General features: G+C 30.7%; 5 protein-coding genes and 1 non-coding gene across 12 annotated transcripts; 4 read left to right on the plus strand and 2 right to left on the minus strand.

Moving 5' to 3' along the window:
• Positions 1-447: 447 nt before the first annotated feature.
• Positions 448-3281, minus strand: LOC105140704 (uncharacterized). Its single transcript, XM_011047644.1, has 6 exons — positions 3098-3281; positions 1732-1805; positions 1308-1566; positions 914-1056; positions 650-847; positions 448-561 (listed from the first exon to the last, which is right to left on the minus strand). The coding sequence occupies exons 1-6, from the start codon at positions 3279-3281 to the stop codon at positions 448-450; spliced, it is 972 nt and encodes a 323-aa protein (XP_011045946.1).
• An 8364-nt stretch (positions 3282-11645) lies between these two features.
• Positions 11646-12708, minus strand: LOC105140676 (RING-H2 finger protein ATL2-like). Its single transcript, XM_011047590.1, has one exon. The coding sequence runs from the start codon at positions 12488-12490 to the stop codon at positions 11876-11878; it is 615 nt and encodes a 204-aa protein (XP_011045892.1). The 5' UTR covers positions 12491-12708; the 3' UTR covers positions 11646-11875.
• A 2761-nt stretch (positions 12709-15469) lies between these two features.
• Positions 15470-15543, plus strand: TRNAI-UAU (transfer RNA isoleucine (anticodon UAU)). The gene has a single exon. It is a non-coding gene; the product is annotated as a tRNA-Ile (tRNA).
• Positions 15544-20517: 4974 nt separating this feature from the next.
• LOC105140677 (protein IQ-DOMAIN 1-like) lies at positions 20518-23536 on the plus strand. Of its 4 annotated transcripts, none has more exons than XM_011047592.1 (6): positions 20518-20680; positions 21314-21426; positions 21658-21858; positions 21969-22196; positions 22597-22710; positions 22805-23536. In XM_011047592.1, exons 2-6 carry the CDS (start codon positions 21352-21354, stop codon positions 23156-23158), a joined length of 972 nt encoding a protein of 323 aa, XP_011045894.1. In that variant the 5' UTR covers positions 20518-20680; positions 21314-21351; the 3' UTR covers positions 23159-23536. The 4 variants fall into 4 exon arrangements, with proteins under 4 accessions (XP_011045894.1, XP_011045896.1, XP_011045895.1 ...); XM_011047594.1 differs by having other exon boundaries at positions 20524-20680; positions 21691-21858; XM_011047593.1 differs by lacking the exon at positions 20518-20680 and adding an exon at positions 20693-20807.
• Positions 23537-25909: 2373 nt separating this feature from the next.
• LOC105140678 (nudix hydrolase 15, mitochondrial-like) lies at positions 25910-29702 on the plus strand. 4 transcript variants are annotated; one of them, XM_011047597.1, is made up of 5 exons: positions 25910-25975; positions 26014-26363; positions 27162-27304; positions 28676-28795; positions 28876-29702. In XM_011047597.1, the coding sequence occupies exons 2-5, from the start codon at positions 26078-26080 to the stop codon at positions 29098-29100; spliced, it is 774 nt and encodes a 257-aa protein (XP_011045899.1). In that variant the 5' UTR covers positions 25910-25975; positions 26014-26077; the 3' UTR covers positions 29101-29702. The 4 variants fall into 4 exon arrangements, 2 of the variants coding, with proteins under 2 accessions (XP_011045899.1, XP_011045898.1); XR_845220.1 differs by having other exon boundaries at positions 25963-26363; positions 28876-29449; positions 29499-29702; XR_845219.1 differs by having other exon boundaries at positions 25963-26363; positions 28876-29449; positions 29502-29702.
• A 3599-nt stretch (positions 29703-33301) lies between these two features.
• Positions 33302-40160, plus strand: LOC105140705 (uncharacterized protein At4g18490). The gene is made up of 16 exons (XM_011047645.1): positions 33302-33360; positions 33911-33974; positions 34235-34361; positions 34720-34908; positions 35068-35883; positions 36203-36394; positions 36466-36603; positions 36783-36923; positions 37547-37726; positions 37829-38006; positions 38149-38216; positions 38304-38343; positions 38473-38646; positions 39368-39478; positions 39583-39657; positions 39757-40160. Exons 2-15 carry the CDS (start codon positions 33911-33913, stop codon positions 39625-39627), a joined length of 2463 nt encoding a protein of 820 aa, XP_011045947.1. The 5' UTR covers positions 33302-33360; the 3' UTR covers positions 39628-39657; positions 39757-40160.
• The last annotated feature ends 10833 nt before the right edge of the window (positions 40161-50993 follow it).

Genomic DNA, 50993 nt, shown 5'->3' on the forward strand with positions numbered 1-50993 from the left:
TATATATATAAGTTAAACTGAAAGTACTATTCTACCCTTAATAAATAAGACTATGTAAATATTATTTAACATCTTCCCTCAAACTCACGATGCGGCAACTACAAGCATCGAGAGTTTGCCAACTAGAAAATTAAAACGAGAGATGAAACGCGCCTTGGTAAAGAAATCTGCAATCTGTAAGGAAGAAAGAACAAAAGGTAAAGTAATGGTGTCATGCTTGAGATGATGATGAGTAAGATGACAATCGATCTCAATGTGCTTAGTTCGCTCATGAAAAACCGAGTTGTGAGCAATCTGAATAGAACTCTGATTGTCACAATACATAAGAGTAGGATGAGAAAAGAAAACTCTCATATCAGCAAGTAACCAACATAACCAAACAATCTCTTTGGTAGTAAATGTCTTGGCACGATATTCTGCTTCGGTGAATGATTGAGAAACAATAGATTATTTCTTGCTCTTCCAAGAAATAAGAGAATCACCTAAAAAGATATAGAACCCTGTAACAGACTTACGATCTGTGGGATCACTACCATGATCAGCATTAGAGTATGCATGCAACTTCAAGGAAGAGGTAGATGAAAGTAAAAGGCTTTAAAAAACTGTACCCCAAAGATCGTAAAATACGAAGAAAAGCTGCCCAATGAACAATAGTAGTAGAAGCAGCAAACTGACTAACAACATGAACAACATATGCAATATCTGAACGAGTAATGGTGAGATATATCAATCTCTCAATAATAGTGCGGTATAAAGTAGGATTTATCAAAGGTAAACCATCAGAAGAAGAGTACATCGTGTTGACCTCAATAAGAGTATCTACAGTCTTGTTATCAGTAAGTCTAGCCTACTTAAGAATATCTGCAACATATTTTGACTAAGAAAGAAGATAACCTTTAGGTGAGTATGCTACCTCAATACCTAGGAAATATCGAAGATAACCAAAATCTTTCATTTCAAATCGTCTAGCCAACTCTGTCTTCAAAACTGAAATACCATCAATGTCATCACTAGTAATAATCATGCCATCAACATATAAAGACAGAATGATATGACCTGTATCAGTACACTTAATAAAAAGAGCAGAATCATGACCGCTAGAAATAAAGCTAAGAGACGAGATCACAATAGAGAATTTCTCAAACTAAGCACGGGGTACTTGTTTGAGATCATATAATGCTTTCTAAAGCTTACAAGCATATCCAGAGTCATGTGAAATACCAGAAGGGATGCTATATAAACTTCTTCTTGAAGATCTCCATTCAAGAAGGTATTTTTAACATCAAGCTGAGAAATATATCACTGACTAATTGAAGCTATGGCAATAAAAGTACGAATAATAGTCATTTTTGCAACCGGGGCAAATGTTTTCTCATAGTCTATACCATACTGTTGAGAGTATCCTTTTGCAACCAGCCTAGCTTTGTATCGCTCAATAGACCCATTAGAATTAGTCTTGATCTTATACACCCAACGACAACCAACAAAACTCTTACTAGGAGGTAGAGGAATCAAATCCCAATTATCTGTCTTATGCAAAGCTGAAAGTTCCTCATCCATAGCTTGCTACCAAAGCGAATCAAGAATTGCATCTTTATAAGAAGAGGGCTCAAAGAAATAATGAATAGAAGCTAAAAAGGAAGTAAATGATGAAGAATAACAAGAATAAGAAAAATCTGGTAGTTTTGTGGACTTACGAATGCGGATGGACTAACGTAGAGGTGGATCTACAATCTCAGATGAAGCTTGAAGGGCTGTCGATGAGAATAGAGCTTCAGGTGTGCTAAGGATTAAAGTACCAGTACCTGCAAAGTTATGAGTACAAATTGATCGAACATGGGGAGAGGTATCATTACTAGAATCCTCAGAAAAAGGGATCTATATAAATAAGATCAGTTTTAGTCAGGCTATGAGTACTGGATGTAATAGAAAAGAAAGGTATCTGCTTAAGGAAGACAACATGACGAGACACATAAAGTTTTTGAGTTATTGGATCAAAATAACGATACCCCTTTTTACCTTCACTATAACCTAGAAAGACATAAATAACGATCAAGAGGATAACTTACTGCGTTCTACATAAGGACGAAGAACGAAACAAGTACAACCAAAGACTCTAAATGATGAATAATCAAGGACATACCCATATAACTTTTCAAAAGAAGATAGACACGAACTATGAAAAGATGGAATCGTATTAATCAAACTTACAGCAGTAAGAATAGCTTCTCCCTAAATCTCACTAGGAACAAAAGCAGACAACAAAAGAGAACAAGCAGTTTTGATAATGTGCCTATGTTTTCTTTTAGCAACACCATTTTGCTCAGGGGTATTTGTATATGAAATTTGGTAGATGGTTCCATCTAAGGTAAGAAATTGGAAAAATTATTAGAGGTGTATTTCCCACCCAAATCACACCTAAAGCATTTGATCATAGCAGAATATTGAGTTTTGATAAGAGCTTGAAAAGCTATATATATCTCAAAGAATTCATAACGATATTTCATTAAATAACCCCAATAATAACGAGTATGATCATCAATAAAAGAGACATAATATTGAGACCCTCCTTTTGTGGCAACAGAAGAAGGTCCTCATACATTAGAATGAATTAAATAAAATGGTGAAGAGCAAACAGAAATACTTTGATTAAAAGGTAAAGCGGAAAATTTTGCTAGTTTACATCCATTACAATCAGAAATGTCACAAGTTTTCAAATTTCCTAAAGCTCCTGTGGATGCCAAAAATCTCAAACAAGAAGACAAAACATGACCTAGATGGGAATGCCATAAATAAAAACTAGAAGATAAAAGACTCAAACGAAAAGAAGACAAATCAACAGTAATAGTAGCAGCGGCAGCAGCAGCAACTAGTATTTTTAACTTATCCAAAATATATAGTCCATTCTCCCTACGGCCTGTTCCAATCAGCTTCTAAGACTACAGATCTTGTACACAACAACAAAAAAAACCAGAAAACATGACTAAATAATCACCAAAATCACATATTTGACCAACAGATGCAAGATTCAATTTGAGTTTTGGAATAAAATAAACATTAGGGAGAGACAAGTGAGGTGTGACAACAGAACCAACACCTGCTAAGGGTATAGGAATGTCAACAGCAGTCATAACAGAAATGGAGGACAAAGGGGACACAAAGGTAAAAGATGAAGAATCTGGAGACATATGATAGGAAGCTCCAGAATCCAAGACCCATTCAGAGTGTGACATACCTGAGGAATTATGAGGCAACTGACCTATGGAAGAAGAAGTGGACATTGCTTGTGGTTGCAAAGAGAGAACTTTTGAAATTGCTCAGCCAAAGTATTAGGATCACTAATAGAGCCTGGGAAAGCTACTACTACTGTATTGTGGTGTGGTAGTTTATAACCCTGAGGTGGTCTATGAGTATTAGATTGTGACTGGCTACCAGACTTCCAAACTTGATTCTGATGTCTCAACTTAGAACACTAAGCATTCTAATAACCTTTCTGCTCACAGAAATTGCACTCATCAAAACCAACTCTTGTGTAAGACTTGTTCTGATGATTAGAAAATGACTTAGAAGGTACTGCTAATACCAAAGGATTTGAAGCAAAAAGAATTTCTTTTTCAGAATAAGACTAAAGACGTATTTCTTCAGCCAATAACTCACTAACAACAGAGTCAACAGAAGGCAATGGAGAACGATGTAGAATTGAACGTCTGAGTCCTTCGAAATCACTATGAAGTGCTGTTAAAAACGGTACCAATCGTTATTGCTCTCTACGCTCAATATAGGCACCACGTGCCTTTAATTCTGTTGATTCTATAAGAGCCAATTGATTCCAAAGATCTATCATAACAGAATAAAACTCTTGAATACTCATATTCTTCTGATGAAGAGCTCGTTTGTCATTCTCTAATTGATACTGTTTTGCAAAATTCAATTATGTGAATAACCTTTGCAGATGATCCCAAACCTCTTTTGTTGTCTCATACTTCACCAACTGCGTACCTATCGAATGCTCAACAGAATTGTTGATCCAAGTAATGATCTTGGCATTATTTGCTTCTCATGTATCTATTAAAATAACATCCCCCTCCTCAATATTCTTAGGTATCATATAAGTTCCACTAACATACCCCCACATCTTCTTACCATTAAGGAAATTTCTCATTACATAACTCTAATACGAATAGTTCTTCCCATCCAGCCTCACACTTACAGACTGAAGCGAATCATCTCTTTCAGTAGCCATAATCAACAGTCACTGAGAACCAGAATGCAAAAGCAGCGAAAAACAAAATATCAAATTGCAAAAACTGAATAGAGATTATAGAAACTAAACAAATATCTTCTTAATGAAATACCAAAATAATTATAAAAACTGAATACAAATATCAAATTTCAAAGATTGAAAGAACGACGAAATACCAAATTTTTTTGCAGAAGTGGAAGACAAAATCTCACTCCAAAAAATTTTATTATGATTAGTTGGATCCGCGAACTTGTGTTTGAATTTAAGTCTCGTTCTATAAAATCAGCTCTAATACCATGTTAAAATAATTAAGATGAAACACGAAAAGGAGATTAGAATTCTGAATGATATGTTTATTATGAATGTTTAGTCTTAACCTAAAAATAAATAAAATATATATAAATTAAATTAAAAATATTATTTTATTGTTAATAAATAAAATTATATAAATATTATTTAATAAAAATAAAAATATCAGATCTTCATGCGCCTCCTATGTTTCTAGAGACAAAAGAGTTTGCCAATTTGTAGCCTACTCGCTAGGCTAAGAGAATTTGTTCAGTTTTTGTTTATTACATTACAATTAAAAAATAAAATAAAAGACATCATAAATCCACTGTGGCCTGCAGTTCATCTCGACTGTCTCATGTGAAATCTCACATCTTTTCTCTTGGGTTCTCAAATTCCTTTCAGATTTGCAGCTTGGGATGGACTAGCACATCAGTTTTGGTAGGTTTGTCTCTTGGATGTCTTGGCAGCGGCGACTTGCTTCGGCATGGCTGGGAGCTGGTGCATTTTATTACTCGTAGTTGGCGCGAGATTGAGTTGTTTTGCAGGTTCAGTGCGCCTTTTCCTCGAATGGTTGATGGGTGTGCAATGATTTTGCATTAAACTCACACCCCACTTTCCATTTCCTTGCCACGTTCCTATTCATTGAGAGAGTTTGGGCCTTTGAGTCTCTAACTAGATTTTTGGTTCACTGTTGCCCGTCTTTATGTCCATCATCTGGTTTCGGCTGGAATTCATATTTGTTGGGTTTCTTTGCAATTTGGATGGTCTTGGATCTTTTCTTCCCCTTTTGTGTCGGTTCTTTTCTGCTATAGAGAGGCTTGTTTGTGGCTGGGAGCTATTGTGGCTGGGAGGTATAAATATTATTTTTTTTTATATTTAAAAAAAAAAATTCAAATAATTTTTTTATTTTTTTATTTTAAAATAATCTATTGTGGCTGGGAGGTATTGGATTTGCTTATTTTTATATTTAAAAAAAAAAATTCAAATAATTTTTTTATTTTTTTATTTTAAAATAATATTTTTATATTATTTTGACATATAAAAAATATTTTTTAAAATATAAAAAAATATTATTTTAATATATTTTTTATAAAAAAATCTTTTAAAAAATAATTATCATTATACTTCCAAATAAACTTATAATTATTTTATTTCAAATTGGATGTCATTGGTGTTTCCTGTTATTGTTGATATACCTGATCAATGTTGTTAAAAAAATAAATTTATTTTTATAATTTTATAAATTAACATATATTTAATGTATCAAATTAGATTAAAATTTGAAAATTAGTTAAATTGTTCAAACACGATATAATCCGATCGATTTTACAAGTTTGAAAAAAATATAAAATTATATATTTTAGTAATTTGTACCTTAATATTTTTATTTTTTAAAATTTATATTTTGCAAAACTTGTGCAATTTGATACTCAATCTAGGGCTTGATTTTTACTATAATTATTATAATTTTTTTAATGATACAAGTTATTTATAAATTTTATTTTCATAAAATTAAAATACCTATTCATTCTTCATGATTTCTTGTGTAAACTATTAACATATCAATTGATATATTACTATGTTTTAACTGGCAAATATATAGAATAAAAATTATAAATTAGCATACTTGATTCTCAGAGTAATTAATATTAAATGGTTTATTAAAATTTGAAGGGACTCGTTTAGTGTTTGGACTTTTCTATTGTTTATTTTAATTTTATTATATTATTAATTAAAATTTAATTGAAATTATTAATATATAATTAATTAAACTATTTTACTTGTAATTTTACAATTCAAGTTTATAATTTGAGTTTATATTATATATTCTGTGTTGTGTTAAAAAAGCATTTATAACAACCTTATACCTGGTTTAATATTATGATAGTGGTTTTATTTTAAAGTAATTTTTATTTAAAAATATATTAAAATAATATTTATTTATTTATTTTTAACTTCGGCACATCAATTTAAAAACAATAAAAATATATATATTTAAAAAAATAATTTATTTAAAAAATATTTTTAAAACATAAAAATAAATAAAATTTTCAAGATAATTCTTGTTATTTTTTTTAATTATTATTATTGGTGGTGGTGCAATTATAAGTTACTTTGAGTTTTTTTTGCTTCTATACTGTCTGTAAATTGTTTATTTTATAATTCAACAATTTTTTCCCGTGTCACGTGCCTTCGCCATCTGATTTTCCATTGAGATTAGTTAAAGAGAATTGAAGGATTGATGTTTTGTTTGGATGTTGATTAATTCCCTTTTCTTTTTCTGTGGCCCACTTAGGTGTGCGTTGTTGCTCCATGAAAAGATCCTGAATACATTACTTTAATTCTAACAATATCTAGCAGTAAAATCTTCCTCAATATTCTTTATTCCCTTGTATTTGGTAATTAAAATTACTAAGCATTTCTTTTGTTATAAGGATAGTCATACTCACTATCATAAAAGAAAAGAAATGGTTGTCCTCGCACTTCTAATTAATTCAAGCGTACGACCTCTCTCCATGTTCACATCGTTTCTGAGAGATTGTTTAATAAAAAGCTTAGGGTATTTTTGTTTGTATTTATGTTTTAAAAATATTTAAAAAGATTAATTTGTTTATTTTAAATTAATATCTTTTTTGTATTTGAAATTATTTTGATGTGTTAATATTAAAAATAATTTTAAAAAATAAAAAATATATTATTTTAATATATTTTCAAATAAAAAAACACTTTAAAAAATAACTACTAATATATTTTCAAATACCCTCCTAAATCTCAAAAACATAGAACCCATGCTTCACTCTTCATGTATAAACAGGGATAATGTTCTTCGGTTCAACTGATCAAATCTATGCATAAAACTTCAAACAAAAAAACCCGAGAAATGCAACAAATCTTTTCATCCATGCTCCCAAATCTAGTAGAATCCTCTTAGCCCAAATGGTCGAATTTCTTGTCATTCCAAATCATCCAAGACGCCGACTAAGATTCCCTTTTAAGAGTTGTAATGCCCGATGGGACTTCCCACTTAAAGCCCCAAGTCGAGATCACGACCATCTCCTCTGGTTTCAGCTCTCTCATCATTGTTTAAGCTAAAGTTTGTTTCCAGATTGCTGGAAGCTAAACAAAGGGTTATTACAAATACTTGGAAAATGAAAGGATGTTTCAGTTTGGACTGTTCTTGTTGAGACATAAGAGTTGATGAAGAAGGAAGCATTGAAGAGCCGAATAAGAGGAAATTTTCTTCGGCTACTCCATAATTTGTATTGCGCTTCCCACACCTATGCTCTCGCTTCTTAGAAAAAACAACAAGGAAATGTTACCAAATGCCTGAGTTGGAGACGACTTAATAAAGCGTATATTATCATGGAACATTACACTAGCTAGCCAGGATAATTAACAGGGAAACTGCCTTCATTTGTTCAAGATTAGTTGTGTTGTGACTACCACATGAAAATGAATGGTCTTGTCTGCTCAATTGAGGTGAAAATGCAGGTACTCTGTAGTGGTGAGGAATTGGAGGGGCCTCCATAGAAAATGGGATTGATCGCTTTGTGCCGACCATCTATGCATCAATTGTTTTGATGATCAAATCAATTGAAGGGAAGTGCAAAAAAGATAAATAGAATTTTAGAAAAAGAAAAACACACAAAGATTAGTGCAGAGATACAGCGTCTTAGATTTCATTAATTTGGTAATAATGAGAAGAAATTTGGTGGTTTAAAAATCGTAGAAAAAAAATAGGAAGGAAGCACACAAAAATATGAATAAAGCGAAATATAAAGAAAAGACCCTATATAAGAATTTGTGATGAATTGCTAACAATAAAAGAAAATAAAGAAAAGTAAATTGAGGGGGACAAACAAGTGGCTAAAATGCGTGTAGTGAGAACAAATCTTAAACTAGCCTTGTCCTCCTCTGGCTATACAGAATTGGAATGGTGGTTTGATGTCTGGTTCGAAGAGGGCTCTATAGCCTGATACATTACAGCAGATGATGGGTTTGGTGAAGAAGATGACGCCACAAACTATGCAAAGAAGTTTTTCTGTGTGAAGAATATCATGCCACAAACTATATATAATTCAAGTTACACATGTTAAAGAAACAGATTAAAATTATATATATTTCAAATATCACAAAACAAAACATTTTTCTTCCTTGACATGGTTTTGAAGAAGACAGACGAGCCTTCAGCTTGTCGAATGCCTTCTGGCACTCTTTAGGAGTCCACTCAAAATTGGAAATGTTGTTCAGACTTTTGAAGAAGGGTAGGTAAATATTCTCCTGGATGTGAGATGAATCTGTGTAGCGAAGTCACATTAGTGTGGCCTATATTTTTCTTGGGGTTTGCAAAATTTCTTTATTGATGAACAGAAAACCTAGGAACTTCCCTCCTTTTATTGTAACTGTACATTTTGCTGGGTTCAAATTCAGTTGATGCATGTGAAGAACATAAAATAGTTCTTAAAAACTTTGGAGGTGATGGTCACAGGTTATAGTTTAATAAGCATGTCATTCGTGTAAGGTTTTATATTCAAGCTCAACTATTATGTTGTTAGTTACTTTTAGGGCCTGCATAAACCAAAAAATACAAAAAGGAAAAAGAAAAAGAGAAAATACGAAAAAAAAATGATGGAACAAAAACAAATATATATATATATATAGAGAGAGAGAGAGAGAGAAACATATTATAACATCTAGAAAATTTGTCTGTATCATTACTAGAAAATTGATGAATATAAATAGAAATATTATTAAATTTTTTTGTTGTTATTTTACGATGATATTTACCAATCGAATTTATTTATCTTTAACTTCATCAATAAACATTGATAGAAATATGTTCTCAATATATACTAAGAGAATCCTAATCTAAATAAAAGGAATAAAAAATCAAATAGCACGATAAAATGCATGTTTAACTGACAATATTTTAATCACATATATTTTTAATGAATTTTTTATTATTTATAAATATATTTAATTGATAATATTTTTTTTACAAGTTATGACTATTGAATATGAGGAGTGAAGATGGCTAAAAAAGGATGAAGATTGTGGAAAAGGATAACATAATATTTTTTTAATATAGGATTTGAAGCTCTTTAATATATATACTATATGTTCATAAAAAAAAAATTATGTTTTTTTAATGTGAAATTTGAAACCCATTAGTATATATATTCATATGTTTCTAATAAAAAGTTATTTTTTTAATATAGGATTTGAAGTCATTTCTTATATATACTTTATGTTTATAAGAAAAAAAGTTATGTTTTTCAATATAGGATTTGAAACCTATTAATATATATATATATATATATATATATATATTCTTATGTTTTCAAGAAAAAATTATTTTTTTCAATATGGGATTTGAAGTCATTTCTTATATATACTCTATTTTCATAAAAAAAAAAAAAAGTTATGTTTTTTTTAACATGAAATGAAAAATATTTTTGGTCTAAATACTTCAACTTAAAAGGATAACATTATATCTTTTTAATATAGAATTTGAAGTCATTTAGTATATAAACTCTCTATATTCACAAGAAAAAAGTTATATTTTTTTAATGTGGAATAAAAAATAATTTTGATTTAAATATTTCAATTTAAAAATATAATACAGTATTTTTTCAATGTGAAATAAAAAAATTTTAAAAATTTATTATTTATAATATATATATAATATATATTCATATATATTTTTTTAAAAAGAAAATACAAAAAAAAATGATGGAACAAAAACATATATATATATATATATAAGCATATTAGAACATCTAGAAAATTTATCTGTATCACTACTAGAAAATTAATGAATATAAATAGAAATACCGTTAAATTTTTTTGTTGATATTTTATGGTGATATTTACCAATCAAATTTATTTATCTTTAACTTCATCAATAACCATTGATAGAAATATGTTGTCCGATATATATTAAGAGAATCCTAATCTAAATAAAAGGAATAAAAAATCAAATAGCACAATGAAGTGCATGTTTAACTGACAATATTTTAATTACATATATTTTTAATGAATTTGTTTTTATTTATAAATATATTTAATTAATAATATTTTTTTTACAAGCTACGACTATTGAATTGAGGAGTGAAGACTACTAAAAGGGGTGAAGATTGTAGAAAAGGATAACATAATATTTTTTTAATATAGGATTTGAAGCCCTTTAAGATATATACTATGTGTTCATAAAAAAAAAATTATGTTTTATCAATAATAAATTTGAAATTTTTTAGTATATATACTCACATGTTCCTAATAAAAAGTTATTTTTTCAATATAGAATTTGAAGTCATTTCTTATATATACTTTATGCTTACAAGAAAAAAAAGTTATGTTTTTTCAATGTAGGATTGGAAACCTATTAGTATATATACTCTTAAAATTATTTTTTTCAATATAGGATTTGAAGTCATTTTTATATATACTATATTTTCATTAAAAAAAAGTTATGTTTTTTCAACATGGAATAAAAAAAATTTTGGTCTAAATACTTCAACTTAAAAAAATAATATTATATTTTTTAATATAGAATTTAAAGTTCTTTAGTATATAAACTCTCTATGTTTACAAGAAAAAAGTTATATTTTTTTTAACGTGGGATAAAAATTAATTTTAATTTAAATACTTCAATTTAAAAGTATAATACATATCTTTTCAATGTGAAATAAAAAAAATTAAAAATTTATTATTTATAATATATATTCATATATATTTTTTCTTAATTTTTTAATATAAAATATTAAAATTTTAAATATTTTTTTAATTTTTTTAAATTAATCTATGTCAATTTAAATTAACTCATGTTGACCATAAAACCTAGAATGTCGCTTTTTAGCTCTGGACTGTGTTTGATAACTATGAGTATATCTATGCTTTAATGGCGCATATGATGAGCATCCCAAGAGTTGAAAAATAAAGCTTGTTCATCACGTATGATGATCAGGCGCTGCGAAGTGTTTTTCTTTGGGGGAAAATGAATTTTTCAGCAAAACAATGATGCATGAAACTTAATAGAAAATTATACACAAATGAACCAAACATTAAAGCGAATTAATTCACATCATGCTATCTGTTCTGTTTTACATGAAAAGCCTATCCACGAAAACCATTCAAATAAGACTCCGAAAAAAAAAGAAGACATGATTCAATATGAAGAAATGAATCTACACAGACTCTTCCCCAGATTCTGATATACCTTCATTAAAATAATGATACAGAACGAGTGGTAACAAAAGACTATAAGAATTACATACCTATGACATAATATTCATCTTCCTCTGCACCAATATTTTCATCTCTACAGCTCCGAGTCCTTGATTATCTCTCCCATGTAGGTATCCCGCGAAAAGATGTTACTCTCAACTCTGATCCACCTTCTTTCTCTATTTGATCACCGCCATGTACCATATTTCCCTCTATAGGCGGAGCTGAAGGTTCGGCACCACTGTTCATGGCCTTCTCCCCGGCTGGCTGGATCATAGGCTCTGCTTCGGTTCGACATGTGGGACATGTTGAATGTGACCCAAGCCACATATCAATACACTCTACATGAAACGTGTGTTTACAATTTGGTAACACCCTGACCGTGTCTCCTTCCATTATTGTACCCAAGCAAATTGAGCACTCCACAGGTTCACCGTGATCAGTCTGGTCAGCTAGCTTATATGTGAACAAAGGAAGTGAGGATATGACCAAAGGATCAAGCCCTCGCTTTTGTGGCTCAATAGATTCTTCTATATCCGGTGTGGATTCCCTTCCTAGACCATGAAAGAATATGGCATGGTGTCTCCTTTGCTGTCTTCTTAGCCGATGTCTAGAGTAAAGATGGAGAAGAACTAACAGCAACACAAAGCCGAAAGAACACAAGAACATGGCAAGCATGATCTTCTGGTTGACACCTTTCTTGTGATCATCATCATCAGAACCACCCATAGTTAGACGAAAGGGATGTTGATCAAGTTCTTGTTTTTCTTGATTTCTGATCAATTTTTTGTGTAAAGAAGTTGTTCACATTTTCAATAACAGAGCATGTTGGGTGAGGTTTTGGAAGATGTTGGGAGCAGGAAACTTTTGCACCCCAATCTTGACTCTTCAGGATGCGGTCATGATCTCTTAGCACTATAAGGATTATTTATATATTGGCATGAGGATTAAAGGTCAAGATATTACCATTTGCGCAAGTAAAGAAAGATGAAAGGAAAATTCAAGTGTCCTTTCTTGGAAAAGACAACCTGGTACCACAGAAATGAGGGACTTGCTCCTTGATATCATCATTTCTTGAAAAAGTTTGTATTTTAAAAGTATTTTTTTAATTTAATTTTTTTATTTTTTATTTTAAATTAATATTTTTTTAGTATTTTAAAATTATTTTAATGTACCAATATTAAAAATAATGTAAAAAATATTATTTTAGTCTATTTTTAAATAAAAAATATTTTAAAAAAAATCACAATCACACTTAAACACGCTTAAACGCTAGGAAGGTTCGGCATGGAAGAAACGCAACGGAACCTGGAGTAATTCACTCACTTTATGTCAATGGGTTTCTAGATTATCATTGGGGAAATAATTGTTTAAGAAATGTAAGAGTTCATATGTGATGAATAAAATAAAAGTTCACTAATTTGTAATGATTAATCAGTAATGTGCCTTTTCAAAGGGTTAATTATAAAAATTAATCTTGTTCTAGAATCGATACTGACAAAATTAACCATCAACTTGGCCCAAAACAAATGTAAAAAAGAAAAGATCTCTCAAATTACAACTTTCCCATAAGAAAAAAAAAAGCATTTATAAATTGTATTATAATTTCTAGTCGACTAAGCCAAAGCAATATTATAATAGGGATATGTTTGAGTATATGATTTAGGTTATTTTTCAAAATATTTTTATTTTAAAATATATTAAAATAATATTTTTTATTTAAATTAATTTTTGATATTAATATATAAAAACAATTAAAAAACACAAAAAAATAAATTCAACCTTAATTTCCAACCATCACTGTATTAAAGTGGGCCATGATGACCTGGTCCAAGGTGCCTGTTTTTCTCCTCTCTACGTAATCTATTACCTTATCATCTACTTTCCTGAGTTACTTTAACCAACACAAAGCTTTCCTGAGTTTGTAGTCAATGGATCATCAATCTCCATGCCCACTTTGATGTGGGGACTGGGAACAAGAATTTTGCACCAAATTTTAATTCAGCAATAAATTCTTCGTTATTGTTGCGTTACATTTAAATTACAAGGAACTTTCTCAAGCAAAGTTCCGTATTTATATTTTGAAAATTAAGTTTTACTTTGAAATGATGTTGAGAATTGAGAAGTGGGGAAGATATTTATTTATTTGTTTGTTTGTTTGTTATATTTGAATTTCATAATCTCTAGATTTATTGAATATTTTGATTGGTACTCTATAGTTTTTATTTATTTATTTTTAAAGTCTGCGGTACTTAGATTGGGACCTCTTTTATTAAATCCCAATTGAAACATTTGATTATATGAGGTGAACAAGATATAGAATCTTAATCTAAATGTTCATCTACTAGAAATAAAACAAAAATATCAGAGGTGTAAATCAAAATGATCGATAATTAATTGAAGAGGCTTTCTAGCCCAAATATTAGCAATATATATTAGCTTGAAATCAGTGATTATGATCTATCCTATTTAGGTTCAGGCTCTACATATCTACTTCCTAGCTTTTATCCTGTAAATCAGAGGTAAACTTTTGTGTTATGGCCATTAAAAAGATCGTTAAGAAGAAGTTATTAAACCCATTAGAGGTTGATCCGGCCAATACATAAAGTTTTGAATTTTATAGGTTAATCCGATCAACCTAAAAAACTTTAAAAAAATATATTTAGAATTTTAATATTTTATATAAAAAAAAATTTAAAAATCAATATAAATATAGACTATACATATTGTAAATAATAAAATTTAAAAGAATACTTTAAAAAGTTTTTAATTTTACATTAAAAAGATAATATGTTATACTTTTAAGTTGAAGTATTTAAACTAAAAAGTTTTTTATCCTAAAATTTAAAAAACATAATTTTTTTCTTGTAAATATAGAGTATTTATACGAAATGACTTTAAATTCTATATTAAAAAAATAATTTTTTTCTTAATAAAATAGAGATATATATACTAATGGTCTCAAATTCTATATTGAAAAAATATAATTTTTTTTGTGAATATAAAGTATATATACTAAAGGGCTTCAAATCCTATATTAAAAAGATATTATGTTATCCTTTTTAAGTTAAAGTATTTAAACCAAAATAAACCAAAATTTTTTTTATCTCATATTAAAAAAACATAGCTTTTTTTTTATAAATATAAAATATATATATATAAAAAGACTTCAAATCTTATTTTCAAAAAAACAACTTTTTTCTCGAGAACATAATATATACATAACTAAAAAATTTTAAATCATACATTAAAAACACATAGTTTTTTTTTGTTAATATAGAATATATATACAAAAAGATTTCAAATCTCACATTAAAAAAATAATTTTTTTTAACATAGAATATATATATTAAAAAAATAAAATTTTATATTAAAAAAATAAAATACTTTTCTAATATTTATATAATAGACTTTAAAAAATATTAATAATTAATTTTAAAAAAACTATATTTAAAAGGCCGACCCAATTTATTTAGATCATTACATCAACTCGTGTTTTCACAAACCTAAACTAATCTAACCATCAAATCAATTACATTCCGAATCAACCATCAAACTATTCCGGATTTAATACCCATGCTTCCTACAATATAAACGTAGTGCACTTGGACTTTTCTTTTGCTTTTCATAATTTCATCTATTAAAGAACAGGGAGAGAAGGAAATATTTTTGCTGACAGTATAAAAACTACAATTCATCTACCGTAACGGTCCCGTAGCTCAGTTGGTTAGAGCGTTGGTCTTATGAGCCGAAGGTCGCGGGTTCGAGCCCCGCCGGGACCATTAGTATAAATCACTATTTGCTTATAGTTCTTTTTGGTTTCTGACCAGTCTACGGCTCGCAAACAGGAACCCTAACTCCTAATCACAGCACCCTCAAGCCCGCCACCAGCTCACAAATAATGAATCACGTAAATAGTTGCTTATCTTTCAATTATATTAATGAAGTGTACAGCTAAAACGTGGGAGCTTTTCATTGTTTATTAACTTATTATTCATCCTCTTGTACTTTATTATAGATTAAAGCAATGAAAGTTTTCAATTTCATTTTTAAATTTTTTTTTTCTATAATTAAAGTTTTTTAAGCTAAAATCAGAACTCAATTACAAGTTTACCAGGAGTGAAAATTGAATTAAAAGGAAAATAATTAAAGTAATAAAATAAATGACATGTATGCAATTTGCTTGAAAAATTCATATTGATCCCTCGTATGTTTTTTAAGAAATTATGTACCTGATTCTTATAATTTTTAAAAATATATATATTTTGATACCAAACTTTATTTTTTATTTTTTTGAAAAAAAAAAGGATCATTAGATTTCATCTTAAAAAAAAAATTATTGTTGGAAAAGATATAAACCACCAAAATATATACTTACAACAAGAGAGTTCAAATTATGTGTTTTTTTTTTTCTTACCTTGAAAATAGTTATAAAAACTTATCTAAATTCTAAATAATTTTTAATTTCAGATTGATTTTGAGTTTTAAGCTAGTTTTTTGAACTTTTCAGATGCCATGGTTTGGTTTAATAAGATTTCTAGATGTTTGGAGTAAAAATAGGGTTTTAAACTTTATTTTTTTTTAGAAAAAAAAAAAGATCATTAGATTTCATCTTAGAAAAAAAAATTATTATTGAAAAAGATATATAAGCCACCAAAATATATACTTACAACAAGAAAGTTCAAATTATGTGTTTTTTTTTTACCTTGAAAATAGTTATAAAAACTTATCTAAATTCTAAATAATTTTTAATTTCAGATTGATTTTGAGTTTTAAGCTAGTTTTTTGAACTTTTCAGATGCCATGGTTTGGTTTAATAAGATTTCTAGATGTTTTGAGTAAAAATAGGGTTTCAAAATGAGTTTTTGAAAGGAAACAATCATGGATTTTATTTTCGTTACCATCACAATAGCTGAATTCTAAGATCTTGGATAACATGTCATCTTTTTTAAAAGAAAACACGTTAAAACAGATAACATGTCATCGGTCCATTTAACTAAAAAAAAAGAGAGACTACAAACCCTCACTTGGGCTCTATTTGTTTGAGTCAAGTGAATGGTCTGCCTCATTTTTTTTTCTTTTATAAATTTTTTTAATTAATACTTGTTTTTATAAGTTTTTTTAAATAAATTAATATTTTAATTAATACATCTTCTTTAGGATTTTTTTTTATTTGTTGCTTATTAGCCTTTTTTTTAATAACAATTATTTTTAATTATTGGGTGCGTTTAATTTGTTAAAAAGTTAGTATAACTCATCTATAATTTTTAATGTATTTTATTTAGATTAAATAATTTTTTATGATTGTTTGACTATGTACAATCTTATATAATATTTTTTTTAGTTTTATTAAATAAATTTTGTATATATGTTGATCTCTATTATAAAATGATTTTAGTAAATAAATTCATTAAATCAATTCTGTTTTTTAAATAAATTAATATTTTAATTAATACATCTTCTTTAGGATTTTTTTATTTGTTGCTTATTAGCCTCTTTTTTTAATAACAATTATTTTTAATTATTGGGTGCGTTTAATTTGTTAAAAAGTTAGTATAACTCATCTATAATTTTTAATGTATTTTATTTTGATTAAATAATTTTTTTATGATTGTTTGACTATGTGCAGTCTTATATAATATGTTTTTAGTTTTATTAAATAAATTTTATATATGTGTTGATCCCTTTTATAAAATAATTTTAGTAAATAAATTCATTAAATCAATTCTAATTAAATAGCTCATGTTATGATGTTAAATATCTTGATTTGTCTTTTAATTTTTTCCACTTATATTTTTATTTATCATTAATGACTTTTTATTTATTTATTTACACATTAGTTTATTATTTATTTAATTGGATGAGTACATAAGTTTTTCAATTTACATTTATAATTTTTTTAATTTAAAAAAATACATTGAAAAATTCTACATATTCAATTTTTTTTATATCATGTATTAGTGTTTCAAGTTAATTCTTATTCTTATAATTTATTGTTTTTCATTAAAAAATTTAATTGTTTTTAATTTTACCCTTAAATTCAAAATGATAGTGTATTTTTTTTCATCTTTATTCCTTTTCTTTTGTTTTCCTTCACTTAATGTTTTTGTTCTTTTCAATTTAAATCTCAAAGTGGAAACTTGTTGTTCCCCTTAAATTTATTATTTATTTTGATTTTAACATTTATTCTTTTAATTTCTATTTTTAATTTTAGATTTTTTGTTTGTAATTGTTTTTCCAGTTTCATACTTCAATAATTCATTTACTAGAAATTAAGTTTCATGATTATATCGTGTTTGGTTCTTAAAGTCTGATGACTCGAGTTAAAAGTTGATATTTTTTTTATTTTATCTTTTTTTTATATATTACCATTCAATATTGTTTTTTGTTAAATGACTTTGTAGTTTTCTTGAGTTTCTTTTCTTATTACATTATTCCGATATCACAATCTAAAAAACTTATCTACCTTGATGGCTCAAGTTGACCTGACCTCATTTTTTTATTTAGTTTTTTATATAGTTTTTATTTTTTTATTTTAGAATTTTTTTATATTTTTAAAAATAATCTTTAAATTAGTATTTCACATCTCTATGATTTTTTTGCTCATTTATCCTTTTTTAAATAATTATTATTTTTTAATTAATTTAAATATGTTTAATTTTTTAATAATTAGTATGATTAAAATATATATTAAATTTATTTTTAGAAATAAAAAATATTTATTTTTCATAATATTTTTAATATATGTAGCTATGAATAGTATTTTTTTTCTTTTTATTTTATTTAATAAATCTTATGTGGGTGTTGATTTTTATTTCAAATTGATTTTAATAAATAAAATAATTAAACACAAATAAGTAAATGATCCATATTACGATACTAAATATCTTGATATATATATATATATATACATATCAATTTTATTAATTTTATTTTTTTTAAGAAAAAAAGTAACAAAGCCAAAATTGGTTTGTTAGGATGTCTTTTTTTTACTGAACTTGATTTTTTTCATCTATTTGTTTATCATATTGTCAAAACAATAGTTTTAAAGAAAAGTTATATTATTAAACTTTACAAAATTCATGGATATGTTTATAAGTTTGGCTGGTTGACCTAGTTTGTAAATCTGACGAGTTTAACTTTTGTTTTTATTTTGTAATTATTTTTTTTCAACATCTCAGTATTGTGTTGGTATTTGATTTTGCGACTATCTATTTTTTATCATATAGTTAAATAAAAAATAATTTTAGAAAAAAATAAATTATAATCTCACTAGAGTCCAAAATCTGACTCATAGGTTTAGTGTGCTAACTTATGCTACTCGATTCATAGATTTGATGAGTTCACTCGCCGGCTAGATATGTTTTTTTCCTTTTTTTTGGTTATTTTATTCTTTTTTTTTAATTTTATCTTTCAATATTTAAAAATGGGTTCTCAATCTCCATTCTTTATTACATATTTATTTTCAAAATCTCTCTCTAAAATATATTTGTTTTTTCTAAAAAAAAATATTTACTTAAATATCAAAAAGTCCTTAAATTTATCAAAAATAATTTTTTGTAGGCACTGGTTACTGGCTACCTTGACTTAACAAATACCAAACACTAGTGACTAGTAACCTTGGCTAAAGATAATAATTTACATTGTTAGAACTAAGAGATTAACCGATTATTCAAGATACAAGTTTTGCCCCCAAGATACTTAGATTTTTTGGGACATCATCACTATAGTTTCGAAGTTTTTTCTTTTATAATTAGAAGATACGTTTGATTTCATTTTTGGTTTTTTATTTAATTTTAAAGAACTAAATTTGAAAATAGGAACAATTTTTTTTTCCAAACACAAGAAACTAGCAACAATTGTTAAAAATTATCAAAATGCAGAAGTTTATTATTGGTTTTTCTTGTTTTTAATAAAAACAATTTAAAATAGATAAGTTTTCTATTTTATAATAAAAAATAAAAAAATAAAATAAAAAAATAACAACCATAAATAATACCAAACATTCTCTAAATTTTTGAAGTTCATTTAATTAACTTGTTATTTTGTTTAGAGTCTAAAAAAATATAGCAATTAAATTAAATTGAAAATATAAATTTTTTTTAAACATGGTTATTAAATTTAGTTACTATAAAAAATTATAATTTTAAAATTCAACTCGAGAATTAATTTAGGAAAAATTCGAGTTATAAGTTAGAAAAATTAATAAAAAAATATTTTTTTAAGAATTAAAATAATATAGTTTTGATAAAAAATTAAAATAATTAACTAATTGATGGTCGAGCTATGACCGGATTAATGTGATCATAAGTGCAACCTTGATTATAATTAAATTAAATGAGTTTTTTTCTTTTTTCTTTTTTTTTCTATTTGAACAGGTTCAAACCTTGATTTAGCCGAGTCGATAGCCAGTCTAATCCATGTTTTAAAACAATGCAACCAACAAAATTTAATTTTTAAAATCAATAGAATATGACAAAAAATTAAAGAGGCAATTAAACAACCATCTACCATTTTATCAAACCTTGTCATGGTTTGTTCACCTGTCACTGCTAGCCTTCTACTGTTGAATTATTCAAACCCAAAAAAACACGCAGCCAACATTACACCACCCACAAATGACAAACAACATGGTAGTTGTTGGATCCTTATTGAGGGACAATGGGATTTTATGATATTGTTTATATTTTCAAAATTGTCAAATATTTGCTGGTGAACGTTTTTGGATAGGAAAATAAAAAATGCTGGCCATGGGGCCGTAGGAATCTCATCACCCATTGCTCTTTCCTTTTCTTTTTCTTTTTCCTTTTTCTTTTTCAGGACTCTGCTTCTTCTTTACTACAAGTACTATTGTCACCACCACCTTTGTTTTCCCACGAAAACTTGACTGCCCATTTCCATACAGTACTGGCTTCTCAGGTATGGCTTACATGCCAAGATTTTATGTTTCTGTTTTTTTCTTTCAGAAACAACTCTTCTTTGGGCTTTGACTTTTAGATTGACCAATGTGATTTGAGAATTCCATTTGTTGACAATGAAAGATGGGGTGAGATCTGGATGTTGTAGTTTCTGTTGAATTCATTTGTCTCAATCAGATTTGTTTTGAATCTAGTTCTTGCTTAATATGATTAAGTATTAAAAATTAATGAGTTTTGTTGTTGAATAGAGGGATTATTTCCGAGATTCTACTTCTTTGCTGGTTGGGAGAGAAGAGGAATTGAATGTTTGTTGCAAGCTGATGAGATGGAATAAGCTATAATATTTTGGAAATCTGCAGTTAGTTTCCATGATCAATTGGTTGTTTAACTATATGAACTCAAATTTCCTTTTGAGAGGTAGAACAGTCAGTCAGATGCTAACATTTTCAATACTGCAGTATTTGATACAATTTTGTTTCCTTTATTGTTTTTTATGGTTTTGTATGTCTCCCAGTTCAGTTTCACTTGCCTGTATATTTGGCTAACCAAGAAATGGAAGGAATGGATGTTTTGAGTGCTATGTAACTTTTGCAAAATGTACAAAATGCTGATGCTGTTTATATTTTACCGCCAGGTTTATGTTAAGTTGGAAGCAGACATCTGACATCTACAATGGGTTCTGGAGATTGGTTTAAGACAATAATTAGCATAAAGAAAGTGAAGGATGACACCTCAAAACAAGCAAAGGTATTGAATCATCCAAAGTTAATCTGCTGTAAATATATTTTGCTCCTTATTTATATTTTCATAATGAATCCAGATTCCTTACTCTATTGAGGTTTATTGTAATCTGGCCATTCAATTCTTTAATTGTAAACAACTGCTGATTCAAGATTATTTCAAGGTAGATATGTTTATTGTTGGAATTGTTGTTGTTAGGATGATGGCAAAGAAGTTTTTTCTTTTTGGATCTATTAGATGTTACCACATCTGTTCCTGCAATCTGAACAGGGGTCTTCAACTTCTGCAAAATCAAATGGCTTCACATGGAAGAACAAGCTGCGAAAAGAATCTGCAAGTTTTGCAAATGGTTCCAATAGGGCCAATCCCAGATTTCCTGACATGCCAGTTGAGGATTTGGCTGCCACTCGGATTCAAACAGCATTCAGGGCTTACAGGGTATGTCCATTGTCTGTACAACATGAGCAACCCATGGATATGCATATAAATGGAGAGAGATGCACATATGAATGTGCAATTGTTCATTAAATCATTTCCTGATGATGCAGGCTAGGAAAACTCTTCGCTGTTTGAAAGGTAAAGTGAGATTACAGATCATCACCCAGAATTATTCTTTCAAAAAGCAAGCTGCAACTACTTTGAACTACCTTCACTCATGGAGCAAAATACAGGCCCAGATTAGAGCCCGTAGACTCTGTATGGTTACAGAAAGCCGGTTAAGACAGAAGAAGTTAGAGAATCAACTAAAACTTGAGGCAAAGCTTCATGATCTGGAGGTTAGAAAAAAAAATTAATGCGTATATTGTCAAGCAAACTAAAAACTGATTTTCTTTCACATCGATATAGAGTTGATGGATGTTGTAGTTATGTAGGTCTCTTTGTTTTCCATAAGGGAAGGCTCATGTGGAACTATTATATGGAGTTTCATCTGTGGAACTTTGGGTCCTTTAAGACTTGCCACACTTTGCAGTTCTGAAATTGTTCATGTGTCTGCAATGTAACAGCCATGTACGTGCTGTTGAGTGTAAAAAAATAATGATGAAGGTCACTTAATTAATCTTTTATTAGGAATCGAATGTTCAAACTTTATTGTGTTGATGTCCATAAATTATTCTACGCTCCACTTACCATATGAGGCCATATTTCTCTAAGAGTACTAGTTGAAACGAATGACAGGTTGACTGGAGTGGTGGCTCTGAAACAATGGAGAAAATCCTTGCAAGAATACATCAGAGGGAGGAAGCAGCAGTTAAGCGGGAACGAGCAATGGCATATGCCTTTTCTCATCAGGTATTTCAAATTCTGAAACGTTATTTTTCATTATAGTTTTCTGGAAGGGACAAAAACAAATTGGAAATCACCATAAAAACCCCATGAAATACAGTGGAGGGCCAGCTACGGTCATGACCTTGGGGTGGTTAATTATGAACTTGGGAAAGCTTATTGGGGCTGGAGTTGGAAGGAACGTTGGATTGCTGCTCGACCATGGGAAAGCCGTGCCGCTGCCAAGTCTGTTAGTCCAAAGAAAATGAAGAGTAGGCAGGCTAATAAGGTTGATGAAACGACAAAGTTGCCAACCAGAAAAACACCAGTTTCATCTAAACCATCATTATTTAATGGGAAAGGAAATCCAACAGCGCAGAGATTATCTTACCCACCAGCTGAAAAAAGGGTTTCACTTGAGGGAAGCATTAAATCTGATGCAGCAAACAATAAACGTGAACAGTTGGTATCTTAATGCGAAGCAAAAGTATGGATCAGAAGGGCTTGTTCTATTTTCGGTCATTTTTGTTTTAGATAAGAAAAGGGAAAGTTCTTTTATTCTCATTACTGATGTTTTTTACAATGGGAGTGATGTGATAGTGAAATGCTTTTGCATATAGCACAGAAACTGTAGATCAGGCCTGCATTTGTGAATGACAATTGTCATTCTTCTCCATGTTTATTGTTCTCCTTGATGTGTTTTTACTTTTTCTATTTTGGAAGTTCATACGTATTTGTGGTGTAAATAGACAGAATTTTCTTGGTGGTGAATCCATGATGTATTTTTAGAAATCTTATCATTCTTCAGTTGCTCTGTAAAGTTCCTCACCATTAGTTAGTGTCACTTTTTGAGAATCCTTGTGCTGCGAGAGACCTTTGCATCTTTCATTGCAGATCATTTTCGCTACATTACTGGTGCAATTCATTCTTATCAGTTGGATGATTGTGGTTGTCTCTAGTTCTGTCATGAATGCAAGTTGTCAATAAGCTCATCTGTCTGGTTTGAAAAGTTGGCTCGAGGTTCTGCAAATTACATTCTTTCTCAAGTGCCAAGATTCTTTGTCAGCAGTTTTATTTCCACTTAAAAAGATGAAGAATCCTTCAACTTGATAATAACATCAGAAGCACATTGCTTGAACTGATGCCTTGGTAAACAAGTCCAGCTAGTATTATGGCGTGCATCGCACTGGTGTGTTTGGACTGTCAACAGTAGAGGATAGGCCTGATATGGGGCAATAATTCTTTCATTTATGGTGCTGGATCGGTAACAAGAAAAAGGAAATTCACTTGGTTTTGGTGGTTCATGAGATTTATGATTGCACCCTTTTGCTGGCTTCATGAAAAAATTTATGCCAACTTCCATACCGGCCTCAGTTTCTTGTTTTATAGCTTTCACCAATTCAAAGATTTATAATAATGGTTGTTTTTCGCTGTTTTTTTTTTTTTTAATTTTGCAAGAATTCAAATTAATTACTATTGAGAATAAAATGACATCAATAAACCAGTTATTTTAATTTGTAGAGGATAAAGTATTGTTTAAAATTTTAAATTAAACTTAAAAATAAAAAAAATACATCAATAAGTTAGGTTGTTTCCAACAATTTAATCTATTGAATTACACTGTTGAAAATAATATAATCAATGTGGTTGTGTTATTCCCAATAAAACAAGTCATTAAGTATGTTATGCCCCCCCCCCCCCCCCAAAAAAAAAAAAGAACTTTTTAGATGATGCTTCTCAAGAAAAAAATTGAAAAGTGTTATTTTGAAAAAAAAATAAAAAAATTTTTTTAAATAATTTTTATAAGAATTCAAGAGAATAAGTTATTACAACATTAAAATATAAAAATTAATTATTATTATTATTGTTGTTATTGTAAGAGAAATAATATTTTACTCTAATATTTAATAAAATGAGTTCTCAATCAATTTTTATATCTCTAATTTCGCTAATTTAATTTTTAAATAAAAAATATTTTATTAATAAGTCCTTTTAAACACACACTTATTATCCAAACAAATTGAAAAGTCTTATGACTTGTAAATAATGTATTTTGATGTAAAAAATGCCCATCTTTCTATTTTAAATATTGCCTCTAATAAGTTCTTCCGTACATAATTGTACTTTTAATGTTTTTAATTATTAGTTAGATTGCAAATAGGACTTTCTATGATAGAGTAGTGTTCAAATAAACTGTACTTAAACTATAAGTTGAATTTTTAAAACAAAATAGTTCTCCTCTTGGAAATTTAAAAATGCTAGTTGAATTCATAATTTAGTAATTATTTTATTGTATGTTTAATTGATACATGACAAACAAATATGTTTAACATAAATTTTAAATCATAATGAAACATGTTTGCCTCATGTTTCTAAGATAGCATAGCTATTTGTTTGTTTTTCTATACAAACAATTAGCTAAAATTGTGATATGTGATTCAAATTAACTGGAAATTTTCAAGTGAATTACATATGATTTTTATATAAACTATAAAAATTAAAGACATAATTGATATAATTATCTATATAAAGTCTTACTAAAAATAATATTTACAATATAAAACAAACTATATAGGGTATGTTTATTTTTGTGGTATGACTGTGCTTTACATTTGATTTTTTAATTTTAAATTAGTTTATTTTTTTAATTTTAAGTTTTTAGATTGTTTTGATATGATAATATTAAAAATAATTTTTTTTAAATATTAGTTTGATGTATTTTTAATTAAAAATTATTTTAAAAATTAATTATTACTATAATATAAATGAAACTCAAAATATTATTTTTTATATAATTATATAAGAATAATCAAGACATTGTTCTTTGTTTCTTGGTTTATAATTTCTTTACCTATCATGATAAGTTTAATAAAAATAACAAATTTCTAATAAAAAAGTATTGTTTTTCAAAATAAAAAAATAAAAAAACAATTTTTTTCTAAAGAAATTTTTTTTGTCTTAAATTTATATTATATGAATTCTTTAAATTGCCTTAAATTTGTATTTAAAAAAACCATGATGTTGATAAAAAAACAATCATGTTTTTGGTCAATAATAAAATGTATAATTAAGAGGGTAAAATTTTAACTAAATAAATATATTTTTTATTTTATAATTTCAATAATGAAAACTCTTTCAAGTAATTATTTAAATCTAAAATGAAATAATAATAAGTATTGAGAATGATGGGGTAAAAAAAGAAATAAACATTATATAAATTAAACCTAAAAAAAAGAGCTCCTTACTTTAATTCATAGTAACAATAATCACAACCACAGCAAAGCTAATCCTCCTTGCAAGTAATATATATAATGCCAAAAATCATCACTCCATAATTTCTTTGTTGAGAACAAAGCTATTACTATCTTCTCTACTGCATAAAGCACCAACAGTCATGGACTCTTATGGATCACAAAGGCTTGTGGCTTTAGCCCAGCAGCTTCGCTTCTACAAGCCACCCTCTCCATCACCAGATGAAATTGAAGAGCAAAACATAGAGGAAAGTGCTGGTAAAGTTGTTTCCCAAGTGGGTTTTCAAGAATCTGCAACCTCAATTTTTAAAGACCCTGAAAGGTTTAGACCCAAAAGAGCTGCTGTTTTGGTCTGCATCTTTGAAGGTGATGCTGGTGAATTTCGTGTTATTTTGACTAAGAGATCCTCCAGATTGTCTACTCATTCAGGTTTGTGGATTTTCTTTCTTTTGAGAATTGGAGTTTTTGAATGCTGTTTGCTTGCTGACTTTCTTTTTTTTTTTTAATTTTTCTTTAGCTCTGGGGATTTGTTGTCAATTCAGTTGAACGGTTATCTAGGCTGGCTGACTTTTGGATGCTCTTTATTTGGTGGGATGCATGTGCCAAGATTTTCATTTCTTTTTTAATTCATGATAAGAAATAGAGTTTAAGGGCAATTCACGTAGATAATTTTTCACTGTTGTAGTTTATGCATAATGTAGCTCTTAAATGATACTTCTCAACTTGATTGGTTAGACTGGATAGAGACGGGTAAGACTGTGGAAGATAAAATGTGTTGAACCTGATTGCTCTCTTTTGAGCTTTTCTCCCAAGTTCAAATTATTTGAACTCATCTCGGCTGAGTTATTACATACTTAAACAAATGCTAAAACCCAAAAGTTTTAAAATTTGAATCATTTTGTCTCTTTCATGCAACGTTGAAGGAATCAAATAGAGCAAAAGTTGTTGAACGCAATTGAACAACATCTCGATTATTTGATAAAACCTAGAGATAAAATTTCAAAAACTTAATGATTCACTAGAGAGGTTAAGGTAGTGGGACAATACGAGTCTTGTATTATGCAAAGCTATTGGTTATCATTTGCTAATAAAGACTTGAGATTGAAAATTGCTTTTCTTTTCTCATATTTGTGACTGAGTAGTGAAAATGTAATAGCGGCACTGATGAGAGGTATGGGTGATAGTTGTTAGTTGGTCATTCCACTAAGTGGGTATTTTTGGTTGCAGGTGAAGTTTCATTACCCGGTGGGAAAGTAGATGAGAGAGATAAGGATGATTTTGAAACAGCAACAAGAGAGGCGAAGGAGGAAATTGGGTTGGATCCCTCACTTGTGGATGTTGTTACCGTTCTTGAACCATTTCTGTCTAAGGTATGAAAAGGTACTTGTTCTATGTTCTCAACATTTATGGTGGACTTTCCTTATTTCTATGGATTATGATTTCTGCTGATTTCCATATTATTTCATTTGACTGATTAACCTGTATGATTGTCTCAAAATTTGCTTGGAATGGGGGAGTTATTCTTATAATACTGGTTGGCAATTTGTGGTTTAGACCACCTCTGACCTTGTGGAATGAAATGTGGACAAACACAAGATTACCAGCAGGAATTAGAGTCCAAAACCTTGATGAATCTTGTGATTAGTCCCTGTCATTGAGGGGTAAATAGTGAAATTTCTTCTCTTTACTCTTATTAGGTGTTTGGAGGGGGAGAAGGCTGGTTTGTATGAATAAGGATGTGAGTGGCAGAAATTTGATGGGCTCATAAAGATTTTCCAGGCAGGACTTATTTCCACTTTTACTTCTTTTCTTTTTTGATAAATGAAACCTTCATTGATCAAGAAACAACTTGGCACATGATATCATCCTCATTACAACAATGATTGTACAAAGAGACAACTAAACAAGAAGCAAAAACAATTAACTGACAAATATCTGAAAATCTAGTACTTGCAGCAACCTCTTTCAGCCGCTTAGACCTGGACAACCTGTTTTTCACAACTTGAATAATGATTTACCACATGATGTTTTGACAGTTCCTAGAAAATGTCACCCACCACTATTCTTCTTATAAGTGGTCTTGATAATACCTCTTCTCCCCGTGTTATTATGTGATGGTGGTTGACCTCGTATATCTGAAATGAAGTATTTTATACCTGTCAAAGAATAGGTAGTCAACGGATGTTTCAATTACTAAGTTTAACTTATCATGTCTGGAAGTTATGAAGATGATGCTAGAATGCTTCCTAGACTAGACTGGCAAACATGGATGCACATAATGGAATTTTAATTTTTTCATAATCCAGACTGTCATTCATCATTTATGTAACATGAAAGTCTTATGAAAGTTTAGTGGCTCTTTTCTATTGTACTTCTTGCTTTCTTCTTTGACCATAACAAGTTTTTTTTCTAAAGTCAGGATATGTAAGGTGAACCTCCTAACTGTGAGATTTGAGAAGAGTGCAAGAGGATTCATCTGTTAGCTATCTAGCTATTTTCAGTTATGCAACCGTGATAATCAACATGAAATGGTGATGTAGTCATCTTTTGTTTTAAAATCAATATCAATTTGATACTCTGTTGATAGCTATGATATGTGCATGATATACAGATTGCTTGGGTCTGTATGGGTGGTGTATAGCATTTGAGTTGTGTGATAAATATGTCTGTTAGACATCAAAGAAAATTAAGCTGCTTTTGTCTTTATTTTTCTGTTTTAGCAATGATTGCTTTTCTTGCAGCACCTCCTCAGAGTAATTCCTGTTATAGGCATCCTCTCCAATAAGCAGGCATTCAAGCCCACTCCAAATCTGGCTGAAGTGGAAGCAGTATTTGATGCTCCCTTGGAAATGTTCATCAAGGTTCACCTTTTTCACTTTAATTAGTTGACTTAATCATTAGGTTTCTTTAAAAAGAATATGAAATCAAATGTTTTGTTCAGGATGAAAATCGACGAGTAGAGGAGAGTGAATGGATGGGAGAAAAGTATCTGATTCAATTCTTTGACTATGAAACAGAGGATAAAAAGTATTTGATATGGGGTTTAACTGCTGGGGTTTTGATTAAAGCTGCTTCAGTGGTCTTCCAACGGCCACCAGCATTTATGGAGCAGAATCCAAGGTTCAAGTTTCCTAAAGGTGCGAACAAAGATATGGTGATGCGTTGAATTATTCAGGAAAAATATTGTTGGGTTGTACTCAGATTCTTGGAATAATCTTCCTTCTGCGATAAAACCCCTCACAACCCACGCCTGTTGAAAAATATTGTTAGTTTTATCAAATTTATGTGCTAAAGTAGCTTTGTGGGTAGATAAGCAGAATGTGTCATGTATTTTAGGCAATTGTAAATTGGGGAGACTGATTATTCTGGAGGGAAGGAGGTAACTGAAATTGCCACAAATTCTTTATGGAGTAAATTGCAGTTGTCTCCTGCAACCGCAGTTCCATTGAATGACTACAAGTTTTTCAGTAGCTTAGTCCTTGCTTGAACTCATCCCATTTCCCAGCACAAAAGCTGTTAACAAATAGCATTGCATATCTTCAGTTTCTTCTGCGTTTGAAAATGAAGTGCACCTAATGCCTGCTTATGTTGACTTGGCCCTTTAACGGTAGAGTTGAAGAAGCTTGTTGTGTATTTGCAGGAATCTTAAACTGCCTGCCTCTCTACAAATAAGACCTTTGTTTTTCATAGATGCTACTTTTGGTAACATGTTCCTTGTCCAGGTGTTGTGAATTTCTGCAAATTGTAAAAATAAACTATTGTTTCTAATAGTTTGGGAAAATTATTTGTTGTTGCTCGCCTGTTTTTGCTACTGAGAATATGGAAAGCATTCCAAAATGTGGAATCTCGATAAAGATTTAAAGTTTATATTAAAGTATCCTGCCGATTGCAGATTCTTAAGATTTATGCTGCATTTCTTCCATATAGTGGCTTTATGCTCTTCAGAGTATTTTCTCTTAATACAGGCTTAGTGGATTTCCCTTTGATCTAGTTCCTTGATTGGTGGTAATTTTAAATGAAAGTGCAAGCAAAGATTTGAGCTTTGAAACCTGTTTCTCTCCCCATAGCATCCTTTCAAGACCTGTGATGTTTGATACAAAAGGATAAAGAAATGAAAAGGAAAAGTATATTTACTTTTATTTTCTTCTCCATTCTCTGGAAGAAATGTTAAATATGAATATGAATTATATGATAGTAGAACCAACCAAGCTGCCCTTCGAGTTGTAAGCAAGAAAAAGCCTGTTCTTTTCGTGCATGCACGTATGCCAAATGAGCACTTTGTCCTTGTCTTGTAAATTGTTTCACGCTTATCCATATATGAACCACAGTTGTTTTCTCTAGAAAAAAGATTAAGTGGAGGTGAATTTATCAAAAGCTATAAAAAAAATTAATTAATTTTAATCATTTGTTAGTTTATATGTTTTGTTAACTATTTGGTTTATTAAAATAAAGATAAAGATATTGGAATAAAAATATTTTATAAAAAAAATTATAGAATAGGTACAATTATAATAATTTTTATTGTATCAAAGTATTGATAAAAAATATTCATCAATGTTTTATTAAGATTGAATGTTAATTAAATTTGTTAAGATTGATAAATATTATTTTTCATATATATATATATATATAAAAGATGTTATTAAGTATAAAAGATATTTTGAATTGATATGAAAGTGCATGTCATGTGATATTTATATGAAATTGACTCATATGAGAATTTTATATAAAGAAATTACTTGTCTTTATAAAAAGACTAACATGATCATTGTGTAAATAATTATTAGACTTAAAATTACTAATTTATTTTATATAAAAAATGTTATGTTTTGATTTCCATTATACTTTGTATTAATCAAGGATAACAAATGAATAAATATTGAATATAATATGAATTATATGAAAATATTTGAGTGATCAAAATATGATTCATCACCTAGATAAATTAGATAAAATATTTTATATATTCTTAAATAATATTGATTGAAAAATCTTTTTTCAAGATTTAATGAAATTTGAAAAAGTCTTTGAATCTTATATGAAAAAATCAATAATTATAGTATTAAGAATACTATCATGAGATAATTAATGTATGTAATATTATTAGGGAATAATATGATATATTGTTATTAATAAGGTTATCAAATTGTTTTCCATAAATGCCTTATATTTTTATAAGATTAGATACACAATATACATATCATATACAACTATACAGATAGATAGATAAAATAGAAAGAGCCAACACTCAATATATAATAATGTTTTTTATTCTAAAAGAGTTTCCAGGAGATTTTTGATTCATTTGTTTGTATAGATTATAACTTGACAACTTATGGTTTAAAATAATCTAACCTTGAAGAATTCATCCAACCTTATAAAGAAGAAATGTATTTCAGATAATATTTGTGCCACCTTAAATGATTTAATAGGATTATAGGATCCTAAAAAAATTATTTTTTATACATTTAAATGTTTAGAAAAACTCAATAGTGGTAATGAAGTTATCATTAAATAATTATGATTGTTAATTACATATTTTAATTCTTATTGGCATTAATCATGAATTAAATTTATTTGCAAAATAAGTTTTCCTAAATTATTTTTCTCTCATATATTTTTCAAAAAACATATTCCTAGTTACTATTGTATGGATGAAGGTTTTTTTAATCTTCGAGAACTTTTCTAGCTAGAAGTAAAAAAAAAAAAGAAAAAAAAAAGGAAACATTTGGAGTTTTGAGTATTGCATCTCTGCTAGTGATACATGGCAGCTGACTTAGATGCATGAGAAATTGATTTTAGTACAAGTGAAATATTTTTAGTGCATATATAAGTTCAATTTTTTAATTCAAAATTAGAAGTTATAACTTATAATAATTAGATGATATGATTTTTTTTTCTTCTAGTTATATTATAACCTCAATTAAATATTCTATACATCCAATGAGTTTGATAATATAAATTCAAATTACCCAATTTTTATTAAATTAAACTACCTCTAATTACTACTAATTAATATTCCAAGAGACATTTTTTTTTATTTTGTTAATGTTGTTTAGAAAAAATGCATTGAACAAATATAGTTATTATACAATTTTTTATTTTATTTTATTTTTATTGGAACAATCATATGAATTTCAATTAACTTCATTATTTCAAGGGGGAAAAAAAAGAATGCTTGAACAGTTTCAATTGTGCATTGCCCTATATTATTTTTAGATCCCTTAATCTTGTTGAAGTCCCCAAAGGCCTAATAAGATAATTTTTCTAAACATAACGATTTTTTTACCCCGTTTTATGCTGATGGGCTGTGTTTTTGTAAAATTTAAATTAATATTTTTAGATTATTTTAACATGTTAATATTAAAAATAAATTTTAAAAAATAAAAAATAATATTTTAAGATTTTCCTAAATAAAAAATATTTTAAAAAATAAATACTATTATAACATCAATCAATAACTTTTCTTTTCCGACAAGGTAATTTAATTATAATTGGGATTGATGTTATTATGATTTTATTGTATTTGAAGGGTGAAAGTAGGGAGGCAAAGTCTATTCCTATCTATTATCCCCATAAAAAATACATAAAAATGATTTTTCCCAAAAAAAATTCTCACGAAAATATTATCGAAAATAATAGTTTTATTTAAGAGAAAGAGTTACATCTATAATCAACCCATCCAATCAAGTAATAAGAAATTTCAGGGGTTCATTGCTAAACTCAAGAAGATTAGAGACTGACCTGTAATTTTGAGATACAAATCTTTTTTGAGTTTTAGGACAGCAACGATACAAAAAGTCTTTTAAACACAAAAAACAATTTAAGGGGCTATAGTGAATTGCAATTCCAATGCAATATTTATTTTTTTTATGATATTTTAATTCATATTTATTTTTATGTCTACATTGTAAAATTTTGAATTTATTTTAAATTAATTGTTTTGAGTTTTTTTATATCTCTCAAAAAATAATTTTAATATATATTTTTTTTATTTTTTATTTAAAAATAACTGTGTCACTCTATCGCGTGCCTCATTTGCAGCCACTGAAATTGTATAAGAAAGACGACCTTCTGAATTGTACTCGTGTCAGCCATAACTAAGCTTGTAAAGCTCAAGTACGCTACAATTTTTTTAAGAAGAAATCAAACAAGCCATCTGTTTGAGTTACCGTCAGTCGACAGAACTAAACGGCATGTCGTGTGAACCTTCTCAATTACTCCTTGAACGACGTGTTGTCAAAGTATTCTTCCACGTGTCACCATCAGGCGTGAGAAGGAAGTAAAAATCCAGCCGTTCATGCAAAGTGTAGTCAGACGGACGTCAGTCGTCGCTCGTTCATTCCCGCCTATTCGATGTCCAGCCCCTTATAAAGACCAGGCACATTCAAAAGGCTGAAAAATTATCGCTCAACGGAGACTCCAGGTTCCGCTCTCCAATCTCAAAATCTGTTAATATTTTCTCGCGAAACAAACATCAAGGCATCTCTCTCTCTCTCTCTCTCACTCATAGTTTGTGTATTTGTTCGATTTTTATAACTAATTTTGATGGAATCACGATCTCATTTTCCATCTCGGTGTTGTTTCGATGATTGGGATGAGATGCTTTCCTTGTTTTTTTCGTTTATGATTCTTTGCTCAAATTAGGTTATGCAATCCGGCACTATTGTTTTTTATTTGGAATTTTTGTGCTTATTTTTTTGTAGTTTTGATTGATTTTGCATCTTACTTCAGTAATTCTCTGCTTCTCAGCTTTAGGTGTTAGTTTCACTCATTAATTAGTTTTATTGCAAGCAGAATTGTTAAAATTGATTAGTTGTTACTAAATGAGGTCATGCACTATTTTTGTGTTTATTTTGTTAAATTTGAACATTTTCTTTCTTTGTTTTTTCTTTTTTACTGATTCATGGACATTTTTTTTTAACATTCAGTTTTCTGGCATATTAATCAATGACAACAGTTTAATCATTTTGCAGATGGCAGAGTCGGAGAAGAAAACTTCATCATCAATTGATCCGAAAGAGAAAAACTCGTTATTCGGTAATCTCTTTGATACACCGTATTCATAGTATGCACTCTAGAAGATTCATAGTGAATGTCATTGATAGGCAGTGCAGATATCTTCATTGTTCTACGAATTTTACGTAGTTGTAGAGTAGTTCTCGATATTTAAGCATTGTGATAAAACTAGTGGTCTTTGAATGGGCCATTAGTAGTCAAATGCTGCGATGGTGTTGATTTCTATAAGATTGTCTCTCTCATGCTCTGGATAGTGAGATCCTAGATTATCTTTGAAGCAGATGTTGACATTGGAAATGAGTTCCTTGGCTCCTGGAAATCAATGCCAGTGATGGATGATGACAAAATGGATTTTGGCTTTGACACAGTTTCCAGTGGCAAGAAAAAGGCATTTAACTTTGGGAACTTGTAAGTGCTTTTAAAAACCTCAAGCATAGAATTTCTCTTATTGAATCCATATATCTTGCTGTAAAATCTTGCCTTCTGTTTTATGACTCAAAATATTTTACTCTGATTCTGGCCATTCTCTGAGTCCAACTCTTATAAATATTTCAATTTCTTTGAACCTATTTCTATTACTCAGTTGGGTAGATAATATGCAATTATGCTGTTCCTCAGTTAACTTGTTTCACCTCTAAAAAACGGCTTTGCAAATTGGTGATAGCTTTGACGCAAATATGCTTTTTTACTAGTCTTACATACTTATTTGGCCACATGGACAGAATATGGTTATGAGTACTAACCTATGGTGCAATATTTTTTTCAGAGACATGAATTTTGATCTGGGTTGTGATTTTGGCAAGTTATCATCCTTCAAAGTTGACATGTCAGACCTTGATTTCCCAATCTCATCCAAAAAGGCTGCAAAATCTAAAGATACATCTGAAGGGGAATCTCCTATGGGTAATAGTCAGAGGAAAAAGGACAGCTTTTCATTCTCTTTTGACTTTAATGAGTAAGTGCGTAACAATCTTTTTGTGCTATTACTGGTCCTCTTATGATAGAGTATTTTCTAGAAGCAATGCCCGATAATACACAATGAGTTATGGAATTTGGAACATAAATAATGAATCTATATATTGTCAATAAATAATGGATTTTTTTCATAATGCAGGTTGGATAGTTTTGATTTTGGTTCAACTTTAAAAAAAAATGAAAAAACTTCCTTGAAGAACCTAGATATCGATGGGGTTGTTTCAGATAGAAGTGTGCGTCAAGGCTCCATAGTTAATCAGGCTAGGGCCTCTGATGCAGTTCTTGATGATGGCCAAACTGAAAAGCCCCCATCATCAGAGAGTGTACCGACTTCGAAGGCTGAGACTACTTTAGGTGGTGGAGGAGGAGACAGTTCTTTGAGTGTCGTTTTGCCTTCAATATCAGGAATGAAAGAAGACACAGTTGTGTCACACAGACCAAGATCTTCCACAGAGAAATCAATTTCTGCTACTGCTGAAGAAACAGACCGACAAAGTAGTTCCCCTGAGAGGACAGTGCCAGCTGAGCCATATGTTCTACAAACAACACAGCTATTAGCAGTCCAGTCTCTTAACAAGAATGATTCGACTCAAGATATTGTTTCAGATGTAGAGATAGAAATTGGTTCTCTGATGACAGATGTAGATGTAGAGTCAGGTGCAGAGCAAATTGTTAACGGTAGAATAGTCGATGTTACTGATCCTAGCCATGAAAGTGCACAGCCAAAGAATTCAGATTCACTACATCTTACTGGATCAGACAATAATGGAGGTGAAAGCAAAAGGACAGATGGTGGAACCCCAATTGATAATACAGTAGAGGCTGAACCAATGCCTGATGATTCAGACTTTGAAACCACTTCCATCAGAAGTCTTTCAGGGACAGCACCACAGGAAAACAATACCAGCAAGGATATCCGGAATTCAGCTTCAAAACTTTTGGTTACATTGGCAAGGTCATAAAGTATACTCGACCTGTGAATTGTGAACTCTATTAATTTGGATTGTTTTGTCAATAGTAATCAAGAAAAATAAGGAACAAAGAATTCCATGCACTATCTCTTGAGCTGCAGTGTGTTTGGAAAATCTAAGAAATAAATACTTTGAATTATTGTGGAGGTTGATGTTCTGTGACCTGAAAATATACTGATGAATGTCTTGTAAATGATAAACAGCATAATTTTTCAGTGTGTAACTGTGTTCATTGAGGATAGATGTAAGGATCTGAAATGAGAAGCTGAGTCGTACTGATGCCTTTCTGTTTACTTATTGTAGCCAAGCCGTGGTTGATAAAATGACAATCATAAAGGAAGAAGAATCAAGAGGCGTCTGCTCTAAGATTTTTAGGAGATCCGCTGAACTTGAGCCCCAGCTACATCAACCATCCTCAGAAGGTGTGGAGGTATCTTCATATGGGAGCAAAGGAATTTCTTCCTTGCAATCAATTCATCCAGAAATTGGAAAAAGGTGAGCATGCTTTCTTTGAAACTGCAGTAAAGAAAATTAGTTCAAGGCACTCTCATTTTTTTTGTCCACAGGCAGGGGTTCACTACAATTGATGCACACTTGGGGAGAAAATTGGTTGGGGATTCAAAATCAGCTTTTAGGGAATTATCAAAAGGTGAACCTACTTTACTGGGAAGTGAAAAGAATGTTAAAACTCTATGCAATATCAGGTGAGGAAAAGTCACTTCTATTCCTGGAATTGTCATTTTGAAACATAAACTTCTATTCTTTGATTCCCTGGTGAAATATTTCTAGTTTTAGAAGCCAAATCAGATTGTATAGCTGTTAACAGCAAAAATGGAATTGCATTGTAGTTTTCAAGTGACAGTGTCCCTTATAATCTCAACAGGGAAAGTATCAACTACGATGGTGGACACAAAGGCAGCAAGCCCGTTGTTACCCCAAGAACTCTTGCTGATAAAGAAGTGCCAAAGAGGAATCCTCCTCGGATAGGAAGCAAAATGAACATTAATGACCTTCATAATTTTGGGTGAGACCTGCTTTGAAGTTTCTTCAAATTTACCTGCTGAACTTGTTACTCCAGAAAAGGGAATAACTTACAATTTTGGACATGATGATCAATTCAACTATAACTTTCTGAACTAGGTTTTGTCTCATTCAATGAAAATACTCGCATATTTTTCATATTTATGTTCTGGATATTTATTGCTCCCTGGATTGCATGCTTGTATTACTTCACTTAAAGTGTGACCTATAAATTTCTCTTAGGATTTCCTATGCCATGATATTCCATTTGCTGATTATGATGTCATTTTCCCCTATTTAGAGTTTCTGTTACCATTAGTGTTCATACTAGAATGTCATTTGTAGTTTTTGATTATGCACCATAGACAATAGACATGGCAGCATATTTCACGTGTTGTAATGCGCTCATGACAACAAAAAGAAGCTAGTATGATGCCATATAATTTTTCTGCATCTTTACAGGTAACTTGTAGGAAATATCATATTTGCAATATGCCGTGGTGCACTGACAATATCTAAATAACTCAACATGTTGTCAATTATTTTTTCTGTATCCTTTCCCTTTGACTTGTGGAAAATATCATTTTTCCATTTTAAGCTTTGGGAGATCCTGGGAAATGTTTTCAGTTGTGGAGTTAATCCTTCCGGATCGACTGGTAAGACAACAAAGTCTAATGCCCAGACAAGTGAGAACTCCAGAATTGCGGTTTTGAGCATGGGATTGTCACAGAACTCGAAGATAATTTCTGCTGAAGGGCTTAAAGCTGTGAAAAAGACACCTGATCTTTCTAGCATGAAAAATTTCAAGTATGTTGATGCAAGAGAGCTTCTTGTTCCTTGCTCCTGTTTATTTTATCTAGTGAAGAGTTTGTGATAAATATTTCTGATGAATGCATGCCTTTCAACAAGGAATATGGGAGAAAAGGAAGGTCCAAATGCTACTCGTGAAAGGGATACCAGTTTTTTGAGAAACTTGGAGAAAAACATGGTAGTGAAGGGAAATAAAGCACCCAAGTCTGTCCTTCCTCTTTGCAATGCTGAGAAAAACACGCCACCGATCACATCTTTGAAGCGGAAAACAAATGAGGTTTTTCTCCCAAATATTGATTACTATGATGAATTTATTTTTACTTTCTATAAGATTTGATGACTGGAGCTCAGTTTTAAGCAAAGGTTTATCATTTTTTCTTGTGGTGTATCATGAACCAAAATAATATGCAATTTTTCAGGCATTGAATGCAGATATAGTGCCATCAAAACCTCTCAAACGTCTCTCTTTGACACCTAGAAACAGCAGGTTGTGTCAAACTATTGTTTATGATTCTTTTACTCAAGTTACTTCTTGTTTTCTGGAATAACACATTCTTTTTCCCCATGCTTGCAGAAACTTTAAGGAATGTTCAGAAAGTATGGTTGAAGATCAGGTGTCCTTTTTTATTTTAACCAAAATGTGGTTTGATATCAGCAATGACTACTAGAATTCATGTGGAAGATATGGTTGGTTGAAACATGATTAGGCAATTTCTAACTTCCATTGCTTTAATAATGGCTAGGTTTGTGATCAAGGTAATCGAGCAGCCAGTGAGACCCCCACTATTCTTTATGGCCATTCCTCTGGACTACAGATTACTGAGGAGGTGAACATGAAAGATGTCGAAATTTCTTTGGCCGTAGAAAATGATGGAAATGTCGAAAAGGCTGAAGCATATGCGAAAGAGCTTGAGGATGTAAGTCAACTGTATATTTATGTTATTTTTGGTATCTATACATGCTTTTGGAACAATAATCAATCCTGAGATTTGAAATTGTTATATTGCAACCATTTTTTTCCCTTTTTGCGAATTGCTTCCATCAATCTCTCCCTTACCCAAAGTCGCAAAGCAGTGGAGAACAAAATTTGGGTTAAAATGCAGTCCATTCAGAACTCAGTAGGTAATTGGTGTCTTGGAATCAATCATGTTTCATGGAAGAAGTTTTTTCCTTTTTTTTTTTTTTTTTTCTGTGTCCTCTCTTGTTACTGTCAGGTAATTCAAATTCCTAGGCATTTAAACCATGTAAATTGTTAATAAGGAAGGCCATTTATGGATAAGTTTCACTTTTATGGTTTAGAAGGTCAGCTTAACAATGTTTTCACTTTTGATTCTTCACTCTCGGGAACAATATTCACTATCAGTCATGGTGTCACACGAGTTGATAGTTCCCTGTCTGGCTACGTCCATCTTTTTATTCAGTAATTAGTTTCCAAAATTGGTTGACTTTAATATATATTTCTACTTGAGCTCATTGATTGTTGACGAACCAAGCTGGCCTTAAAGAGAATCTCCCTCAATTCCAACATCTGCTCTTGTAGTCAATTTGTTTCTTCTTAGGTGCGGCTATCATGTAACCAGAACAAGGTGTGGCTGTAGAATAACAAAAGAACAAGTGACCTTGCTAATTTTCCTGCAGATATGCAACATGTTGAAGAAGAAACACGAGGAGGCAAAAGAAATCATGGTTCTAGCCATTGTGACCAATAACAGCTTGTTGATGCTTAACCATCCCATGTTTGATGAGAAGATATCCTTTTTTTTTTTTTTTTGGAGTTACTGGTACCATTTTTGTTTTTTTGGCTTTGACTTTAGCACTAAAAGGAAGTTTTGTATTCCTTCACAACTGAAAACATGCGCATGGTTGAGAAATTTGCTGCACAACTGGTGTTGAAATAGCTTCAAATGAAATAGCCAGATCAGTAGAAGGTACACCTCTCTCTATATATCTCCCTTTGTTACACGTGCACTTGGTAGTTAGATTATGTAACTGATGGTTCAAACTTCAATATGCTGCGCCTATTTCAGGGACAACATATTCTGTTTCCTGCTGCCGTCTGGACCGTGTGTAACATCTCTCAACTTCAAAGCACTTCAATCAGGAAACATAGTAAATACCCCAACTGCGATGCTCCACTTCCAGGTTCAACGGACTTGACCATCCACGTCTTTAATTTTGCATAATCTCCAAGAATATCCATCCTGTTTACTTTGCTCAGACCACCCAGCTGGTGGTTGAGCCGCTTGTTTCTTCAGTGCTTCAAAACATGTTCATTGATTTAACTGTGCGAGATGCTCTAGTTAGATAAATGTCAATGTAACTGGCGTTGGCTAGATTAGTCATGATACAAAGGAATGCTGTGTTTGATTGGTTATGACACAAAACTGCCATATCTTCAAAACACCTTCTAGCGGGCAGGACTAAGCCATGTCATTGATAGCTTTGGGTGACTACGAACGTTCAATTCCCCGCCGGTTGCCTCTTTTCTTTTAGTTTCTGTGTTTTCTTTATTATTGTTTAATCATTGTCGCAGTCCATAGGTAAAATAAATATACAAATAGGAACAAGCCAGTTTCTCACGAGGTAGGGAGGTAGGAAAGGAAAGACATGATAGTTAAAGTCGGTCTGTTTTTGCTCTTTAAAAGCAGTTTTTTTTAAAATAATTTTATATATATATATATTTTTAAATTTTTTGATGTACGGAAATAAACAATAAATTTTAAAAAATAAAAAAATATTTTAAAAAATTAAATCTAGGCTAGACTGAGTAAGTGAGCGGGAATAAATTATATATGAGTTTGGAAGAATCCAAATTGTGGCAAAGCCCAAAAATCAGAGACCCTCTATTCCCTCCATCTGTTTATGAAAAACCAAAAAAAAAAAAAAACACATCCCAAAGGCCAAAACGAAACTTACCAAAAAGTTTCTCCCCCTCCATCTACGAACGCCAAAATCAAAATTTACTATTTCTCCGAAATCAAAACCACTTCAAAATTTTGTTTTGAAATTCCCCCCCTCCAAAATACCACCATTATGTATGCCCAGTCATGCCTCTCCCATTTCTTCACCACCTCTCTCACGGTATCCCTTGCCAATGGCTGTTGTCTTTCTTAGTCAAGATGACAACAAGGAGAACATCCCTCCATTCTTTCCAAAGCAAGCTACACTAATCACTAAATCCGAATCTCGTCTCCCCACCAGCAACAAAAGAAGAGTCAGGAGGCCACTTGAGGACATTACCGCCCTCTTTAATCCAGAAATCTATTCAACTTCAGCTCTTGATAACAGGATCTATATTTTTCACTCACTTCCTTCAGCTTGCAAAGTGAGAAGTGGAAAGAGGAGAGCTGAGGATGGTGCTGACCCAACCTGCAAGAAGACCACCCAGTTGCTGCTTTCCAGCAAAAATTTCAGATAGTTCAATGAACCAAGTTAATTTTCTCTTATGAATTCCATTGTTTAGACAGTCATTCTGCTAATTGATTGTCCATTGAATCTTGTTTCCATCTTCTTTGTTGTAATTATTATTTATTACAAATTTAGTGTCAATCAATAGAAGTTCTGCAATTTCTTGCACTGGATTGATCTAACCTCACTGTTTGATTTGCTTTGTATTGAGATTACAATAAGAATAACGATTTGATTTCAATCCCAAACAGGGTTCACCACAATCTACTGTCTAGTTCTTGCAGGGTTTTAAATTCTGTTATTACCAAAAGAATGATACAAAAGCAATTTCTCATGTCCTTGTCAATTTCTAAGCAAACCCAAACTCACTTGGAAGCCTTTTGTTTTCTCTCCCCCCTTTTGTTCTTGTTGTCTGTGGATCAAGTCTCTTGCCTGTTTCACGCTGCCAAAATCTTAGAATTGGATGCCAACAAGAGAGATTCAAATTTTACACTCTGTTTGTAAGGAGGGATTGAAGAAGAGAGCTTGAGTGTATACGACTAGCAAGAGGAATGGCGACCCAAGGAGGGATTTTCTCACTTGTAACTTCTAACACTCCTACCATTATATTTTTCTTTGAAATTTTCAATACTTTTAATTGAGATGGATTCACTTCCATCTTTACTCTCTTTGTCAGCCAAACAACTGGATGGATAGTAAGTTATCAATCATTTCACCTCCCTCCTCCCTATCCTTCCATTTTTCCCAATCCGTCCTTATTAACAAATATAGATGAAGGCAATTTCATTTTACTTGAAATCATACCCTAGTTATGAACAGATTGGAAGACATCTATTGAGCTCTTTCTTTTTCCTGTTGAAATCATATCAATTCATCTGAAGACAATGATTGAGCCTTTTCTTTTTTCTGATTTTGGCCCCTAGTCCATGTATAAGAAGATGCATGATCATGTCAGCTAACTCAGAGCAGTATTTGTTATTCATACATGAGCTTGGACTCGTAGCTAAGCTTGGCCCGAGAATGATCCAAATTGTTAGCAATCTTTGCAGAGAATGCACCCATAATTAACCAAGTTGATAGCTGCAGAGATTCGTATACCTTAAACTAAGGCTAGAGTGTAGGATACTAGTTAATTTGCCGTATGTTACAAAGGAAATGTCTAAAGCAATTGGTGAAAATTGATTCCATCATAGTTACTAGATATGAAGCAGTTGGCCAGCGTCAATTCCTGAGGGCAAAATACAGATTAAGGCACTGTTTGAAATTGTCTTCCAAATAGCATTTTGTGAAAATTTAATTTTTTTAATGTTTTCATATCATTTTGATATGTTGATATCAAAAATAATTTTTAAAAAATAATTAAAAAAACATTATTATGATGCATTTGTATTTTGAAAAGCAATAACTATCACATTTCCAAACATCTCCTGAGCATTCATATGATAGGGGTGGCGGCGCCAGCCTGCCATGAGTGGGTTCATTCTTAATGCTGGATAGAGTGGATTCAACAGAACATTATTACTAAAAAATTTCTGAGTGCAACATTAAAGAGACTGTTTTTACTAGCCTGGAAGCAATAAAGAATTCAAGGATTTGCTTGTACGAGGTTTCTGTCGTGGACAAAAGATTCTGACGAGCACCACCACATATTCTGATCTGAAGTGGTCTGTACTTTTTCTGAGGAATCAGAAAACTAAAGGGATTACAGTCGGAACGTGTAATAACCATATAACCACTAAAAACACAGTAAGATGAACTCATTCCACCCACTTTTGTCATTATAAGAAAAAGGGATCTCTGTTGATCTCTATATATTACACCCTCCCCATTTGTTTCTCTGCAGAACAGAGTTCCTGAGAGATTAAGAAATATGGCTTGCGTGAGATTTTACTTGTGCGTGATGCTACTATTGCTGTCATTTGCGCGATCTGAAACTCGCCCCCTTGATCCTTCAGCTGCGAGAAGGAACCTGATCAGGACAATTCGAGCCCTGGGCGAGACTGAGACTTACAATGTCAAGCAGGGGAACGAAGGCATGATCGCCGGTCGATTCTCAAGTAAACGAGTGAGTCCAGGAGGACCTGATGCTCAACACCACTAATAAAACAATGAAGATTTAGTGTGAGAGGTAGAAAGTTTTCATAACCTGCAATAAGAAGTCTCCTGCAAGTCTAGATAAGACCGTGTTTGTAGCTCTCAGATATGTGATGCTTTGATAGCTATTTAACTTGATATGTTCATGGAATCGCCATGGCCATGTTGTAGGGAACTCCTACTATGTTGTAATAAAACGAGCGTAATTCTTATGATGGAGCTCGAGTTATCAATTTTACTGTTTTGCAACTTGGAGTTACTTTTTATCCTTCTTTGAAGTTAGCGAGGTGGAAAATATGAGAGAGTAATATAAAATAATTGTGGGATAGTTCCTTGGCATACAGTTTAAATAGCTTAACCTTTCTTTGACAGAAAAAGAGAAACGATAGAAGAAACATAAATTTACACAAACATTACTAGGTTTGACAGAACAGAAACGGAGCTGGTTAGCTCATAAAATGATTTATAAAAAGGCAATGCTGGTTACTGGAACTGGAAGAAACAGTAAGTTGGTATTCTAGTAACAATGGATAAGATGAAGTCCATTAAAGATACCTTCCTTTCTTACAACTGGGGCTGCTCCGCTGGGCTTAAAATCACAGCTGCTTACTCTCTACAATGCGCTCACTCATAATCTGGAAACTTCTCAAGTTTCAACAATGATAAGCTGGATCATTTCTACTCCGTGACACAACGCAACAGGTATAAAATTATGGAATCTATGCAAGCAATCTTTATTATGCCTATTGCGCCGAAGTTGTTGGTTTAGGATTACGTGAAAGCATGGCATCTTGACTCTGCTCAGCCCCAGAAGCATCTGTTCTGATTTATCTGTCATTCTTGTGCTTAGAATCTACTTTCAGGTTTGCTTAGATAGCAGAATCAAGGAGTGAGTTGCAGGGAGATTTTTAACTGAAAAGGAGATCAAATAAGAAGCAAATGTTAAAAGAAACCAGACACTAGTGTCCATTGCTTGATTTGTCCTTTCTTTCAAAAAACACCCTGCCATTTCATTCTCTCAATGGCAGCATTCTACCCTTTATTCCAAAGGCAACAAGCATCACACTTTCATCTACTGGAAACATCAAGACAGTTCATAATGCTTACGCCTCAAGCACCTTCAACACATGTGCTTGAAGCCGTAGAGCACTGCCAATGTACAAAAGTCACTTTTCAGAATGATTTTATAAGAAAACAGACCATTTCCTTGTAATAAAAATGCAGTCAAATCCTATATTGATCTTTCAAAAAAGTAATCAGATTAAACAATACGAGAGCTCTCAGCACTCCATAACGATGGAGGATTGTGTACGGATTTTCTGTCCTATTCTCTTGGATTGTTCTACTCTCTTCTGTGTATTCTGCATAGCATATCAAACAAAGGAAGTCACCATTTAGAACCTCAACTTTTACTGGGAACTAAAAGCGGGTCTCGTATGCTGGCCTTAATTCTTGATCTCAGCTTGGTTCGGTTCTAAATTAACTTAGCTACATCAAGAAAAAGACAGAAAGTTTCCCTCACTAGCCCAAATCCCAAAAGCATGAAATGAATTGTTATTACCATGTTAATTCAACACGAAATCCAAAAGTAAGGATCATAGTAGTCCTCAATATATCATATTTTTCTATCACGAAAAAGTAATGCTGCGAGAGCATAACAAGTTAACAAGTGAGTTCTGACATGGCTTGAAAATTGTTATTGGTTTGGATAAAGCACCTGAAGACTCATGATTCATGCTTGAAATTTGTTTGAAGTCGAGTCAATGGTGATTGCATGGATTCTTACCGATTAGAATGCAAGATAGGAAAAAGGATTGGATTTGTTTGGAAGCTATTATGAAAAATCCAACAGAGAAATCTAATTTTTTGTTCTCAGCGTGGGACAAAGACCTCGGCCTGGGAGATTTGGCGAAGCATCCTACAGGTGTAAGTAGCTTTCATGCCCAGTGGAAAAAGGAGGAATGCCTTTCAAGAGTGAGCTTTTTAACTGCAAAATTGCGATGCCTGCTCATAGCCCTTTAACTTAAGTGTTAGACCTGACTAGACTGTCACACTTCACACGCATATATGGCTAAAAACTTCAGCACCAGATTGGATAATATGAGTAATTGAAAATGATGTCTCCTAGGCTTAACTTTGTTCAATAGTAGGCTAATGGATACCTCATCCTTGTCAGTCTCTTGTTTCCACATCATACAAAAATAAAAACAGAAGTTGTTTACAGAAATGTTACTTCAGCCACAAGCACAATATTACAAGCAGGAAAAGTAAAAACAGCCAAAACACAGATTGTTGTTTACTGCTTCCAGGATTATGTTTGGATTTGATTCGACTTGTCATAGAACCATGTCCACTACAATTCTTTGCAGAATTATGTTTGGATAGTTGTTTGATTCGACTTGTCATAGAACCATGTCCCATTTTGCTTCACCTGGATTTGTGCCTTCAAACACTGTAAGGTTTAAGGAGCAATTAGTATTTTAATTCCTTACTGTCAAAGATTGGGAAAAGCACTAATCATGGATCATTAAATAGGATGAAGCAAGCATATTTTCAAATCATGAAAATAAATATTAGAATTTCTATTGGCCGGCATGCTCTATCAATATTAGAGCTAGCAGATATGTCTATATTGCTTGACTTGGTGACTGGATACATGCACTCATTGGATTATGCAAGTTCTTCTTCCTATATTTTTTAAGCATCATTCACAGGTATTCTTGTGAAGAGACAGAAACAGATCTGCCAGTCATGTAAGCTCTTTTATTACATTAGTGATTAGTCCCATGCTACTTGGCTAGACTAACTTGCATGTATAAAAACATGACATCTGTTACTGAAGCCATGGTTCTACAGAATGATCTACGTCCCTATTGTTCCCCCCCCCCCCCCCCCCCCCCGGTCTCATCTAGCTTTATTGCTTTCTGAGGACAAAATCCGTATATGGCACAGAAATCTTCTTGCTGCTCAGTTTCAGCATCAGCAAAGTTTTAATGGATAAGGTCTGAGATTAAATTGAACAATTTGATAAACTATAAAAAATTTTTTTTTTTTAATAATCCACTGACAATAGCAATATTTATAAAGCTCGGCAGCGACGTTATGCTTATCTGACAGCACTACCCGGCATGGAAAAGGCAGTTACGCTCTAAGTTTATCCAAATTAAAGGGCTTTCTCGATTCTGGTTCTCGGCTTAGCTCCATGAGGTCATCTTCTATGGGAACCATGGAACTGATAGTTGATCAACTGGCCGGTATAAAACAGGGTGCTACTTTAACCTTAGCATTACTTAGGCTTGAATGAAGCTTCTGCTTGGTGTCATCGACGGTCTTCCTGGTGAGTGGTACCTGATGGTACAATACAAAAAGAAGTCTGTATACCTGACACAATGCATTGGCTGGACGGGAATAATATAATTATTATTTTCCTCCTCCAACAAATAAAACAATAAGCTCAGTATTGGGATAATTTAGTCTTGTCCATAGGAGTCTTTAGTCATAATGGGATAAGGGGATTGATAGGGTACAATTAAATCTAAGCACTATGTAAAGGATAAATTATTCTTAATTAACAGTACGTTTTTTTAAAAGGTTGATAAATGATAAATAGGTATTTTTCTTTTTTATATGCATAACATAAAAACTATATTATTTTTATAATATCAATCTTTTAATCAGGTTGTTAAACAATTCTTAACAAAATTTAAATAAACTTGAAAAACTGAAAACTAGATTTGATAGAACTCTAACCCAATTATTAAAAATGAGGCTATTTGTATCATATTTTAGTAATAGATAATTTTTACTATATATATATATATAACAATGAAAATTTCATTGCTAAAGGCAACATAAAATTTGCAACTGATTATCTATTGCCAATTGAAAAAAATTATTTAAATCTTAACTTAAAACTAAAATTATACAAACTATTGATTAGCTTTAACATTATAAAATCTCAACCGTTGATTAGCTTAAAAGAAAAGAAAAATTCTAAACTTGCACTCTCCTTTTTTAGAAACGTAAATACAACAAAGAAAAAAAATAATCCACTAGAAAATTAACTTATAGCTTCTTCATCTCCTTTGTCCCTAACATCCATAACTCCAGAAAAATAGTTAACTTGCACACTCTATACATTGATATGATTTTCCTTCATCCCTAACTTTTATCTTCATTTTCTTGTCCCTCATTTCAACAAATTCAACCTTTCTTTGTAAAATATAAAAAACACAGACCCATGATAATATCCCATTAGACCTATCATTATCACCTTAGAACATTCTTGATTTACCTCCTCTCTTTATTTATAGGTTGGGTTTTCCACTCTTCTCTTCAATAATTTAGGTAACTTTAGGATTTATTGTTTTTTTTATTGCAATTTAGCTTACACTGAAAGGGTTTTACCTAACTTTTTCAATCTCATGTGTTCTTCTCTCATGTAGATTCCATCTTGCTCACCTGGATTTATTGTTACTCCGTCATGCTCGCAAGTAACAAATTTTGTTTGATTGATACTTTGAATAATGGTTTTAGGTTGTTCATTCAATAAAATTGAGGGTTTATGAAATTTGTTTTACCACGATATATAATCTAATTATCTAATTATGCATGTTTAATATTTGAATATTTATCAAAACCCTTCAATTTAATTTGTAAGGTTATCGTTAACAAATTGTATGATAATATCTTTTTTGTGCTTTGAACCATCTTTTTTTCTTTCCTCATTCAATGCGAGTTTGTATAAAAATATTAATTGAATGATTTTCTTTCATTACATTTGGTATTAAGTTTCTTTTTGGATAGAAATTATCGAACCAAAATGAAGCCAGGAAGCCAATATAAGTGTTCCCAGAAATGACCATGACATTGTAGGTGCATGGACTTATAATATATCAATTAACTATAAATTTATGTCTGTAAAATATTTAATTTTTGTTAAATATTAATTGATGTGGAGGTGACTGTATATCTTAAGAATATGGTATCCAACATATTGTTATCAAATTGCCCGGTGGAGTTGAACAAATTATTAAGAGTTTGTTTAAATTATTTTACATTATGTACATTTTAAAATTCAATTTCTATATTTGGACAATGCTATGAACTTTGACTAGAGATTTATGTTGTATATGTTTTATTTTAAAGGATTGTTTAAGCACTAGTAGTTAAGGAAATATGCTTGTTTTTATGACTTTCTAGGTTAGATTTTGAAGCTGATATTTAAAAGAATTTATTAAATTTCTTTAAGTATACCGATCTGATTTTAAGGGCATGTTTTTAAAATTATCTTAAAAGGAATTTAGTTTTGATCAACAAGCAAGTTGATTCAAGTTCTACCTATTTAGGAGTATTGTGTTGTTGATGAAAAAAAAGATGATTAATATATGATTCATAGTTAGGATTAATTTAAATGTGTAATCAATTCTTTAAAAAATATGAAATAGTAATTAACAATTTTTTTTTTGATAATTTATTACATAATGTTTTACTATTAGATTAAGAAAAATATTAAATTAAATAACATTCTAAAATCTTTATTTCTAAAATGCTTATTGATTTTATCATTTTAATTAGATTAATATAGATGATCAATCATGCATGTATCTTCATCTTATGGATGGTTGTCTTCGTCCTGAATACATTGCGGGTGTTATAAGATTTATCAATTTTTTATTTTCAATTGATAAAAATGTATCTTGGAAAAAAATTAGATGTCCTTATATGAGGTGTAAAACTATTTTTTTTTTTAAAGAAAGATGATGTTTATAAGTACTTATTGACAAAATGTTTTTTACCATTTTCTTTTAAAGAAAGATGTTTGTAAGTACTTATTGACAAAATGTTTTTTACCTTGTTATAAAAATTAGACTATACATGAGGAGCCTTATGTCACAGAACCAATATTGGTTGGACCTTCATTGGTTGGGATTAGACATGCTTTGAATGATGTTTGTCTAGAAAATCATTATAGAAATCTAGTTATGGATGCAATGGGGTTTGGTGATGTATACTCTAATAATAATGTTTCTAGTCTTGTGGCAGCAGAGGAACTTTCAAATCTAGAGACAACTAATTCTTATAAACTTTTAAAAGGTGGAGAGGAGCTTTTATGGGATGGGTATACCAAGCAATCCAAATTATCTGCTTATATATAATTACTTAATATGAAGTTAACTCTAAATTTGATTTAGACTACCTTAATAAATTTACTGATTTTATAAAAAGTTACATGCTTAATGATGAAAATTTGGTATCAAAATTTTATGATGCTTAGAAATTTATGCGGCCACATGGACTTGGTTATGAGAAATATAATGCGTGTCCTAATTATTTTATGTGTTACTATGGAATAGATGCAATGAAAACAAATTGTGATTTTTATGGAAATTCACGATACAAACCTAGAAATTCGACTAGTAAAGGTTCCAATAAGACAGAGAAGTAACTTCGATACTTTCTCTTAACACCTAGGCTTTAGAGACTATTCATGTCTCCATATCTCCATTTGACATGTCTTCAAATGCATACTCTTGTTAGCCAGTAATTATGACTGTTTATAATTTGTCTCAGTGAAAGTGCATAACTGGACCATTTATGTTTTTGGTAATGATGATTCTTGGGCCAAAGAATCTAGGGAAAAAGCTTGATTTTTTCCTAAGATTTTTGATTGATGAGTTACATAATTTGTGTTTTATTGGTGTTAAAACCAATGATGTATATAGAAAGAAAGAATTTCAATTAACGGCAACTTTGATATGAACCATTAGTGGCTTTCCAACATATAACATGTTATCGGGTTGGAGTACTCATGGTAATTTATCTTATCCTTATTGTATGGAGCATAACAAGGACTTCAAATTAAAAAATAGAGGGAAAATTATAATTTTTTATTGTCATCAATAACTCCTACCTAAGAATCACCCATATAGATGTTAATCAGATAAGTTTTTGAAATAATTAATTGAAATGCTCCCTCCTTTACCTCGTCCTTCTAGTTTGGAAATGTTAAATGAAGTGTCCAAATTTACTAAGGCACATAATAAAAGTTCCTCACGTAATGATAAAATTCCTAGGTTTGGTGTTAAACACAATTGGGTTAAGAAAAGCATTTTTTTAGGAGCTTCTATATTGGTATACAAATTTGATTTGTTATAGTCTTGATGTCGTGCACATTGAAAGAAATTTCTTTAACACCATTTTTTATACAATAATAGATTGTCCTAATAGAAGCAAGGATAATTTAAAGGCTAGCTTGGATATTTAGTTTTATTATAAGAAGCCAAATCTACATTTGTAATCAGATGCAAATGATTTTAGGAGGAAAATTATAAGAAGGAGATGATTTCAAAGTGTGGAAGTAATCAGGAAAATCATCCTTCAGTTAATGAAGTAGCTTGGTGTGTGGCTTCAAAAGGAGTGATTAATACTTAAAAATGCATTTTTATCAAGGTTTTACATCATCATTTTGCACTTAAAGTATCGATAACTCCTTTACTACAACATGTTTCATAATAACAAGTCTGATACCATAAGATATCTTTAATTTATGGTAAATGTTCATCTTAAATACAAGCTTATCACATAAATAAAAGGAATAATTGATGAATTGAAGTATTGAAATTGAAAGGACAAAGAGAGGACCAAACTTAGAAAAGAGATGCTGGTGTAGTCCAAACTGGAACACTGTTTAGTAATTGCATCATATCTGGAGTTGTAGATCTCAAATTTATGTTTGCTTTACATGGATGGAAAGCTAAGA

The sequence above is a fragment of the Populus euphratica genome, unplaced genomic scaffold, assembly GCF_000495115.2.
Source record: "Populus euphratica unplaced genomic scaffold, PopEup_1.0 scaffold112.1, whole genome shotgun sequence".
In the NCBI taxonomy this organism is placed as follows: Eukaryota; Viridiplantae; Streptophyta; class Magnoliopsida; order Malpighiales; family Salicaceae; genus Populus; species Populus euphratica.

Bases quoted from the DNA above. Each gene is read 5' to 3' on its own strand.
- LOC105140677 (XM_011047592.1), top strand. From the start codon at position 21,352: ATGGGTTCTGGAGATTGGTTTAAGACAATAATTAGCATAAAGAAAGTG. The intron at 21,427-21,657 runs GTATTGAATCAT...TGGATCTATTAG, and splicing joins ACACCTCAAAACAAGCAAAG to ATGTTACCACATCTGTTCCT. The intron at 21,859-21,968 runs GTATGTCCATTG...CTGATGATGCAG, and splicing joins CAGCATTCAGGGCTTACAGG to GCTAGGAAAACTCTTCGCTG.
- LOC105140678 (XM_011047597.1), top strand. From the start codon at position 26,078: ATGGACTCTTATGGATCACAAAGGCTTGTGGCTTTAGCCCAGCAGCTT. The intron at 26,364-27,161 runs GTTTGTGGATTT...TTTTGGTTGCAG, and splicing joins CAGATTGTCTACTCATTCAG to GTGAAGTTTCATTACCCGGT. The intron at 28,796-28,875 runs GTTCACCTTTTT...TGTTTTGTTCAG, and splicing joins CCTTGGAAATGTTCATCAAG to GATGAAAATCGACGAGTAGA.
- LOC105140705 (XM_011047645.1), top strand. From the start codon at position 33,911: ATGGCAGAGTCGGAGAAGAAAACTTCATCATCAATTGATCCGAAAGAG. The intron at 35,884-36,202 runs GTCATAAAGTAT...TACTTATTGTAG, and splicing joins CTTTTGGTTACATTGGCAAG to CCAAGCCGTGGTTGATAAAA. The intron at 38,217-38,303 runs GTTGTGTCAAAC...CCATGCTTGCAG, and splicing joins TTGACACCTAGAAACAGCAG to AAACTTTAAGGAATGTTCAG.
- LOC105140704 (XM_011047644.1), bottom strand. From the start codon at position 3,281: ATGTCCACTTCTTCTTCCATAGGTCAGTTGCCTCATAATTCCTCAGGT. The intron at 1,806-3,097 runs GTGTTGGTTCTG...ATAACTTTGCAG, and splicing joins CATTCCTATACCCTTAGCAG to GTACTGGTACTTTAATCCTT. The intron at 848-913 runs GTAGCATACTCA...ATTCTTAAGTAG, and splicing joins GATATTTCCTAGGTATTGAG to GCTAGACTTACTGATAACAA.
- LOC105140676 (XM_011047590.1), bottom strand. From the start codon at position 12,490: ATGGGTGGTTCTGATGATGATGATCACAAGAAAGGTGTCAACCAGAAG.